The 72,089-nt window shown below is 39.3% G+C and overlaps 1 protein-coding gene across 1 annotated transcript; it reads left to right on the forward strand.

Moving 5' to 3' along the window:
- The first annotated feature begins 31,732 nt into the window (after nucleotides 1-31,732).
- LOC114699416 (probable ATP-dependent RNA helicase DDX5) lies at nucleotides 31,733-33,938 on the forward strand. The gene has a single exon (XM_037202497.1). The coding sequence runs from the start codon at nucleotides 31,907-31,909 to the stop codon at nucleotides 33,752-33,754; it is 1,848 nt and encodes a 615-aa protein (XP_037058392.1). The 5' UTR covers nucleotides 31,733-31,906; the 3' UTR covers nucleotides 33,755-33,938.
- The last annotated feature ends 38,151 nt before the right edge of the window (nucleotides 33,939-72,089 follow it).

Below are 72,089 nucleotides of genomic sequence, written 5' to 3' on the forward strand. Positions count from 1 at the left end.
TTAAATGTACCACAGAATACTGGATTTCTATTCAAAATTTTTGGACCAATTACCCACTAGTAAAGGAGGGTTCTGTGCTCCTATATCTTCATCAACATTGGTACTGTTAGACATCTTTCATTTTTACCCATATGGTGGCATAGTTTTAAATATTATGTATTATTAAGATTTGATACAGCCAGGCAGTGGTGGCACATGCTTTAATCCCAGCACTCAGGAGGCAGAGGCAGGCTGATCTCTGTGAATTTGAGGCCATCCTGCGCTACAGAGTGAGTTCCAGGAAAGGCGACAAAGCTACACAGAGAAACCATGTCTCAAAAATGAAATTAAAAAAAAAAAAAGATTTGATGCTACAGTTGAGTTTACCATTTGAATTTTATATTTTATGAAATACTAGTTCAAGTATTTGGCTATATTTTGTAGCTTTTTCTTCATAAAATACAAATTTGTGAATGCTCTGTATGTTTCTTTTTTGGGTTTCATTTATTGTAATAGTTTCTCCCATTGTTTGGCTCATATCTTTTCATGACATATTTTGATAAGCTGAAAAAAGAATTATAGTTGGACTTTACATTGTCTGGATTTATTTTTTTTAATATATAGACATTTATATCTTATATTCCCTAGTTAATAAAGATATTCTTTGATACTATAGTCTGAAGTCATAGTTTGCCTTTCCTGTATAAGTCTATATATACCTACTGTTTGTGTATATAATAGCATTATGTTTGATCTTGCTGTTTTTCACAGAGTTAATCTTCTTCACTCACCATAATTTATTAAAAGGTCTTTTGTGTATATAGAGAAGGAGTATATGTAAATTCTCATTCTTATTCTTTATCCTGGGGTATCTAATGTTGCATTAATACCACAATGCTTCTACAACCTTAGTTTTATAATAAATACTAAAAAGAATATACAAAAACATTCTGCTTTTTGATGTTTTATGTGTTCATACACATTTAGACTATTGTTAGAATTTAAATATGATTTAGCTTGTGAATTAAGACACATTAATAGCATATTGTTAAGATGTGCCTACCTCTTTTCTGTTAAGTAAAAAATTTTTCTGTTCAATCTTATGTTTTAAAACTTCAATCAAAAGGAACATTAATTTCTTTCTTGATGTTATAATTCTATGTTTCTCAGAGTCATCTATAAAAAGAACAGATAGAATTTTACATAGCTATTCTAGTATTGACACTATAAAATATTCATCATCTTTGGAATGAATTAATTTTATTTTAAAATGCTTTTACAATTTTCTTGGTTAATAACCTTGTGAAAAGAGACTTTAACAAGTCCTTTGGAATGAGTTTCATCCCCCATTTATACCTAGTTCAATATTACACAAAATGACAACTGATAGAAACCGTTACTTAGAAGGCCCTTGAAAGCATTTCAGAGTTATCTTGTGCAGGAATGCACATCTGCATCCAAGTGTTTAGCTGTTGTAAATATAACGTGTTCAGCACAGACAATTTAGCAAGTATAGAGGAATAAAAGCATCAGATCCAGACATCAGCCAACATGGCATCATCCCAAATCAACAATATTACTGTGAACTAAATACCTTTTTGTTTTATGGACAGACTTCCAACTCTATGTGTCTACATATCTTCAGAGATGTATAAGCTAGTTACTGGCACCTGGGGCTCTTTGATTATTTTAAGGGCAGTTTATTTCATATTGTCAGAAAAATAGGCAAGTTCATTTCATTATCATTTTCTTTGAAGCACAGGAAAGATGAAAGACCATTACATTTCTTTTCTGAAATTATAACAAGCATCAAAGCCAAACTATAACAATCAGTACAGATAAACAAACAAAACTCACAAATGTAAAAGCAACATTTATAAATGAAATCTCAGAGAATAGATTTAAGAAGCATACTAAAGATGAATCTAAGAAAACCAAGCAGAGTTTAGCCCAGGAGACCAGGAAATTTATAAATATATTTTTATCATCAAGTAAAATAGAAAAATAATTAATATTGGCTAGACAGTACATTAAATTACAAACAACAAGTGCTCGAAAAACTTAAACATCTATCATGACAGTCTACCCAAAACCTCCAAAGACAAATAGTGTGTCTTCCTAATGAGGGAATGGACTCAGAGAAGAATGCAAAACAGAAATCAATAACTTGATAATTTGCTGATTCCTTGGCTGAACTAAACAAAGGAAAGGAGAGGTAATGAGTGGATAATTTGCTTCAGGAGCTGCAAGTCTTATGAAGTTGCAATAAAATCAAGTACAATCTTTTTTAAGAAGTGAAAGAAGAGTCACCCATGAGCAGAGTCAGACTTGGAAGAAACTCCTTGTACGAATCCATAAATTGTTCAAAAATTAGAATTTTAACTTTTATGAAATATCCAGAGGCATGGGGTTGGAAATATAAGTCAAGAAATGATCAAGACACAGTTAGTGATCAGAGTTCAGGTGAAAAAACTTCACCCAGCAGGTCATCATGTGTATGTAGCTGGAGGAAGCCAGGAGTGATTACTTGCCTGTGGCTCTGTTTAGCAATAGGAGCTATTATATTTCTGGAGTTCATTCTTAGTGGCCTCAGTTTCCCCCTGTGAAATACATGGCATTTTCATGTCCTAGGTAGAATTATGAGAGAGAAAGGCAGGCAAGTACTAGAAAACGAGTGAATATGATATCTAAATTCTAGGGTCATGATGCTCCTCTCTTATATCCCAACTTCCTCCCCACAATCTTGCTTTACTGAGAAGCAGGTGGAAACTATCAAACATACAAATCTGGAAAATTCTACTTATACCCAACTGAAAGACTAGATAATGTAAAACAAATATTACTTTGATGTTATAAATGGAAGCAGTTCAGAAGGAAGATGTTTAAGATGAACACAAACCGCATTTTCAAGAGCCGCCCAGTGGCCTAGAAGGAAGCAGCAGCATATTCTGGAAAATTCTCACTGGCAGTTCCTAATATGGGGTGGTAGTTGATGAAATGGAAAGGGCACCGTGAGAAGAAGCAGCAGCAAGAAATGGTTACATTTTAGGGTACTCAAGTACTATTGCTATAAGTGTGAAGGACACATATTGGTAATGAATATAACAAAAATATGTCAAAATATGTGAAATTTTCTCAATTCTAAGATACAGATTCTGCTTTTTCATTTTATGTAGCACAACTTTATACTCAATAAGAGCTTTTAGAGATAAAAATAAATAATATTTAATATAAAGTTTTAGTGAGAAAGACACTAGCACATCAATTTCTCTTTATAAACTTTCTCATTTTGCATTATGAAGTTTAAATCAAGGCTGCCCTCACCGTAAGAGATGAAAAGCCTTACATGACTCCTCCTGGCCACTGTGAGATGGCCTGGCAAAGGCATGCTGTTTCTCCTCACTCCTCATCAGAAGCTTGACCTTTTGTGCTCAGCGGCACAGTTTTCCAGGTAAATCAAACCCTGGACTTCTACACCATTTCCAAGCCCATTAAAGGCCTGCCAATACTGACTGTTTTATTTTTAAAATGAGTACAAACACAGAATGTTAAGCCCTCTGAGAGATTAAATGGGGAAAAAAGCTTCCTTTATAAGACTTATGTGTGGTGTTGAATATTCTAGAACTTTTTCTGAGTTTGTAGTTTCCAACATCTTTAATTGTACTACTGTGTGTGGCAGGACATGCTGGTTGAACAATAACTTTAATTTTGATGTTTCATCTCAAACAATATTTTGGAAGCTATTTTTAGCAACAATTAAGTGTGCATATTTAAAATTTAAAAGCCTGGGAGCCTGCCCATGTGCATAACTGAAGGCATAATCAGTCAGAGAGTCCCTTGCTGCACAGAGCTCCCATCCTGCTGGAAATGACAACCACATCTTAGCAACCAGATGCTTCAAACTTTTGACATTAGTCATGAAATAGGCATGATTCTGAAATGTGGACAAATTGTGCATTTTGGAGTCGGAAACTTTCAGATACAGAGAACTGCCTTTTCAGTGTTCACCAAAAGAATAGCATAAGACATAGGAAGGGGGTTGTTTGTTTGCTTTTTTCCTTTACTTCCTGGTTGTTTATTTACTTATTTATTTGTTAATTTTTTTTAAAAGTTAGCACACTAAGCAATGAGATTCAACATGGAGTCTTCATACATTGGTCTCAGTACACTTTCTTCTCATGCACTCTCCTCCTCCACTGCCCCCACCACTGAGACCTTCTTACCTGTTCTCTCCCTTCCTCTCCAGCCACTGCCTCCTTCCTTAGCCTGCTTTCTGCTTTCCTATCACATGTTCTCCATTACCCTCTGTATTCACCACTTCCCTGGAGGTCTCTTCTTCCTTTCTCATCATTCCCTTCATAGTTTTATGACACAAACACATTTTAATGATATTACTACTTATTACGTTTTTAAATCCCAACTGCAGTTTCCTCTCCCTCCTCTCCTCCCAGTCTCTCCCCTCACCTCCTCTGCTTGCTGCAATATCCTCCTTCTCCCTTTCTATTTAGAAAGGGGCAGGCCTCCCATGGATATCAACCAAGCATGGCATATCAAGGTAGAGCAAAACAAAGAACCTCCCCTTGTACTAAGGCTGAATAAGGCAACCCAGTATGAGGAAAAGAGTCCCATAAGCCAGCAAAAGAGTCAGAGACAGCCCCTGCTCCCACTGTTAGAAGTCCCACAAGAAAACCAAGCTCCCTTCACAACTGTATGTAGAGGGCCTAAATCAGTCCCATGCAGGCTCCCCGGCTGTTGATCCAGCCTCTGACAAACAGGTATATATCTATATTGTTTTTATCTACGAATGGAAGAGGTAATATGGTACTTGCCTTTGTGAATGTGTCTTGTTTCACTTCACATGTTGGTTTCCAGTGGCATACATTTTCCTGAAATGTCATTATTTCAGTTTTTACAGCTCAGTTCCTTTGTGTATATAGACACCTAGACAAGCTCCATCCCTTAGCTGTTGTGCATAGTGAAGCAATAAACACAGGTACATAGACTCTGAGTCCTTTGGGCATGTGCCCAGGAGTGGTATAACTGGATCATACCTCCCTTCTACGTTCAGTTTGCTTGAGGAGCCTCTATAGTGATTTATCTGGTAACTGCAGCAGGTTGCATTCCTGCCAGCAATGGATAGGTCCCTCTTTTACCTCATCCTTACCAGCACTTGCTTTTACTGATTTTTTTGATACTAGCCATTCAGACAGAGGTAAGAAGAGGTCACAAGGTGGTTTTAATTTGTATTTGTCTGGTGCCTAAGGATGTTGACACTTCTTCCTTTTTCTGGCCATTTGTATTTCTTTTTTTTTTTTCTTTTTTTTCCCTGAACTTTATGAAGCAGTTCTCAAAGATGAAAGACAAATTCAGTTCTACTAGCTGATTGATTGATCAGATGATTTGGAATTTTGCTATTTAACATTTTCAGTTTTTTATACATCCTAGATACCAATCTCTTGTCTTATTTGTAGTTGCCAAAGAATTTCCCCCATACTGTAGGATGTCTCTGCACTTTGACCACTTCCTTTGTAGAATGAAGGCTTTTTAATTTCACGAAATTTTATTTATCAGTTTGGGGGATTATTTCTTCTGTTATTGGAATTTGCTTTAGAAAATCCTTGCCTGTGTCAATATTTTGAAGTGTTTCCATTTCCTTTTCTTTTTTTTTTCAAATTTTCAGACCTAACATAGAAGCATTTTGTTTTGGGCAAAGTGAGAAATATAGATCTAGTCTCATTTTTCTACATGCAGAAATCTACTTTTCCACAATGACTTTTCTTGTCTGTGCTTCTGATACCTTTGTCAACAATTAGATGGCTCTGTCTGAGTGTGTTTATTCCTGAGCCCCTTTTCTGTCCCATTTGGCCTACATGTCTGTACTACACCGTGTACATGTTGCTAGTATGGTTCTAAAATATAATTTGAGATGAGGTATCATGTTGATCCAGCACTTTCTCCTAAGGACTGCCTTGGCTCTTCATGATCTTTTGTACTTCCACAAAAGACTTAGAATTTTCTCCCTCTTTATTTGAAGAATAGCATTGAACTTCTGATCAACTGAGTTGAATCTGTAATCACTTTCAATAACAGTCATTTTTACAATATTAATTCTGCCTTCTTTTGGAAGTATCCTTTTGCCTTGATTTTCATGTTTCTTATATTTCTGTGTTGCAACTTGCTCATCTGTCAACTTTGCCATCCCTCTATGGGTCTGTCTTCCCAGTATGAGAATATAAAGTTTCTCTTGCAATCTAGACTCTGGCTGTCAGCACCTCTTCTCCTCTTCATAACTGCCTCCTGAGCTCCTTCGTGCAAGGACTATGGGTGACATGACTGGGGCTCCCTGATCTGAAGCAGATCCCTGGATTAGCTCCTTTTTTAAGATGGCACCTATTCAGTGCCTCCTGAGTCATATAGCTTGAGTTCTTTCCATGACAGGTCTGTCTGTAGGTATGCCAAGCACATGTCGGGGGGCAAAAGCCAAAGATGGAAGGAAGCGCTGAGAGGAAGAGAGCTGGGCGGAGACCTAACTTGTTTACCAAAAATTATGATTGGCTCTTGGGATCAGGAGAGATAACATAGGTGCATGGCCTCCTCATGATCATCATGCTGAATATACCCAGAGAGGCTTGTGGATAAGTGACCTTTGATGTGATTGGTAGAAGGAAAGCTGGCTTGTGGTTTGGTGCTTTATAAAGGGTGTACTGATTTTTAATAAACAAGTTCCTGCTTAACTTGACTCCTCACTGCGTTTAATTGTCTCCCATATGGGGTGGACGACCCGGTGGTGCACTACCCCTCCTCAGTCAAGGTCTGCTGCTGGCAGTGGGCCTAATTCTTTGGTGGGGTCAGGGGAACCCCACTTCTGTCCACAGGGGATATCACTGGATCATCAAAACTTGCAACTGCAGTGGTGGCGCATGCCTTTAATCCCAGGGCCAGCTACCAAGTGAGCTCCAGAAAAGGCGCAAAGCTACACAGAAAAACCCTGTCTCGAAAAAAAAAACAAAAACAAAAACAAAACTTGCAACTGGATTTTAAGATCTGAGGGCTGCAGGCCTGTCCTATAGTGGTAAAGCCATATTTCATGTGGCTTTTGGAAGTGTCTTCTGCTTGTCTTTTCCCTGAGGGAGAATCCATGGCTGAGGGTATACTGGCTTACTTCACTGAGTTCTGTGCTTTTTTGTCGCTGTTTGCCAGTGCCCTTCCACATCCTTCATGAAGTTTCTGAAATGTTTACTCAATGTCTTTCTTGGAGATAATAGTCTACTTTTTTCTTGTTCTGACTCTTTTCTTTACTGACTCACAGAGGCAGCCTCCAGTCTTCGATTGTACCTGGAAATCACTTAAAGACATTTATTGGGAATATTTCTCATATTATTAGTCACTCCTTTCAAATGTCAGTGTGTGTGTGTGTGTGTGTGTGTGTGTGTGTGTGTGTGTGTGTGTGTAACCTGCTCATATGCATGTGAAGACCAATGATTGATTGGCACTGGATATCCTGTTCCACTGTGTCCCACTGTATTTTTTGAGACAAAGTTTCTTTTTGAACCCAAAACTCAGCAATTACACTAGCCCAGAGAATTCCAGAGATATCCCGGTCTCTGACCTCTCAGAGCTGGGGTTGTAAGAATTGACTATCAAACTCAACTATTCACATGGATGTTGAGGATCTACATTCACATCCCCATGTTTGCACAACAAGCTGTTTACCCACTGAGACATCTCCCCAGTTTCCAGAAGCATTATCCTAATAATAAAATAATATTCAATAAGGTAACAAAGTAATATCCAATAATAGTTATATCACATTTTTGAAGTAGTTATTTTCATATTAGTCACATATAATTCTTTGCTGATCTTAATAGCAATAAAATATAGCTAAATATTTATGAGAATCCAAGAGATTTTTCTTTGAGCTAACTTCTGAGAAGCAGAGTTTGGGGGTCAAAGTATATGCATATCCTTGTAAAGCATTTGAATGCATTAGGCCTTTGTAGTCTGCAGGAAAACCATGCACTGTCCTCCTCAGACAAGCAGCATGCCAACTCTTGTCCCTGCCATTCCTAGTGCCCTGGGTCTTGATGCCTATGTTTGGCATTTATCAGGATCTTTTCTGTTTGCTTTTGGCATCACCAAATCCGGTTTAGAAAGTGACTGTGAGCTTTAATCTGGCCTCATCTAGAAGCTATCTAGCAGAATATTTTCAAAGCCTGTGCCTTGGGACCTTTGGTTTTTATTTCCAAGATCATTTTCTCCAATTGTTCTATTAATGTTTTGAGAAGTGCGGAGTTTCAAAGGATTTGTTCCAACAACCTTTTCTAGTCTTCTTGGCTTGCTTTATTACAGGAAGAATATATAGCATTTCCATAATGAGGTGATAAAAAAACAAATAGTTAGGAATACAGAAATTCTGCTTTTATCCTTGTAAATGGCACATTCAGGTCCTTCTTTGGCCTTCATTACTCATTTTTCATGCACTGTCAGTGCGTAACACCCTTGACAGTACACATGGACACTGAATGGAAAGTGATTTTACAAGGAGAATAAGCACATCTGTACAAGAGTCAGTGACAGAGACGAGACACATGGTGGCATGAACACCCCTGGGGGGCGGGGGATCTTCTCCAGATAAACCTGGTGGCAGAGCCTCGTGGTCCACCCTACTGCCTTTTCACATTTTATCAAAAGCAGGACAGATGGCCAGGGGCTGTTCCAAAGATGCTGCTTTCACTTTGCCTTCAGAGGATGGCTTTGTAAAATGTCAGATTGAACCTCGCTTCTAAAATGAGAGACTGATTCTGGTGGAACTCATCAATGGATTCTGGATAGGTTCTGAAAGGACAGTTCTTATCGCACAATCATAAATCCATCCATGTTCTCAAAGGTCTTGCAGTCAGCAGTTGTACTGTAGCAGGCGATTGGTCCCGTTTTCTTGTTCAGTTCTTTATTAAGTAGCATTATGTATCAAGTTTCATTGACTCTAGGGTTGTTTTGTACAGCCTCGTGCTGTAGTGAATGAGACTGGGTGGTGAAGGTGTGTTAATGGAGAAGCTCTTGTGTTGAGTGTTCTGCCATGGTGTTTATGGCCTAAGTGGCACTGGATGCTCTCTGGGCAAGATCATGACTGCTTCTTGCCTCAATCAGTCCACATCAAGGATTCCAAAAATTCTAATCTGCTGTAAGCAATTATAATGATGCTTAAATTTCATTCAAGGAAATGAAAAGGACTGAACCGAAAAAAGACATAAAAGCACTAAAAACTAATTGAATGTTATTTTTAATTATTAGTGTTTTGAAAGTAATGGCTTTCATTATGGCATTTTATTTGATTTTTTTAAAAGTTGTACTTTTAAAACACTATGTTTGTGCACGTGTGTGTGCCGTGTGTTCTTAAATACACAAATACAATCCACTCAGCCTGTATAATATTGCTTGCATGCATCTGTTTTGGGGGCTGACCATTCAGTGCTGTAAAACGCAGTTCATGTGCTCTTCTGTGGAGAAAAGGTGTTCTCCTCCTGTCGGCGTTCCTTAGCTGCCTACTCTTAGTGCAGGGTTGAGGCCTCCTGAGCTTTTCCATACCTGCATTAACATGTCTAGTGTTGTCCTTGTGCAGCTCATGTTTAGCCAACCAAGTTGATGAGACTTTATAGGTGTACTTTCTGATATTACTAGGAGTAACAACTGCATAGCAAACTCCCTGTTTCTCTGGCTCTTATAATCTTTCTGCCTCAATGATTCTTCAAACTAGAAAATACTATAACCGAGTGAGATGATCCAGGCCCAGAAAGACAAAAGTCTCATATTCTCTCTCATCTGACGTGAGATTTGAACACATAGCATGAGTAACGATAGAAACCAGGAAGGTATAAAAGGGGACCACTGTGCACAGGGGGAGCAATAGATAAGGGGAGAACAGGGTAAAAGTAATCTGAAGTGATCTGAAGGGGAAATGGAAGAGCAATTTCTAATTATAGACGAGGGAGGGAGGTAAATACCAAAGGAGGATAAAATAATAGTAATGATGTCAGAAAGGTCATAAGAAATCATACTATTAACTACTGTGGTGGTTTAAATAAATAGGGCTGCCATAGACTCATGTGTTTGAAGGCTTGGCTCACAGGGAGTGGTGCTAATAGGAAGTATAGACTTGTTGTAGTAGGTGTGGCCTTGTTGGAGAAAGTGTGTTACTGTGGAGGCTTTGAGGTCTTATATGTACTCAATGAGGTACAGAATCTTCTGCTGCTGCCTATGGATGTAGAACTCTCAGCTTCTTTCTCCAGCACCATATCTGCCTGCATGCTGCCATGTTTCCCACTATGAAGATAATGGACAAAACCTCTGAACTATAAGCTAGACCCAACTAAATATTTTTCTTGATAAAAGTTGCCATGGTCATGGTGTCTCTTCATGGCAATTGAAACTCTAACTAAAACAACTACCTGACAATAATACATGTAAGTAAGTATATGAATGTGCATACATAGTTTAAATAAAAAGACCCATCAATACTGACAATGTTCCCTCCAATGTCTAAAGATCATCTAACATAACCCCCCACACCAGACATGAAAATCCTTCTTTTGATTGTTGGTCAGGGTTGTCCAAACAACTTCCAAAACATTGTTAGCTATTCTTCTTGCTCGTTCCATGGAGGTTGAAAGTAAGTCCCTATTGCTGAAAATACTATGTACATCAGACACAGGGCCCAGAGGCCCCTGAGCCGGAACTGTCTTGAAAGCATCCTCCCTGAGGACTAGCTTTTGTGGTACCAGAAAGCACTCTGTAAGCTTCCACAGGAAGGAAGCAACCAACAACCCTACCCAGCTAGGATACCTCTGAACCACAGCAATGACCAGTATAGCAAGAAAATCCTGAGGGTGTGGTAGTGGCGTGCATACACTGGCAATCAGCAGCAGCTCTCTAGATGGGTCAAAGACCCACTCAACAAGGAAAAAAATCACTTCTGGAAACGTAACCAACTACCCAGGACTAGGGAAGTTACATATCTTGGAGGACAACCTGAAATACTCACTTCATGAGACCAGCATAATCTCTTACTTGATTTTAAATATTTCTTCTTATATCCACAGGTAAGTGTGGTCCCCACCCCTCATCAAGAAAACTTCTCTTAGCAACAGAAAAACACAACCAATCAAAGTGCAGAATTGAGGAGCCTATTCTCTAATGATACAGCTACAGCAAACGCTGCACCTAAGGCTGGTGGATCATGATGGCATTTTGATAGTACCCATGTTTATCCACCTTCCCTACTTTCCTCTTGTCCCCTGCCCTCTGTCTGCTGGTCCCTTGCCTGCCCTCAGTACTCCACCTTAGTGCTCATGTCATCTGTGTTCTGGTGGACACTCTTTTCTACTTTCTGTCTTTCCCCACACCCACTTTCCAAGACCCTTTTCCTCTCTCACAATCCCTTTTCTAGTTTCAGGTTTAACCACACACACACACACACACACACACACACACACACACACACACACACAAATGTGTGCACACACACACACATGCACAAGCACACACAAAGTTATAATCTAGGATCCATGTGCAGGAAAAATATGTGGCTTTTTTTTACTCTGGTTTATTTTTTTCCTAATACAATAATTTCTAGTTGAATTCATGTTCCAGCAAGTGCTAAGACTTCACTTTTCTCTAGGGCTGAATAAATTTTCATCGTGTATGCATACCACAGTTTCTTTCTCTAGTCATCCACTGATGAAAATCTAGACTGGTTCCATTGCTTTGCTGTTGTGGATAGTGCAGTAATAAGAATGGGTGTGCAGGAATCCCTTTGATAGGACTGGGAGCCTTGGGGATAAGCCCAGGAGTGGTATGAGTGGGTCACATTTTAGGTTTGAGTTTGGTTGATCTTTGTTTGTTTGATTTTTAAATAAAACTCCACATTGATTTCCAACAGGTATTTAAATTCTACTTTCCCTCACTAGACCACATAGGCTGCTGAATTTACAGAAACATACGAAACTTAATTCATGTGTTTTGCCTGACTTTCCTTTTTCTTTATTTGCTCATCCTCTCTTCTCTTCCTCCTTTTTCTCCTTCTTTTATCTTCATGTAGCTAGCATACATTTCTCCAGCTTTTCATCCTTTTGAAAACCATCCCTGTGTTTCCAAATTCTACCGGCTTCAGCTCTTCTTTATAACACAGAGGTTGTTAAAAAGGTTTCTTTCTTTTTCCTCTCCTTGAGTGTGAATGAATGTTTATAACCCTCATCACTATAAGCAGGTTTTGAGGGCACATAGTTTATTAATTATTAATTTATATTTGTGTGCCATTACTTAGACTCTGAACAAGGTGGCTAGATTATTTGTCTTTTTATCCCCAGGACATAGCATAGTTAATTTTTAGCAAATGTTGTTAAATTAATTCAGGCAAGGGGAAATGACACCATTGCTTTACTTATTCATTTTCCCAGAAACAAAGTTCAGAACCTTTGTCTCTTTCCTTTCTTCTTCTTGTTTTTGCTTTTAAGCTGCTTTAGATTTCACTTACTTGGGTTAATTTTTAAAAAGAAAGAAAAACAGTACAGTCTCAAGATTCTAGTCTCAGACATCCTCGTTGTAATACTGTGTATACAGTAACAATTACTTTTGTCTGAGCCAATAAAAATCAGGCTTACGTACACTTGAACTGAGAATTTTTACCCAAGGAGACAATATGTTTCCCAAACAAGAACCTGCTTTGAAGAAACTTAACATTACTGACCCCACAGTACCCAGTCCATTTGCCTTTGAGGGTAAAATCAATCATCCATCTTAAAAAGAGTAAGTAAAATATAAAGGCTATCTTTGAGAGATAAACGCTTTCCTCCCTTATGTGGGGATGAGCATGGCAGACTTCTGTTCATTATTTTGACAGGTGTCTCTGGGAATGAGCTGCTGAGACACCTGGAATGATGGGATGGCTCTTTGACAGGACAGTGGCTTAATATACACAGTCCCTGCGAAAACCAGGCTTCAGAATCTTGATGAATTCCAGCTCCGAGCAATTTGCAGCAGCTACATCACTTTAGATTACTCTCTTCCAACCTCCAGACACCACATTAGCTCTCTATAGACAGGCTGCGCAATTAGCCTCAAATTTTTAAAAAGTAGAAAATGAATTTACATCATTAAATTTCAAAATGCAAAAGGATTTTCAACTCTATTCCTCATGAGAAGCTTTGGTGGCTACCTCTCCCACATACCTGGTAATGAACTTGACCAAGTATTTGATTTATGTGAACCTACATCTTGTCTGGGAAACATGAGGATGGCAATAAACCCCATCCCTTGGATCTCTTGTGTGAATGAACTTAGACAACCTGCATACAGTTCTCACCATGCTTCTTGGCCTGTAATTAGGACACAGTGTTATCCAACTATCACTACTCCAAAGACTACTTCATCCTGTGGCAGCCAAGAGCAATGGTCTACAGAGTCACATGAGGAATAGTTTTGTGGATAAGCACTTGGGTATAAAACATGCTGCATCTGCACTCTGGTATGACAAGGTAGTCCTGAAAGAACAAAGACAAATGTGCATTGAAACTCCCCTCCACCCAAACAATCTTAGTTTTATTTTGTTATGAATGTATAACTTTTATAGAAATAGCTGTTATTAATAAGGTAAAAGATACCACTTTATGCAAACCTGGAAGACATAAATCCCTTGAGAGTGTGCCCAATCCGGAGTCATTTTATCCAGACACAAATGCAGACACCATGAAGATGTGTATACTTGAAGCATTTCATGAATGCATAAAATGAATGAAAGCAAAGTGTAATTATGATTATATTGTCCTGATATTTATTTTTCATTTAATATTCCTTTGTAAAGATTGTTCAGTGTCTCTAGTCTTCCAGATACTCCAGCGATACCAAGGTTTATTTAATCTATTGCTTGACATTTAAGCTCTTCCTCACTTTAATCTATTATGAATTCTCTTCCACTGAGCAAGCTTTCATGCTTTAAAAAATAAATGGAATTAATGGTACCCAGACTAATACACACTACTTCGACTACTTCATATTCTCAACAACAGAGTACATGGGCCTTTGAGTTTTCTTTGCCTCCAATAGCATAGATAACAAACTGTAAATCTCATGTTTCCTTGCTATCTGAAAAGGACAATTCTTCATGTGGTGCTTTAATTTGGATTTTTAGAGCTACTGTCAGTGGATTCCTCAGGCATTTCTATTAACTTAGACTACCTGTGCAGTGCCTGTTTTGTATCTGACTTACTGCCCATAAAATATTTCATTCATTCAATTCTGTTTGTCTGAAGGTATATTTTAAAGGCTTGGTATTAACTACCATTCTTTTCCATTCTTTTTTTTTTTTTTTTTGCAAGAAGCATTTTATGGGAACACAGCATCATTCACCCTATATACCAATATTATACACACACACACAACACACACACACACACGCACAAACATACACACACACACACACATACACACACGTATACAATTAATGGCCTCTTTTTCCATTAACTGTTCTTAGCTGCATATATATAATATATATAGTGTGTGTATATATATTTAGCATTATACACACACACACATATATATATATATAACTAAAGTTCATCTGCTTGATCTGCATCATGTAATTTGTATGTATGTGTTCAGGGCCAACCATCTGGTATTGGATAACCAATTGACGTGCTCTTTGTTTGAGAATACTGTTTCTCCCACTTTCAGCATTCCTTAGTGGCCTGTAGTTCTTTGTGCAGGACTGAGGTCTCCTGGGCTTCCCCTTCCACTTTAGCATGTTTATTGTTGTTTCTTGTTGTTGTCCTTGTTTTGCTCACACTTAAGCAGTTGTGTCAGTAAGACATTCTTTTGTTTGTGTGTGCAATATTTATTTTATTTAACATAATGTTTTATTGATTCTTTGTGAATTTCACGTCATGCACCCCAATTCTATCCATTTCCCAGTCCTTCCACGTCCACTCTCCACTCTTGTAGCCTCCCCCCCAAAAAAGAAAAGGAAAGAGTAATAATGATAATGATAATGATAATGATAATGATAATGATAATGATAATGATAACCACTTTGTTCCTCCCTCTTTCCCATCTCTCTTTCACATATTCATTCCCCATAGGGAGCTGCAGTGTGTCATGTGCTACACCCTTTTGTCCAAACAGCTTTACTTGCAAATGTTGGTTGCAATGAGTTGTTGGTCTGGTTCTGGTGCATCAATACTAGACCCTCACCAAAACTCCCCTCAGATATCTGTTGTTGCCCCAGTCGTGGAGATCCTGCAGCTATGGTTCTTCAGGACCAGTCCCTTCACACACTTCATGAGGTCATAGATGGGGTAGATGTTAGGGTGGGCCCACTCAAAGCCCTGGATGTGGGCCTGGATGGTAGCTTGGAGGCCGCCAGGACCACCCCCGAAGGGATCAGGGGCAGCTCACCTTTGCCCATGCATTGGGGACCAGCTATCCTATGCATGATTGGGGGCGGGGGACACTCTTCCAAGTGTGGGACCAGCTCCCCTGCTGTGGTGACCAGCGAGTGGGAGGTCAGTTCTCCCATGGCCACACAACCTGCCCCTAAACTTGCTCCAGCAGCTCATAGATGGGGTAGATAATTGTGGTGGGCCAATTTAAAACCATGAATTTGGGCTTGAGTGGTGGTTGAGTTGTGAGCCCAGACCTGAGCCTCTGCCTCTGCCAGGAAAGTGCCCCCTCAGGGAAGGGACGGGGCCAGCTTTCAGTGTCACTTAGCTGCAGCCAGCAATGAGCAGAGAGGGTCTGATTCTCCATGTGCCTCCAGCAGCCAGTGATGGGCAGGGCCAGTTCTTCTGTTCCCAGGCCTCAGGGGCCAGCTCCCCTAAGCCCATAACAGGAGGTGGGGAGTGGAGGGTGTTGAATGGCCGGGCCAACTCTCCTATGAAGGGCGGGGCCAGCTCTCCAAAGACTAGTGAGGGACAGGACCAGCTCAGCATAGCCCTTGGATATCGACATGGCTTTGGGTAGCAGTCCTGATCACAGGCATCTGGGTGGCCTTTGGTGGTAACACGGGCCATGGACATCAACACAGATCCCAGCTGCAGTAGAACCATAGACTGAGACATGGCCATCAGTGGCAGCAGAGGCGCTGACATCACATGGCCTCAGGTCAGTGCAGGTCACTCGCATGGCCTGTTCCTCACCACCAAGTCTCCAGTTCTGCTGCTCTCCCCACAGCACACAAACTGGTCTGCTTCTCTTTCTCTCCCATTTCTCCACCAGACATTTGCTCTAGCCTCTGTCTTCTGCCCACCTGTTGAGACATTCTTCTAACTTTTGTCACATAATTCTTTATGAACATGCTTGCCTTTTTTCTGAATGCTTCGTAAAACTTCCTAACACAGAATACCTGCCATCCATCCTCCATAAAGCCTAGTCTGCCAGCACATTTTTCAGTACTACGCGCCTTTTAATAGGATGGGTTTTTATATTAGTATTTCCATTTTATATATACAATTGAAATTATTAAAAAGTTAACATAATGCAGAAAGTTAACTAGCCCAAGGAAATAACTCCCTGAACTGGTTCTACCATGCCCACCCTTCTAGGAATATTTTTGTAAGCATGGTTTGCACACTTTTTTGGTAATGTTTATGTCAATGGGATAACAATATGCATTTCTAAACATGTTCCCATGAAATATTATGTTATAAGGATCTGTGCATTTCAGGAACTAGATCTCAATCTTTCTTTATGAGGCATGTGTTTTAGTACAGTTCTACATCTTTGGTTACTCAAATGAGAGGTAGCAATGTGTATTAGGCTACTCCCATTTTTTACTGTTATAAGTAACACTACCATATACTTACCAATACATTTATTTTTTCAGTACCCCAGCTGCTTCGCTGTTGAGTGTATAATTAAACCGTATAGATTTTGATTGGCAGTTATTAATTTTTTATTAATTAATTAATTTTTTCCCAGCCATGAGATATAGGTTGCAGCAAGACTAGGCACCTCCTCTCCAATTAAGGCAACCCAAAAGGAGGAAAGATTCCCAAGAGCAGGCAACAGAAACAGAGGCAGCCCCCACTTCCTCTGCCAGCAGTCCCACAAGACCAAGCCACACAACTGCAACACATGTGCAGTGGGCCCAGATCAGTCCTGTGTAAGTTCTCTGATTGGCGGCTCAGTCTCTGTGAGTACCTATGAGCCTAAGTCAGCTGACTCTGTATGTTTCCCCATGATGTCCTCAGTCCTTTTGGTTCCCATAATCCTTCCTCCCACTCTTCCATAGGATTTCCCAAGGTCTGACTAATGTTTAGCTGTGAGTGCCTGCATCTCTTTCCATCAGTTGCTGGGTAAAGCCTCTCTTATGACAATTGGGCTAGGCAACGATCTATGAGTATAACAGAATATCACTGACTTTTTTTTTCTTTTTTGCCAGTCATATTCGGCTCTATCCTAGATCTCTGGGCTGTTCAGCCTCTATGTCCTGGCCATCCAGTCATTGTCAGGAGTAGGATCCCTCTCATGGTATGGGTCTCAACATGGACTAATCATTGGTTGGCCACTCCCATAATCTCTGTACCACCTTTGTCCTATAATATCTTGTAGGCTGGGCAAATTGTAGGTCCAAAGTTATGTAGTTGGGTTGGGGTTCCAATCCCTCCATTGGAAGTCTTTCCTGGTTACAGGAGATGGCTGGTTCAGGCTCTTAACTCCCATTGCTTGAAGTCTTATCTGGAGTCACCATCACAGATTTCTGGGAGTTTCCATTGCACTAGATTTATAGCTCATCCCAGAGACACCCCTGATTCCAGTTTTCTTTCCCAGTACTGTCTCCATCCTCCCCTCACCTGACCTCTCCTGTTTCCATGTCCACCTACCCTCATATAGATTTCTCCTCCCTTGCAACTGTTATGTCTGTTCTATTTCCCCTTCACAGTGAGATTCATATGTTCTCTCCTACCTCCATCCCTCCTTGTTACTTAGCTTCTTTGAGTATGTGAACTATGACATGATTGTCCTTTACTTTACAGCTAATATCCACCTATAAGTAAGTACATACCATGTTTGTCTTTCTGGTTTGGGTTACCTCACTCAGGATGATCTTTTCTAGGCATCCATTTGCCAACAAGTTTCATGATATCACTGTTTTTAACAGATGAGTAAAATACTCCATTGTGTAAATGTACCACATTTCCCTTATCCATTCTTCAGTTGATATACATCTAGGTTGTTCCCAGTTTCTGGATATTACAAATAAAACTGCTATGAACATAGTTGAGCAAGTGACCTTGTGGTATGGTAGAGCTTCCTTTGAGTATGTGCCCAGGAGTGGTATGGCTGGGTCTTGGGTATATCCAGTCCCAATTTTCTGAGAAATCACCATCTTGATTTCCAAAGTGGCTGTACAAGCTTTGTACTCCCACCATCAATGGGAGAATGTTCCTCTTGTTCCACATCCTTGCCAGGGTGAACTTTCATTTGTGTTTTTTATCTTAGCCATTCTGACAGGTGTGATGGAATCTCAGAGCTGTTTTGATTTGCATTTCCTTGATGACATTTCTTTATGTGTTTCTCTATTATTTGAGATTCTTCTGTTGACAATTCTCTGTTTAGATCTGTACCCCATTTTAATTTGATTATTTGGTTTGGTGATACCTAGTTTCTTGAGTTCTTTATAAATTTTGGAAATCAATCCTCTGTCAGGTGTAGGGTTGGTGAAGATCTTTTCCCATTCTGTAGGTGGCTAATTTGTTCTATTGACAGTGTCTTTTGCCTTAGAAAACCTTTTCAGTTTCATTAGGTCCTATTTATTAATTGTTGATCTTAGTGCCTGTGCTATTTGTATTCTATTCAGGAAGTTTCCTCCTGTGCCAATGATTTCAAGGCTATTCCTCACTTTCTCTTCTATCAGATTCAGCGTATCTGGTTTTGTGTTGAGGTCTTTGATCCACTTGGACTTGAGTTTTGTGCAGAGTAATAGATATGAATCTAATTTTGCATTCTTCTACGTCAGACATCCAGTTAGACCAGCACCATTTGTTGAAGATGCTTCTCTTTTTCCATTGTATATTTCTGACTTCTTTATCAAAAGTCAGATGTTCATAGGTATGTGGATTGGCATCTGGCTCTTTGATTTGGTTCTGTTGATCAATCTGCCTGGTTTTGTGCCAATACCATATGGTTTTTCATTACTACAACTCTGTAGTACAACTTGAAATCAGTGGTGGTTATCCCTCCAGAAGTTCTTTTATTGTCAGGAATTGTCTTAGCTATACAGTTTTTCTATATGAAGTTGAGTATTCTTCTTTCAAGTTTTGTAAAGAATTGTGTTGGAATTTTGATGGAAATTGTGTTGAGTCTGTAGATTGCATTTGGTAGGAGGGCCATTTTTGCTGTGTTCATCCCACGAATCCATGTACATGAGAGATCTTTCCATATTTTGATATCTTCTTCAATTTCTTTCTTAAAGACATGAAGTTCTTGCCATACAGGTCTTTCACTTGCTTGGTTAGAGTTATACCAAGGTATTTTATATTATTTGAAGATATTATGAAGGATGTTTTTGCCTAATTTTTTCTCAACCCATTTATCATCTGTGTATAGGAAGGCTACTGATTTTATTTTTAGTTTATTTTGTATCCAACCACTTCGTTGAAGGTGTTTATCAGCTATAGGAGTTCCCTGGTAGACTTTCTGAGGTCACTTATGTACACTGTCATGTAATCTACAAATATCAGTATTTTGACTTCATCCTTCCCAATTTATTTGATTGGCAGTTATTAAGAAAACAAGTGACAACAAATGCTTGTGAAGATGTGGGAAAGGAAAACTTGATATACTGCTACTGGGAATGTACACTAGTCCAACCACCACAAAAAAAATAAGAGTATGTAGGTATCTCAAAAATCTAAAACTAACCTTCTTATATGTCACAGCTATACCACTACCGGGTATTTACCAGAAAGACTCCTCCTCCCAAGTCATCATATTACAACATATTTGACTAGTAGAAAATATAGTCAACTTACAGTATACACAAAAACTTGAAAAAATCAAATAAATGCATTTTTAAAGCAGATTAATAATAATTAAAAATTTGAAGTTAGAGAATCTATCTAGACCTAATTCTAATCTAACATCTTGCTGATCTCTTAACAAATTTTATATAGAACCTCTTGATAAATCCAACTATTATCATATTCATAAATATGTCTTCTGATCTATCTTAGATGGTGTTATCTTTCTCCCTCTGCTCTTCCTTCTTCCTTCTTCATGACTGCTGGGGTAAGATACAAGATGTTCTTCCCATTTCTGTTGGTTGTTTTTATAAGTCTTTTCTGGATGAAAATGTATGCAAACACTTCCCCTTCCTTTCCATTATAGAAATAGTTGAGAGGCAACAAACTCTAATGTGTGTTTCTGCCACTCATTACTGCACAGCCCTTATGTCCCAGGAAAAACTACACTGGTGGATTCTTGTGTTTTTGCTTGCTCTTTTCCTCACTGTGGCTGTTGGATTTTGTGCTGGCGAGTGTGGCACTGCCATATGAAATAACCATATGATGGACTGATCATGCCACAGGAAGCTGGTTTCTGCTAGGAATAAACAGCAGAATTTGGTCATTTCATACTTTCTCTCCTGTATCTGACAAAGCTGCTGCCGAAGAGGAAGTTTCCCCATCCCGTTTGCTCTATCTCTGTCTCAGCAGGAGTCCACCTGAGGCTTTAGGTGCCCTTCTTCTTTATTCTACATCCTCAAAGTTGGACTTCAAGTGCTATGCATGTCTTCTTGGTATGACAGTCCTCGCCTCTGGGAAAGCAAACAGAGACGCTTTGAAACAGAGAAGGAACTCTGTGAAAAGCATTCCAACAGCTCATCTGCCTTATGTGTTACCTTGGCTTTTAGCCTTTATGCCACAATTTAGGGAATGTTAATGCATTTCTTATCAAGTTCCTCTGTGTACATCTGTAGTACTACCCATCATGCTTTCCTAACAAAAATAAAATCCCCAAATTATTGTCATCATTGTTTTATTCAATAGAATAATAAATGGAACAGCAAAATCCTTGTTTCAGAATTTCTAGAAATGGAATCACAATTGTAATGAGACAGAACACAGGCTGTAAGATAAAATGCTTTATTTGAACCAGAATGTCATTTAAGTAAGTTATCATGGTGAAATATAAATATAAAATTCTGGGCTTAAAAATGCAGAGCTGGAAGAGGTAAGGTCTCTACTTGCAGAGGAATCTGCAGAGTCCTGAGATGGTCTGGTAGAGTAGACAGAGGAGCCAGTGAGGGCTCTACCTTGCTGTCTCTTCTTATTAAACTTACATTCTAATTGGAAATTGTGATAAATAACTAATAAAACAACTAGTATTGGGGCTGGAGAGATGGGTATGGGTGTATACTACTCTTTTAGAGGACACAACTTCAGTTCCCAAAACCCACATAGAGGTGGCTTTACAAATGCCCTCTTTTGGCCTTCATGGGCTCCTGCACTCATGTGCACATACCCACACATATATTTTAAATTATATATGTGTGCAATCAAAATAAATATTTTTAAGTGGCAAGACAGGAACACTTTCTACAATGCAGTGAGAGAAAGCATAACAGAGACAAGACTCACTTAACTCCAGTTATGGACATCACAATTTCAAAACTGATGAACTGAGCATAGCCAGACTGGAAAGCTACAAGTTTACAGTGGATAGAATGAGCAAGCCTGTGAGGTCTTCTCTCCAGACTGAGGAACTCTAATATACGGTGCGGCCCCCCCACCCCACCCCACTTTATGTAGAAAGCTGAACTAAACAAGTGGCTGGTGCTGTAAATCTGGGAACATTTTACCACAAAGGAAAGAGAGGAGCAGGAAGAGGAGGAGGAGGTAGAGGAAGAGGAGAAGGTAGAAGAGGAGGAGGAGGAAGAAGAAGGAGGAGAAAGAGGAGAAGGAGGAAGAGGGAGAAGAAGAAGGAGAAGGAGGAGGAAAAGGAGGAGGAGGCAGAAGAAGAAGAAGGAGGAGGAGGAGGAGGAGGAGGAGGAGGAAGAAGAAGAAGAAGAAGAAGAAGAAGAAGAAGAAGAAGAAGAAGAAGAAGAAGAAGAAGAAGAAGAAGAAGAAGGATTATTGAGCTCTAAGAACTCTTTTCTGGCATTTCAATTAAATCACATTTATGTGATTCAGATCTCTGCTACAATTCTCAGCTATGTCATAGAAGTTCTTAGACATATTAATCAGCTATTTTAAACTCATCTTCTGTAGCTCTTCTGTGGATATGTTTGCATTATCTTTTATTATTCATTTGACTTTTGGCCAACTATTATGTTTTCCTGGCATGTCAATAAATTTCCAGGGAATTCTGAGCATAACATATTAAATAATAACAAAGATAACGTAGGTTCTGAATGATACAGGCTTTGTCCCAGCAGAATCTTTGTCTTTATCCAAAGAAATAGTATTTTTTTTTTTGTTGTTTCTGGCAGACCATGTAGCTGGCTGACAGTTTATATCTCTTGTATGGGACAGAGCTAACTCACAGTTTGCTTTTCTTCTTACTGAGAGAGAGTCTATTTTTAGTTTAGCTACATTCATATGACACACTCCTTTGTTTGCCTTAACTGAAATTTTATGCTATTTTCCAAGGTCCTTCCCAGTTGGCCTTTCCTTCTCTGCTCTGGGAGACTGCCTGAAGCTCTGCTATCATCTCCATGTTTAGAGTGGCACTCATAAATTGGCAGATACTGCAAAGGGAGAAAAAGGTGACTAGCAGGTTCGGCTTAATGCATAGTTGGAGTGTTTTTCAAACATACAAATTCACTATCCAGCTTTTCTAACTCTCAGTGGTACTGTACTTTTGTTAGGATAAAAAATTCATCTCTCCCCCTTTAATTAACATTGATTTAATATATATTAATTTATTGCCTTGTACTACATAGCAAAAATTCCAGGAATCTCACACTCTGTTTACTCAAATTGCCAGATTAAATTCTTCTACACTCACATGCCCACATTTCTAGTTGCCACTGCAAGATACAAAGCCAAAGAGCAAATGGCTAGAGAGAACTTTATCTTGCATTTATTCTGGCATTTTGAACTTTGTGTTAAGATTCACATCATTTCTTGGGCAGCATTAATCCCTTTCCACTTCCACAAGTAATGTCTCCCATTAAAATTCCTTCCCATGAACATCAGGCAGTGGTTTGTTTGCTGAAGAGGAAAACGGACGTGTGGGTTTCATTCTTGTCTCTGTCACTTGAGATATGGGTCAAGGAAATCCTGAGTTATATACAGAAGTATTTTTTGCCACTTCCACTATAGGAATCAGAAAATACAGTAATTTATTTGAAATTTTGTGATTGTCTTTCTCTTATGGTGTGCCATATCATAGGGACTAATTAAACACCTATTCTTTTCTTTTGCTTTATTTCTTACCGTAGCCTCATCAAATTCACTTGTGTTAGGTTATGGAGAGGTAAAGGTCTATAATGAAAACAATGATGGGCATCTTTTAATTATATTTACACTGGAGAAAAACATAGTATCCAGATCTCTAAGATCAGGAAATGAGCTTGGTTCATTCACAAAATACCTTGATGATACCCCTGACTGTTTCACGGCCACCCAATACACAGATGTATTTTGTTCCAAAAGTTCCATGGAATGGCCAGCATCAAGCACATGTTTGCCTAACACAAATAAATTATTCTTGTCATTAAAAAATTCACAAAAACATATTCACAAGCCTGGAAAGGTAGTTCAGTGGTTAAGAGAACATACTGTTCTTGCTGGGGACCTGAGTTCTATTGCAAGCATTCACATAAGGTGAATCACAAGAGCCGATAACTCCAGCTCCAGATCTAATGCTCCCTTCTTTCACAGGTACCCACACACATGTGACATATTCACACACAGATACCCATAACCATATATAAATAAAATAAACCTTACAAAGCAAAAATAAAGTAATGGATGTGGGATACAGCGAGGTCAGGTCATAAGAATATGCTCCATTGACCTCTATAGTCATTGAAGTGAACGGAAATGTCTGCCAGAGCAGACATTAGCAGGGATAGTGGTACCTCATTCAGCTGTACACAACATCTCTGCTTCTACTGCATCCTGCCCTGTTATCTATTTTGTTCTTACAAGTCAATCACTCTACAGCCAAAAAAGTAAAATGAAAAAAAGGAATCTAGGAGTGGAAGTTCTAATTCCTGAATGTTCTTATTAAATTCTGCTGGGTCCTAAAGAGTTTTCTCCTTATGGTTCACATCCTTTCTTTACATTCTTTACAGTTCCTTAAATTGTACACACACGGGGGAGGGGGGGGACTGTGAAAACCAACTTGCCATGTGTGGGTCCTCTTTCCCTCTCAGTGTTGGCCATCAGTCTGAGAGGGTAAAGAGGCAGAAGCAGCCACAGAAAGCTTAGTACATGGCCCATGAGCACAAATGGAGACAGCCCTCCTGGAGACAGACTTCCGTGAATCAGTTCAACTTTATTCCAGAGTATAAGAAATATATAGGATTGGGGAGCCTGGGGACAAACCCTAATTTGCATTAAATGGCACACTCCTATCATAAGGCTCCTAGCACAAGTCTTAGTTATCAGTATATGCAGCAAGGGAGTCTTCTAGCAAGAAGCTAAAGTTAAGTCAGGCATCTGTCTAGAGACAGGCATCTGGTTTAGAGACAGCTTTCACATAACGTCAGTCCTCCAGCCTCAGGGACATTCTCCAGATAAGAGAAGGTAGAAGAAGGAAGTTCTGCTGGAGGGATGGATCCCCATGTTTCTGAGCTATTGAGATAAGCTACCAGGCCATGGGGAGACTGAGAATCTAGAGGCCCCAGAATCCTACAGAAAAAAAATCCAGCCTGCAAACCCTTCCTCCTGAAGTACACCCCTGTGATGAACAAAAAATAAATAGGTAGAAGAATAGACAATTGTGCCACTTATGCATGAACTACTACTTTAAATAAAATTAAAGGACAAATGACTTTTGTCCTTTTGAAGACTAACTGCATGATTGATCATGAGTTCAATTCTTGCTCTTCTAAACAGTAAGATAGCCTTAGGCATATAACTCACCTATATTTCAACTTCTTCAACAGGGCAGAATTCAGGGGGCAGCTATCAATTTGCACTTAGAGCCCTAGGAATTTTTAGAAGGGAAGAAACTAAGATACTAAGATTTATTTGAAAGTGTGTATTCAGTCCAGGATGATGTTCACCAATGCTCATCCGGCAGGGTAGGATAATGGAGTCCATAAATAAAAATTATACTTGATATCAGAATGACTTTGGCACTATACCCAAGAGATGGCAGTGATCTGGAGGAAAAAAGAAGAAAAAGAGATGCCAAACTGTCTGGCTTTCCTGGGACAGACTCACGTCCCTGAGAAAGGATTGTTTGAGCGACTTAAAATTTGAACCTACAGAAAGCCATCCAACATGCCAGGGACTGTCTTTAACTACAGAATGAACTATGCTTTCGGCAAGTTCCTGTGGCCAGGCACTGAGCATCCTGACTTTCCCAAGACAAAAGGAGCAGAAATTCAGGTTCAGACCCCATGCATGACTCCAGCACATGGAGACAAGGCTTCCTACGGCAGGAGAGGACTCTGCACACAACACTGCTGCTTTGCTGAAGGGTTCCCCTCTGAGGTTTAAAACACGGCTGATAGATGCACAGTCTTCACGTCAATTCAGCCACAATGCCAATCAAGTGAAGCAAGAGGATTTGCTGAGCACAGTACTAGTTGATATACTTGTATTGTTTTATTTAGTCTTCAACCAAGCCTGTGAGATGAACCCTCAGCATCCTCATTTTACATACCAGAACACGGCGACTCAGTGAGGTTTAAAAGCCACACCCATTGGAAATGAGAGCTGTCTGATCCTCCAGTCTCACACTTCACTCATATTCTGCTTCCATGAAATCACTTCTTGATGCAATTTTTTAGCTTCCTGATACGCTAATTCTCCGGCTGCAGCTATTCATAGGGAAGGTTTCCACAGAAATCTGTTTGCAGTCATCCATTGGAGAGCATGCATCCCTAGGGGCTTGCACTTCAAATTACATTCCAGACTCCCAAAGTGCATTAGGCTTAAAAGCAGCCTGGGCTTTGTCTGCCATCCCTGGTTAGGCTAACACACATTAACTGGATATTCTAATATGCTTGCAAATGCAGTCACCCAGGCAGTATATATCTCGAACAATGTATTCAGGCAACTACACAAATGGAAAGCCCCCTTGCTTTTAAATGACCAGCAGACTTCTAATGATTTGCTGTCAAATAAGCAAGGTAAGGTTTGGAAGGATCTCTGAAAATGATCCCAGCATTCCAAACCAATATTATACTTCAAAAAAGCCCATGACAATATAAACATAGTACAATGACTGCAATTAATTTAAATTTATCTAGTAGCATAGAAACTCGGTTGCAGATTATTCCTCATGCTCCAGAGAAGAATGTGATATGTCTTGCAATGTCAATTAGATTCAACTTGATTTAAACTTGCCCTTCATGCCTGGCCTCCCCACTTTCAAACAGATGCACACACAATGCAGGGAAACCAGCCAAGTCTAGAGCAGCTCCTGGGAGCAACTTCATTTTTAGCAAGCTGTGAATTTCACATCAAGTGAAGGGATTCTGTCTCAGTGGACTGTGCTGTGAAAAGCTGAGACACATAACACTTTAAGTGCCACACTAGGAAGTTTACTTCATTTATCTTTATATACCCTACAAGGGGGTATTTTCAGATTCTTTAGCCAAGAGGATGACTGAAGGAATTTTATAGACACTGAAAGTTTCATGCTACTTAAGATATTGTATCATAAATACCATGGTACCTTTGAAATCTTGTTCTAAAAGGAAACTTCAGAATAAGAAGTGACAAGGAGTAGCATGCACCACATTGGTCTGTGGTCACCTCTAGTCAATCAGGCAGAGAACATGAGATAATGGTAAGCAGGCTGCTGAGCAGACTGCGGTGGTGACAGTCCCCGTCTTTCTTCTGTTTGGGTGAGAACTGTGGAGACATAACTTTTAACACAGGAGTCATTCCAGCCCCATGGGATTCACGGAACCGAATCACACAGTAGCACCTTGGTGTGTCAGAAAATGATGAAGTAGGTCCTTTGAGATGAAAACTAACCTGAACATAAACTTCTACGAGTAAAATGGAAATAAAAACAAGTCATAAATATTGGTGAATAGAACAAAAGAGTGAGGCATTGAGGAGCACAGAAATATGTTCACTGCTATGGTCCTTGGAGACCACGTATTCTTATTGGGGTATAAATTGTTATGTTTGATGTTGAAAGAAAAACTTATTTTAATGAGTACTATTTATCACTGATGAGAACATTTGTTGCTCCTGTTCTCTGTGAAAGGATGAGGTCTCCTTGTAAATTATTATCATTATTCAACACATGTTTTATTCTAAAGCCTAAAGAGGTGGGAATGTTTTACTGAGAGCTTTGACCCACGTAGGTCAACACAGTCATTCAACTTGAGATTTGGTTTCTCAAAGCACACAGCACAACAGTGCTTGCTGCTGTTGTGACAAAACCCAGGGTAGATTTGTTATTCGGGAATGTTCCTGGACTCTTCCATGAGAACTTCTACCTTCTTTTTATTTTCCCAGACAGGAAATCACTTTAGAGAGGAGTGAAAATGGAATAAAGATTGCGATTGTGCATTTTTGTGAGATTTCATATCATTACAACCATTTCTGAGGATTGGCTGATATAGCATCCAGTGGACAAGAACCACATAGGTAGACTTTTCTGGGAGACTGGCATGAAGTAGTTCAATAAAGATTGTGCCTTTATCAGTGAAGACAGCAAGGCAGCAGAAAGAATAGGCTTTTCCCCAAGAACTAAGCTTTACTGCTACAGTGAAGAGTAGAAGCGAGGGAGAAGGAGAATTCTGAGAAGAGACTAATATGTTTTCAGAAAAAAACAATGGTTCTGCACTGTCCATAGCAAATATGACTTATGAATAGTTCACCTCACTTGGTATCTGTCACATCATCTGGCTGCCTTGCCCTTTTGAACACTTCTTAGTATTATAATCTTAGAAGTGAAATCAGAAACTTCACTTTCCCAAGCCCTGCTCTAACTAGCTTAGACATACGATGTAAAATCTGGCCATTAGAAGCACTCAACAAGACTTGGCTGTGGAATTCAGCTAGCTGAGGAAGGAGTCAATGCATGCAATCTGTTTACTGAGCTCTGTCTTGGTAAAGTAACAAAAGCAGGTGTTTTGGAGCCCAGTATCAACACAGGTCAGCAAACTATGCTACAGCACCCATATTCAGTGGCATGTAGTCTGTTTTGGAGCATGACAATGATAGTATGACTGGGGTACTGCTCCAGGCCAAATCTCCCTCAATTCTGGATTTCCATGTGGTAAGAAAGAGCTATCTGGTACTTATCACTAACTCTGATCCCCTTCCTCGGCTAGAAAGTGTTCTGTTGTTAGAAAGACTCGTGCACGCGCGCGCGCGCGCACGCGCACACACACACACACAATCTGTGGAGATATCTAGTAAGAATATGAAATCCAGAGAAGCCCACTATGAAGAAATGATTTTGAGGACTATTTGTATACAGATTAAATTTAAAGCCTTAGAGTCAGAATAAGTCATCAACAGAGACAGACCATCCACACAAACAACAGGAGGTCTAGACACAAGCACTTGAAGAATTTATGTAGGAAAATGAGCCAGGAAAGGACACTGAATCACAAGCCATTGAAGGCAACAAGATAGCTGAGTGTACTTGCTCAGAAAGCAAAATGTTTTATGAGGAACTAACATGATTCAGTGTTCACGTAATTGAAAGAAGAAATTCTGTTGAGTGTAGGGCCTTGGCCTATGCTTTCTGTGATGACCTAGTGTTTGTATTTCTAAGAATGAAGGACCACTACCAGGAAGTTACCAGAGCAGAGGGTCATGCTTCTGAGACAATTACTGTTCATATGCATGTGAACCATAGGGTTCTAAGAACGATGATCCTAACAGTAGTCTGGGATGGATGGGAACATGACTGCATCTGAAGACACATATGATGCTTCCTGTCCTTCCAGAGTATTTGACAGCAAGTAGGAGGTACCATAAAAATGCCAGTGTTGATGGGCTAATCCGACTCCCCACTTTCCCCTTACTTGTCACAGTACTAACTAAAATGGGTCAATTTCTGAGGTGACTCTTGATAGGACTAAAGATAGAAGACACTACAGTCTTAAGGAGATGCAGAATATCTTGCAAATTAAGACAGAAGACACTGGGCGGTGGTGGCGTACACCTTTAATCCCAGCACTCAGGAGGCAGAAGCAGGCAGATCTCTGTGAATTTGAGGCCAGCCTGGTCTCCAAAGCGAGTTCCAGGAAAGACACAAAGCTACACAGAGAAACCCTGTCTCAAAAAACCAAAAAAAAAAAAAAAAAAAAAGAAAAAGATAGAAGACAATTATTTAGCAAACAATTGGAAAACAATGACTATTATTATAATAAATAATAATTTAACAATTATTTAATAAATAATAGCTTCAAATTATAAGAAATATCATATATATATATCATTGGTAAATTAAGACAAAACAGGTAAAAACCATTTGTAAGATTCATTAAAAAATGATGACAAATGTATGATTTTGTAAAGCAAAATGGAAATTCAATACCTTTTATGTTAGACCCAGATGGATGAGAAAAAGCCTTCCTGTGGTCCATGTGCAGATAGTGTGTGCAGATAATGTCAACCATAGCTTTCTCCCCTCCACCCCGTCTCGATATCTATGGCCTAAAGACTGCTCCCCTATGGAGACTGCCCCACTGAGATTGGCTAAACCTGCTTCTGTGTTCAGCTCAGTGCAATCATCCTGCCTCTCTCCTCATTCAGTTCTCAGAAGGTCCTGGGATATGAGACAGTCCTGAATTCCTATGTGAAACAGAAATGGAATTACAAGAAATAGCAGCACCTGCAATTTGAGTGACTCAGACTCTCTGTCAATGTGTGCAATCTCTCCTAGCCTCTGTGTCAATCATTCCATTAACTCTTTTTCCATCTCAACCCATGTGGAGGTCAAAGGTTAGATCTAATAACCATCTTACCGCAACTGCTCCAGTTCTAAAAGAAATTAAGTCTGTGGTTTTGAAATTTGGCAGTTTTTCCTGAATGGAAGATGATAAGTCCAAGCCATAGGGCCCTGATGGATAAATCAGAAGGGCAGCCAGGATCTTACAAGGAGCCTACTTGCAGTGTTATATGCCAAGCTTGGTGTCCAAGTGGATAATTGTATTTTCAAAAGAGCTCCTTCTGCCTTGGTGTTACTGAAGGCCACAAACACTGGAAATGCAGCAATGAGTGCCATGTTCCTCTCAACTATGTTCTTGATCACCCAGAAAGGATGTGCAAGGGGGTGAATATGTTTGTTTTCTCCTTAACCTTACCAGTGATTTATGATAGTTAAAAGTAATATTTTAAGAGACTGAAGAATTTCCTAATAAAATGTGATGGTATAATACATTGCTTTACTTGGCTATTAAGGCCTTCTGCACTTTTCTTTCTCTTTGGCAATACTACTATGAATCCCTAACACGGTTGATCAGACACTAGCTTGACAACTATTAAGCTTGTTTGCTGTGTCATCACTTACAAATGTTTCTTCAAATCATTACCTTATTGTTAGTAGCAATTTTTTTCTATTAGAGACCAAGGTTTAAGAGTCTGGGAACTCTTCATCCACCACTGAGTCTTTTAAACCTGGCATGATATACCTATGATAAACAGGCAACAGGTATAAAAGAATGGTTCAAAATGAGGAAATCCACCAAAATGACAGATTAAGAATATACATAATCATCGTAATCAATAAAACTGGTTTCTCATATGTAGTACAAAAGAACTGTGAATAATTAAAGAGAGAAACCTCATTAGCATGTGACATCAATGTAATTATTAAATATCAATTTAATTATCAACTGTCAATTGATGGTCTATGACTAATATCTGCTCCCTATTGCAGGTAACTATGTGATCTCACAGGAAATATTTCCTACTTCTGTAATGTCTTAGGATGCATAACAAATACTTTTATGAGTGGTTGCGGCATATTGCTGGTCCTGACTTACATAATTAAAATATACAAAAGTTTTCTAACAGTTTATTGGTGGCCTATGATTAATAAAACTAAGTAAATCAGGCAGAATTCAAACTAACCTAAGAATTTTTTTCTCTTGATTTTGACTGCATTATTAATGGATAATCACCCTCTTATTTCTGCCCACGGACTCATGGAAGACTCAATACATTTTTCTAAGCTGGAATAAGATAATTAATGGGTAAAAATGGAAAAAAGAAGCTTTGTGGAATTTCATGATCCAGTCTACAGATCAGTTGTTATTTGAGCCCAGTAGCTGTGATGAAGCTGGATCTTACTAGGGGATGTTATGAAACATGATTTGTGTCACCATCCTTCTTTGCTGTGTGGTGGTCATGGCAGTAACCGAAGGGGATCACTTGTTCCCTGCAGAACAGAAAACACTGATGGACTGCAGCGAGTGAGCATGTTGGGATTTCATCACTGTATGCTAAGCTGTTGCTGTCAGAAGAGAGACTCTGCCTTTGAGAACATGAAAGATCATGTGTGCCAAGCCCTCAGAGGATAAAGTGCACAGCAGATTTTATTTACATAGATGGAAACTTCATGCTGAAAAACGCCAGTCACAGCTGATGAAAAACGACTGTCTCACCTCATTCATTGCCACCGGTCCTCGGGTACGCAGCTCCGGCCTCGTCACCGCCCTCCCTCCGCCGGTGACGCCCCCGCAAAGGCTTGGCCGTCGCCGAGGCCTCCTCTCCGCGACTCGTCGCAGCTGGATTCTCTTTCCGCCGGGTCATTCCCTCTCACCGCAACCATTGACGCCATGTCGAGTTATTCCAGTGACCGAGACCGCGGCCGGGATCGAGGATTTGGTGCACCAAGATTCGGAGGGAGTAGAACAGGACCCCTCTCTGGAAAGAAGTTTGGAAATCCTGGGGAGAAACTAGTTAAAAAGAAGTGGAATCTTGATGAGCTGCCCAAATTTGAGAAGAATTTTTATCAGGAACACCCTGATTTGGCAAGGCGCACCGCGCAAGAGGTAGATACATACAGAAGAAGCAAGGAAATTACAGTTCGGGGTCACAACTGTCCAAAACCTGTTCTGAATTTTTATGAAGCAAACTTTCCTGCAAATGTCATGGATGTGATTGCAAGACAGAACTTCACTGAACCCACTGCTATTCAAGCTCAGGGCTGGCCAGTTGCTCTAAGTGGATTGGATATGGTTGGAGTAGCTCAGACTGGATCTGGGAAGACCTTATCTTATTTGCTGCCTGCCATTGTCCACATAAATCATCAGCCATTCCTAGAGAGAGGTGATGGGCCTATTTGCTTGGTGCTGGCACCAACTCGAGAACTGGCCCAGCAAGTGCAGCAAGTCGCTGCTGAATACTGTAGAGCTTGTCGCTTGAAGTCTACTTGCATCTATGGTGGTGCTCCCAAGGGACCACAGATTCGTGATTTGGAAAGAGGTGTGGAAATCTGTATTGCAACACCTGGAAGACTGATTGACTTTTTAGAGTGTGGGAAAACCAACCTGAGAAGAACAACTTACCTTGTCCTTGATGAAGCTGATAGGATGCTTGATATGGGATTTGAACCCCAAATACGGAAAATTGTGGATCAAATAAGACCTGATAGGCAAACCCTAATGTGGAGTGCAACTTGGCCAAAAGAAGTAAGACAGCTTGCTGAAGATTTCCTGAAAGACTATATTCACATCAACATTGGTGCACTAGAACTGAGTGCAAACCATAACATTCTTCAGATTGTGGATGTGTGTCATGATGTAGAAAAGGATGAAAAACTTATTCGTCTAATGGAAGAGATCATGAGTGAGAAGGAGAATAAAACCATTGTTTTTGTTGAAACCAAAAGAAGATGTGATGAACTTACCAGAAAAATGAGGAGAGATGGGTGGCCTGCCATGGGCATCCACGGTGACAAGAGTCAACAGGAACGTGACTGGGTTCTAAATGAATTCAAACACGGAAAAACTCCTATTCTGATTGCTACCGATGTGGCCTCCAGAGGGCTAGATGTGGAAGATGTGAAATTTGTCATCAATTATGACTACCCTAACTCCTCAGAGGATTATATTCATCGAATTGGAAGAACTGCTCGCAGTACCAAAACAGGCACAGCATACACTTTCTTTACACCTAATAACATAAAGCAAGTGAGTGACCTTATCTCTGTGCTTCGGGAAGCTAATCAAGCAATTAATCCCAAGTTGCTTCAGTTGGTCGAAGACAGAGGTTCAGGTCGTTCCAGGGGTAGAGGAGGCATGAAGGATGATCGTCGTGACAGATACTCTGCGGGCAAAAGGGGTGGATTTAACACCTTTAGAGACAGGGAAAATTATGACAGAGGTTACTCTAGTCTGCTGAAGAGAGATTTTGGGGCTAAAACTCAGAATGGTGTTTACAGTGCTGCAAATTACACCAATGGGAGCTTTGGGAGTAATTTTGTATCTGCTGGTATACAGACCAGTTTTCGGACTGGTAACCCAACAGGGACTTACCAGAACGGTTATGATAGCACTCAGCAATATGGAAGTAATGTTGCAAATATGCACAATGGTATGAACCAACAGGCATATGCATATCCTGCTACCGCAGCTGCTGCGCCTATGATTGGCTATCCGATGCCAACAGGGTATTCTCAATAAGACTTTAGAAGTATATGTAAATGTCTGTTTTTCATAATTGCTCTTTATATTGTGTGTTATCAGACAAGATAGTTATTTAAGAAACATGGGAAATGCAGAAATGACTGCAGTGCAGCAGTGATTATGGTGCACTTTTTTCGCTATTTAAGTTGGATATTTCTCTACATTCCTGAAACAATTTTTAGGTTTTTTTTGTACTAGAAAATGCAGGCAGTGTTTTCACAAAAGTAACTGTACAGTGATTTCAAATACAATAAATGAAGGCAATGCATGGCCTTCCAATAAAAGATAAAAAAAAAAGAAAAACGACTGTCTCAAATTAGAATTTAAAAGAAGATTTATGCAAAAGTTAATGTCCTTCAAAATATTGTGCTAATAGAGGGAAATTGGTCACAATCTACATAAAAGTCATGAAACGATTAATGATTTCAGATACAATCACCATGATAGAAATTGTATGAGGACAGATTAATGCTTATAGCGATCATAACATCCTTAAGTACTTACATTTAAATATTGAACAAAGTATGAGAATTAATTTAACAGATACAATGATTATACTTCTACATATAAATAGTACATATTTTAAAAGAAGAACTAGAATGATATGATGTGTTGTGGATTATTAGCTTAAAATGTGTTGCATTTGTTTATGCTGTGGAATATTTGTTTAATGATGCAAAGATGTGTTGCATCTGTTTAACTCTGTAAAGCTGTGTTACTGTGACTGTCTAAAACACCTGATTGGTCTAATAAAGAGATGAACAGCCAACAGCTAGGCAGGAAAGGGATAGGTGGGGCTGGCATGCAGAGAAAATAAATAGAAGGAGAAATCTAGGCTCAGGGGAAGAAAAAGAAGAGGGAGAGCAAGAAAAGGAGAAGAGGAAGATGCAAGGGGCAAGCCACAAAGCCTACAACCAGCCATGGAGTAAGAAGGAAAAAAAGGAATACAGAGCAAAGGAAGATAAAAGTCCAGAGACTAAAAGTAGACAGGATAATTTAAGCTAAGAAAAGCTGGCCAGAAATAAGCAAAGCTAAAGTCAAGCATTCCTAAGTAAGACTTAGTCTCTGTGTATTTATTTAGGAGCTGGTTGGTAGGCCCCCAATAGAGTAAAAAACAAACAACTACAGATATGTTCATTTATTTTCTTTGAGTTAGGATTCAGAATATTTTTTCCTTAGTTGCATCATCAGTCAGTAAGCATAATCTACTTGAGCTGTTTATCACAGTCTGTAGTAGAGAATAATCATGAAGCACTTTGATTCAGTAGGAAATGCATTACATTGTGGGGTGTAGTTGAGTGTTTGTGCCTACAACTTCACATGGAGTAATTTTTGTTTGAAAAAGACAATTCAATTAAAAACTAAAATAAAAAAAGAATTTACAGTGAAAGACTAATTAATCTGGGTTTTCTGGATCATAAAAAAATTGATTTAGGTACCCATATGATTCATTTGAATGCCGAATTGAATTATAGTATATATCAAATTCTCTCATTTTTTTTTTTAGTACTGTTACAGTTGGAATGTAAAATCTTGCTACAGGCTGTGAGTTTGAATACTTGGTCTCAGTGGGTGGACTGTCTTGGTAGGTAAAGCCTCACCAGAAGTGGGTCACTGGAAATAAGCCTTATGTGCTATAGCCCAACATGGGTTCTCCCCACTTCTGGACTGCCTGTAAAATGTAGTCAGGCACCTCATACTCCTATGAGATGTAATCAACTACCTCATGCTGCCCATCTCCATGCTGTCTCTGCCATGATGGATGCATCACCTCATAAGATGTTCAGGTCACGATAAAGCCTTCCTCCCTGAGAAACTCTTTCAAAGTGACCGGAAAAGCAGCTCATCAAAAGGCAGCCTCAGGAAGGGTTGAACAACCTGTTACAAGCAAACAGCAGTTTCCAGTTATTTCTAGGTTTGGATCCAGATAGTCACAGAAGACTACTGCTCAGAAAGCAGGAAATCCAGAGAATGAGCTGAAGTTTTTTTTTTTTTTTGTGTTTTGTTTTTTTTGGTTTTTTTTTTTTCTTTAGTTTTTATTACATTTACTTATTTATGAGAGGGGAGTGTCGTGTGCATTCATGGTGCTCCTGTGGAAGTCGGGGGACAACTTGAGGATGTTGGTCCCCTCGTTCCACCACTTGGGTCCAGGGATCCAACCCAGGTCACCAGCCTTGGAAGCAGGCACCAGGTCATCTCACAGGCTCACCCAAATGAAGTTTGCTATTGATGAGAGAATTATAAGCACTAGTGTCAGATTTCTGGGCCAGGAGAAAGAAACAGAAAGCTGAAAAAGACAAGAACATGAAAGACTTTGAACAGATGGAACTGTTTTTCAGTTTACACAGTGAGCTTCAGCCACTCTCCTGCAGATAAGTGAGAGGCCTACCAAGGGGGGGGGGCTGTGACCTTTTATGGGGGTAAGAAGTCTTAGAATGAGGAAAGTGTTGCAGCCCTAGGGGTTATGTGTGATTCTGCAGCCTCTCTTACATGGAATTCCCTGCTTCAAGCAAGACAGATGATCTTGGGAGATAGATTAGCTCTGAAAATATTCTTTTTGGGATGACAGAATAAGGTCATTTGTAATCATGTAGGAATCATGTTTTTCCAGCAAGGATTCTATCACCCAGAAACTCTGGTCATCGAGGTACCAGTGCTGAGGCCATGGTGGCCCAGAATCATGCAGAGGGGATAATCAGTAGACAGGCAAATAGGGAGAGATATGCCACGGCTGTAGCTAGTACAGAAAGAGACAGAGCAGAGAGGCAGTGTGAGCCTAGCTGATCAGAGAATCAGGGAACAGGCCAACGCTTGAGGTACTCTGCTGTGATTCCCAGCATCGAGTGCCATGCTTTTCTGAGAACACATCTTGAAAATATACACCCAACTTTATTACTTTGGCAGAGCAAGTCTCCACATTTGTCTTTCCCTTAGAAATTACAGCAACTTTTACTAGACTACCCAATCAGCTTCTTCCTTGTGGCCCATTGGGCCATAGCACAGTGCTAGTGAAGCAAGCTAATTGTAAAATACACACAGCAGGATTCATGTTGATTGCATGGAATGGGCAGGATTCACTTTTTATTTATAAAACCTTTATCACTGGCATATCTGGTGGCCAGCGTGAAAAAGAATTCCAGGAAAAGCTAATTGACTTATTAGAATTACAATAGCATGGAGAGGTTGGAATGCTGCACATCCAGAGGGTAATCCAGTTTATCTTTGGCTATCTGTAGTCCCTTAAATAGTCAGTCCTTACCCCCCTGTGTGGTACGATCCAGTGACAAATAGATAAAGTCTTACTTAGGTAAGACTAATTCCTGTGACTGACAAACAGTATTTTGGCCTATACTAACTTAACAAACCCTAATTTCTGCCAATCAAAGAACTAAAAATGCTCCCAGATAGCATCTAGGGCTCACAGCTCAGGTTTCTGCACTTGGCTATAAGACACGTCTCTGATGTTTCCACCAATATATTTGGAAAGTGTCTTGCTTTATGACCCTGTTTTTTGGTTCTGTTACTATAAAAATTTTGTGAAAATGCTTCCACACTGGAACATAGAATTGTGTTATAACTGTGTTCCTGGGCTACAGTTACACATATTTGGCTCCAGAATATTGTAAAATTACTATAAACAGAAATTGTAAAACGAGATCTTAAATGTAAAATTCAGTTTAAAAGTTCCATAGAGGCTGAGAGATAACTAAGTAAAGTCCTTGTCATGTAAGTATGACAACTTGCGTTTGTATCTCTAGCACCCACTAAAGAGTCAGTTACATGAGTGACAGTCTGGAAGCCCAATGCCAGGGAGGCAGAGGCAGTGACCGGGGGAGCTCCTGCAGAGCCAGCCTACCAGACCAGTGAGCTCCAGGCATAATGATCATCCCCAGCACATAAAACACTGTGGAAAATAATTGAGAAAGACATTGGATGTAAAGCTCCTGCTTCTACATGCATGAACACACAGGTGTGCACATACCTGCAAGTATATGTGTACACAATTAGAGGGTTTTTAATTTTTACTCTGTCAATTTTATGTACTTATTTACTCATTTTATTGACTTGAGTGTGTGTGTGAATTTGTATGTGTGTGAATTTGTATGTGTGTGAATATATATGTGAGTGTATGTCTGTGTGAATGTGAGAGTGTGTTTGTGTATGTGTGTGTGAATATCTGAGTGTGTGTGTATCAGTGTATGTGTGTGTGCATGTGTGAGTGTGTGCACATGTGTGAGTGTGTGTGTGTGTGTGTGTGCATGTGTGAGTGTGTGTATGTGTGTGTGTGTGTACAAATGCCACAATGATCGTATGGACATGAGTCGACAACATTCAGGAGTTAGTTTTTCTTCCACCATGTGGATCCTGGAGATCAAACTCAGGTCATCGGACTTGATGGCACCTTTACCTGCTTATCCAGATGGTACCCGTATACAGACTAACAGCAAAGAAAACTCATTCAGTGAAATCATTACAGAAATAGCAAATCTTGGAGACAGTATGAACTTCTAGTTATAGAAGATATTTGAAACCCCTAAACATGCATGAGCCAAACAAAAGACTTTTCAGCATAGCTAAAATGCCAAAACGATGAAAAATTAAGAACTCTGAAGTCATCAGATCTCAGAAAAGAACCTACAACCACTTACTAACCCAGCATAATCCCTAACTACATTCTAAGTATGTGTACCCACAGATAAGTGTAGTCTGCACCCATCATCAATGAAATTTCTCTTTGAAACATATGGAGACCACTTTAAAAGACTACAACCAATCAAAATGTAGAGTGGTGGAGTCCCAGCGGATACATCGACAACACAACTCCTGCACCTGAGGCTCAGGGAACGCGGTGAAAGAAGGCCAGAGAGAGTGTGAGAGCCAGAGGACCTCAGAGTGTGCTATGAGATTGGGTCTCCTGGAAAAATCAGAAACGGCACACAAAAAGTCTCTCCACCAGCACAGCTGCCCAAACATGATCTGAACAAGGACAACAGTAGAAATGCTAGGTAGGGAGATCCCCAAATCCCAAACCCAGGCCTGCTTGAGGAACTACAGGCAACTAAGGAATGCTCGGAGTGGGAGAAATAGTCTTCCCAAGGGAATAGCACTCCAAAGAAGACAGCAGAGAATAGATCCCTCTGTTGCTTAGTGAGTCTCTGAATCAAAGTGAAATGAAAGAGAGCTGGCCGTGTAACTCGGGGATAGAGCACTTGCTCAGCATCCATGAGACCTGGTTCTCCCTCTGTTACTGGAAAAAATTTACATGACAGGAACAATCAAATCAATGGGAAAATCAATTGTATAGACACTTTGCAAAAGCAATATAAATGGACAATGATAATTTAAAGATGGAACCTATGCATCCATCAGGAAAATACAGATCCCAGCTACATTGAGATTACACCTCAGTCCAGTCAAAATGGTTGGTAAGAAAGCAGCCTGGACTGAGTCTATCAGGTCGATCTCAGTCCTCAGGGGAGGCCTTGCTCTGGAGGAGGTGGGAATGGGGGGTGGGCTGGGGGGAAGAGGAAGGGGGCAGGAAGGGAGAGAACAAGGCAATCTGTGGCTGTTATGTAGAACTGAATAGTATTGTAAAATAAAATAAAATAATTTTTTTTTGTTTGTTTTTTGTTTTTTCAAGACAGGGTTTCTCTGTGTAGCTTTGAGCCTTTCCTGGAACTCACTTGGTAGCCCAGGCTGGCCTCGAACTCACAGAGATCTGCCTGGCTCTGCCTCCCGAGTTCTGGGATTAAAGGCGTGGGCTACCACCGCCCGGCGATAAAATAATTTTTTTAAAAAAAAGAAAGCAAAGCCAGGCGGTGGTGGCGCACGCCTTTAATCCCAGCACTTGGGAGGCAGAGCCAGGCGGATCTCTGTGAGTTCGAGGCCAGCCTGGGCTACCAAGTGAGTCCCAGGAAAGGCGCAAAGCTACACAGAGAAACCCTGTCTCGAAAACCAAAAAAAAAAAAAAAAAAAGAAAGAAAGAAAGAAAGAAAGAAAGAAAAAGAAAGAAAGAAAGAAAAGAAAGAAAGCAGGGAAAAGGAACACTCATGTCTTCTGAATATAAATTAGTGCAAACTAGTGGAAAGGAGAATGCAGGTTCCTCAGACTACCATATTATCCAGCTATACCATTCCTGGGTGTTTACCAACAGTAATCCAAGGCAGCATGCAGTAGATTTTCCTATGCAGCTGTTTACCATGGTGACACTCAGAGACTCAACTACTCATGGAGTAGGTATCCACCAACAAATGAATGGATAATGAAAATGTGATACACAGACAGAGAAGGGGGAGAAGAAAGAGAGGGAGAGGAGGGAGAATTATGCATAACATAAAAAAGAAATTGCAATTTGCAAAAAAAATGATAGAACTAAAAATATCCTTTTCAATTTTATTTGTTTGTTTGTTTTATTTTTTCTTTTTTAAATTTATTTATTAAATTTAATTTTACATATCAGCTACGGATTCCCTTGTTCTCCCCCCTCCCACCCCCCACCCCTCACCCCACCCCCTGCCTTCCCCCCACCCTACTCCCCGCCTTCCCCCACCTCACCCCCCTATTCCCATCTCCTCCAGGGCAAAGACTCCCCCGAGGATTGAGTTCAACCTAGTAGATTCAGTCCAGGCAGGTCCAGTCCCCTCCTCCCAGGGTGAGCCAAGTGTCCCTGTATAAGCCTCAGGTTCTAAACTGCCAGTTCACGCACTGAAGACAGGACCCGGTCCCACTGTCTGGATGCCTCCCAAGCAGATCAAGCTAATCAACTGTCTTATTTATCTGGAGGGGATTTATTGGTTTTTTGAGACAGGGTTTCTCTGTGTAGCCCTGGCTGTCCTGGAACTTGCTCTGTAGACCAGACTGGCCTATTACTCAGAGATTCACTTGCCTCTGCCTCCCAAGTACTGGGATTAAAGGCATGCATCACCATTGCCCAGCTGGAAATATCATATTTTAAAAAATAAATCAGACTCAGAAAGACAACTAATACGTGTTTTCTTAGAGGAAACAATAAAAACATGAAATGAAAGGGCAGTTATGGATAAGAGGGTGATAAGTTAGGTGGGAGTGGTGAGGGGAATAGGTTGTAAAAGAATGTATGAGGGGCTAATACAGTCAAAGTACATAATGTGCCTGTATAAAATTGTCACAGCAACACTCATTATATTGTACTATTAATCTATGCAAAGAGGATAGAGAGCCGTATTAACTGCTCAGGGAACTGCAACGTTTTATGAGCTATATGTTACATTTTATATTTGTTTACAAAAATGAAATTACTTTTCAAAAATTGTAGAATCTCCAAACTAATGAGCCATTACCACCTTCGTTGGAGGAAACATAAATTTTCTTACTTATGAGTGTTAAAATTGTTTCAATACAAGTCTATATAAATATCATGAATAAAATGGAAGCATCAGGAGTAATTTTATATTCTTAAACTTGTACCAATTCTCTGTAGACATGTTTGATTCGTACAGCCAGTGTTGTATTTCATTGTAAATGAAGCCTAATATTTGAAAGTAAAATAATATTGCTACAATGAAAATCTTTAAAGATTACTGCTGAATTTTAATTAGACTCAGACCATGGCTTCCAGTTACATTTTATGTTTCCAAGAAGTATCATAACTCTGTCAATTAATTATGCCTGTGGTCCAGTGGTTGGGGGGGAGATTTAACAGATGAATCTGATTATTATCAACTAAACTAAGCTTTCTTCTGAAAAAAATCACATTTAAAAAGTCATATGAATTTCATTTTGTGTAGGAAATTGGAGCTCATTTCTCTTTGGTTTATGATATGCAGGTGGAGGATACATCAGGCAATTGTGAGGTGTAAATAGTTCAGGTATTAACTGGGGTTTGACCAGAAATGCAACCACAAAAAGCTACTTACAAACACATTTTCTGCAAAAATAAATAAATAAACAAAAAATTACCACCAATAGAAAAAGCAGCACTACTAACATAGTTCATAAATGGAATGTCTACAGTAAGATAGGGTCATTTTGCATCAAAGATGATAAGACAGAATCATGGAAAATTAGCGAGGTTAGCTCTTGAGACTGATTTGCCTATCACCAGACGGTTCCGGCCCAGTGCTGCCTTGGAGTGTTCTCTTTGAATGGCTTTCCCTGGATGAACAGTGGCATCATCAGAAGTCTACCAGACTTGAAGAACAGTGCAGTGCAGGCACTCACACTGTGCTCAGTGCAGACTCTAGGTCTAGACTCCAGTACTAAAGCCTTGAAGACCTTACTTGAGTCACATGAACGGCTGAGTCTGATTCCTGTTTGTAAAACAGCTGAATGCTATACAGAAAATTTAAAAGTGCAACTATGGCTCAGAAGATATCTGGACTAATTTCCTCCTGTTCTGCAGCAAACTGCTGCGCAGTGACTGACAACCTCACTCACGTGTTAAGACAGAGCGAGCTGCTCCAGAGAGCAGAAACTGCTCCCAGCTCAGAGTCTTAGAGGACATTAATGCAAATATTGAACAGCACCTTTTTATTCCGGAACTCAGACACCTTCTCTGGATTAATACCTGTAATTACCAGGAGTCAGTTTGGTACAATTTTTCTAGCTATCTTTCCGACCATTTGTTACAGTCCTGGTCATCTTCACGTGAAATCCCTGTCTTCACATGTTTTCATTCACTCTGACTCAATTCCCATGGGCTCATGGGATGAAACTAGGCCCACCTTCTTTAAATCAGTGTTTTATTAGTTCAAAATCAATGGATCTATAACCTGAATATCCCTGTGAAATTATTTTCCCATGAAGTTATTATAATGGTGAGGACTTCTCATGGTATTCACAGTCCCAGGTATTAAGTTGGGCAACCCTGGGGGCACACTCTAGAACTTGCCTCTTTACCCTCAGTAAATGCTGAAGTTTTAATTCCCCTGTTGCTGTTTCTAAGAGAAACAGAGCCTGTGCTGGTTATCTGTGGACCTGGACATGCTTCCTCTTAATATATAAATCTACCCTCTGTCTACACAGATCCTTACAAGGTCTAGGAAGTCACATTGATCCCGAAGTCCGGGCTGAAGCACTAACTGATGCACCTGATAAAACAGTAAGGGACAGGGTAACATCAGGAACTGGGGCTCGGAGATCCAGAAAACCCACTTTGTTTTCATCGGGTGCTTATTTGTGAATGGGGAGTTAATGATCACAGAGGCTGGTCTGCTCAACACGGCAAACAATGCAGCGAAGGTCAAGGCATCACTGAGCTTCAGCAACGCACATTTGTTTCTATTAATATATCAAAATTCATTCTGGACAAACAACTACTTTATAACTGGTCAAATATTCAGAAAAAAATATAACACAGAACAGAATGAGGTAGAACCATGGGCCCTAGCCCTTCACTTTTCCAATTCATGCCAACAAAAATGAAAAGACTCCTAAGTTGGCATAAACAGAAGAGTTAGAAACCCCTCATCAACCCTGACCTGGGAGTGCCAGGTGTGGAAGGTCAGAATCCCTGGCAGCCATCCTCCCTGTGACGTGGAAAACCTGAGAAAATGACATCAGTGCTTGCTTGGCATTTGCCTTCTCTACTAGGACTTTTCATATTCTTGGTAGCTCATTCTTTTATGAATTAGAAAACAGAATTTTAAGGAGGCTAAACAGTATCTGACATTCACAGAAGTATGAAGGTATTGTTTAACTCCATCTCTTTGTTTCAATTTTTTACTTAAAAATATCCTTATACTACCTCTTACTTTGGTTCCACGGCATGGCTTTCTCTTAAGAGAGTTTGTTTCTCTATGCATTTACTTACCAAGAACATACAAGTACAGAGGAGTATGCACCTCTTCCCTGAGCTAAATACTTAGATGCACCTCGTTATTCTATGTCTAACTCAGTACAACAATCCCAGACTTACTGCATGATTGACAGAAAACATATCTAACCTTAACTCAACATAACTGGTACATTTTCATTTCCTGACTTGACACCAATTACTATCCAGCTGGGGAGTTTTCAAAGCTAAATGGAACTAGAGAACAGTATTGCCTGTGCATTTGGAGTCTTCTAGTATCATGATTAAAGTGCACCCTTTACTAGGTTCTAAATTAAAGCAATACTACTTTGCTTCAAATAATTTAATCATGTGACCCTTTCCTCCCCTCACCATACTAGGAAAATCCAGAGTAACAAAAGATCTGTGAGATTATCTTGTCTGATACTGCATTTCTGCAGTAGTGCATATGAAATAGTAGCTTTTCAATAAGTATGTACCTGTTGAGTCCAAGAAACACAATGGGCTGCTATTCTAGAGAATTCTTTAGTCACACATACAAGATATTCTAAACTTATAAAATTTCCTTCAATAGTTACAAAGTCATTATACTTGTCACTGGTGCTTTGTGTGCATATAAATAAAAAAGTTCCATGAGCAATGAAAAGCTTTGTTCACTTTAATTTACTGCTAACCTATTGTGGGATAGAAGAAATCTTCATTTCTAGTATTTTCTTTGTACTTCAACACAGGTTGAGTATCTGTTTTGGTAATGTCTTTACACACTTACAATTATCAAGCTACCAAATTCTAAGAAGCCCAATAAGTTGATTTCTTTACCTCACTTTTGCCCAAACCATCCTCTTTTTTCAGAGTTTTGGTCATTTCCTATTTCTCCTTGAGGAGTTTTGTTCAACTATAGTTTTTGAGGAATTTGTCTTTTTATCTAAGTTGCAAAATTTATGTGTTTGAAGTTATTGTAGGACTGTTTTATTATCATTTCAACATCTGCATGATAGAAAGTGATGTAATCCATATGGATTTTCACGCTGTTGTGTTGTATCATTTCCCCATGAGTTTTGGTAAACATTCATCACTATTTTTAGTGAATGAGATTTTGTGTTTATTGATTCTTTTTCTATTTTCAAATGTTTAGATTATGAATCTGCTCTTAATTTATTAGTTCCTTCCTTCTACTTGATTTGGAATAATTTTTTTCCCTTTTTCATGCTCTAATTCCTTTAAATGAAAATGTGGGTTATTTATTTGAGAGCTTTTAGTGTGGGCAGTTACAGCTCTGCATTTTACTCTAAATGTTCATTTATCTGACTCCTACAAATTTTGGCATGCTGTGTTTTTTCATTTTGATTCAGTTGAAAATCCTTTCCCCTCCATTCCTGGAAAGATGCCTCCGTGGTTAAGAACACTTGTTGCTCTTACAGATGGCCCGGGTTCAATTCCTAGTTCCCACATGGTGGCTCACAACTATCTGACTGCCAGGGAATCCAATGCCCTCTTCTGGCCTCAGTGGCACCAAATACACATGTGGTGCACAGACCACACATGCAGACGACAATACAGCCACGTAGAAAAAATAAAAGTAAAATTAAAAATCAACCTGGACTATGAATTGAGCCAATCTCAAAGTGTGGGGGGGTGCTTTCTCCCTTAGATTTCCTCTTGGACCTACATAACATTTAGAACTGTGAACTGTGCTACTTAAATTCTCTATTGTTTGGACATTTTTCTGTTACTGATTTCTAGTTTGGTTCTATTATCATTAAAAAAATTCTTGATGAATGCTTTTAAAGATGTTAGGCTTTTGTGTGGCAAAAGGTTTGGTCCACCTGCTTAAAATTTTCAGGTACACTGAGAAATTCTGCCTTGGTTATGTAAAATGTTACATGGCTGTAATTTAATGGAATTGGTTGTAATCTTGGTTTTTCTTTATTGATTTTCTGCTTCCTATTCCATGTGTTCCCTAGATAAAAGAGTGCTGACATATGGAGCTAGGAACAATTTGTCTTCCTCTCTGGCAGCTTTTATTTCCCTTAACTTGAAGCCTTCCTTCCAAAGTTGTATTCACAACTGGAACAAAGACTCTCCTTAGTGAGTTAGGCCTTCCATTGTTATGTCATTTCCTCCTTTTCCACTAACATTCTATGTGGGCTATTCATGGTCTGCTTTGTTAGATATTACAAGACCTACTTCACCCTCTGTCCATTAGTGATTGTTCCATCTATTCATTTCTATTTCTTCTCTTTGTAGAAATATCTTATAATTGACGCAAATTTCTCATAGATAGCATATAGTTGGCTAATGTTTTATGCTTAGCTCTTTCAGAAAATAATTGTCTCTTTATTGAGTACTCAGATATCTTGAGTTTAATGTAATTATTGATTTTTTTAAACAAATCTACCATTTTGCTCGTTATCTGTTTCCCGTTTACTTAAACTTCCTATTTCTTTTTATTGAATTTTATAGATTACTTAAAGAATTATAATTTAAAAAGTACTTTTTATTCTCTCCTAGAATTGTTCTTACTCTCAGTCAGCATATTTTTAACGACTTCCCCCTCCCCATGGCATTATAATAATATACTTATTTACTTTTCACAGTATTGCAAGCATAAAATTATTTTTAGTTTTATTAATCTTATTTCTAGTTGAATATAGAAAGCTTACCAGTATATATCAGTGCTTTTAACTTCCTCTCTTTCTGTTGCATTACTATATTACATATACTGCATTTTTCATTAGTTCTACTAGAAAAAATAAACTGAACATAAATGCAATCTATAGCTCAAAAAAATCTATTCTTACAAAAGGATGAGATCTTAGTATTTACAATAGTAACACTGATGAAGCTGAAGATCATTATGTTAAGTGGATAAGCGAAGCAGAGAAAGACAAATGCTGTGTGATCTCACTCATACTGAATCTAAAATGATGGTCCCTTAGAAGTTAAGAGCAACAGCATGGTAATTAGAAACAAGAAATGGTCCCAGGAAGGTGTGACTGGAATCGTCAATCACTGGGTCATAAGTTATTGTTAGATAGAAACAAAATATCCTGGTGTGGTATTGAGCACTGTAGTGATGGTCGATAAGAGTATATCTATTTTTAAAAGGCTAACATAATGATCTTAAATATCACACCATAATGAAATCATGTAGATAAGTCTGTTTACTCGGATTTTAATATTGCATAATGTATTGCATGATCATGTGGCATCCTGTTAATAGGTACCATGTTTATGATCAGTTTTTTTTTTTTTTTGGTTTTTTCGACATTTCTCTGTTGTTTGCGCTTTTTCTGGAGCTCACTTGGTAGCCAGGCTGCTCGAACTCACAAGATCGCTGCCTCTGCCTCCAGTGTGGATTAAGGCGTGCGCCACCACGCCCGGCTTATGATCAGTTTTTAAACAGAGTCAATAACTAAAGAAAAGTCCATATCCAGACATAACATAATCAGACTACTGAAAACCAAACATAATCTGCCTAATCCAAAAAAAAAAAATACTAAAGAAAAAGTCAGAGGAAAAAAATAACACATTATAGGTGAAGAAGCCAAGCCATGCATGGATGACAACATGATTGCCAGACAGCAGATTTCCTAAGTGGGTCAGAAAAGCTCAGGACAAAAGTTTCAAAGAGCTTAAAGGAACGAATTATCAAACCAGAAATGTGTGCTGGTCAAAACCGTTCCTGGGGAGCGAGGGTGAAATAAAGACATTCTCAGATGGAGCAAGGCGAAGATAACTGACCACCAGCTGGGCCACTGCAAACCAAACGTTAGAGCGTAAACACATGAGGAAAATTGTATCACAGAGAAAACTGGGTCAGAAGAAACGAGGAAGATCAAAGTTGGTAGACATCTTGCAGGATGTATTTTGTCATGTCGTCCTGTTTAAAATACATGTGAAAGGTGAAACAATGAGTTCAAATACCGCTGGAGAGATGGCTTGGCACTGAAGAACACTGAAGGCCCGGTGTGGTCCCAGCACCTACATCAGATGGCTCACAATTGGCTATGATTACAGCTCCAGGAGATCTGACTTCCTCTTCTAGATGCAGGGGCCCAGGCAGGCACACAGTGCACATCGTACAATAAGTCTTTTAAAAAATAAATATCTTTAAAAAAGAGTCTGGTACATTATGCCCCCTATTTTATTGACCTATAATTCATTAATTAAAGAAATGCATATAGTTACAGTGTACAACATGTTTTGATGAACATACACACTGTGAAATAATTATCACAAAGCTAATTGGCATATCTATAATATCACTTAGTATCCTTGCTTTTATTTTTATGAGAACATTTAAGGTCTCAGAAAACTTTCGAGTATGAGAAAACATTATTAATTACAGTTGCCACGCTCTGTGTTCGACCTCTAGAACCTCTTCATGGTGTTTCATTGACATCTCCTGCCTGCACCTCTCCACTTTCCCCAGCCAGTCCCGGACAGCGACCACTCCACTGTATGATTACTGGGGCCCAGAGCATAAAACCTGGCTATTATTCTGAAAGTTCATTTTCATGAACTTTTCATGAAAGTGTCAGAGTATAGAGAGAAATTGAAAAAAAAAAAAAATTTGGGCCAAAACTAGAGACAGAAGTTCTCAGTGTCAACTTATGGAAAAATTTTTCAAAAGCCAGGAAATATGTATATGGGGAAAGACGTAGTCTCCTGGAAGATGTGTCTTTCTTCTATTGCTTATGGGATGCATTCTCTTGATCCTCAGCATTACAGCACACAAACACACACACATACGTACATCATACACATACACCACATACATACACACAGATTTTCTTTTTATGGTGCCACAAAATTGTCTTCCAAACACTTGTATGCATTGCATTCCCATAGCCAATCTTTAAGAATTCATTTTTCTCCATATCCTTAGCAACTTTTGTTGTCTTTTGTTTTTCATAATAGCCATTCCACGTAAAGGGAGGTGACATCTCATTGTGGCTTTGGTTTGCATTCCCTGGTGAGATTAAGCTCTGTGCCTTATTTCTATTGGCCAGTTGTCTATCATCTTGTTAGAAATATCTGTTCACACATTTTGCTTATTTTAATCTGGCAGTTTTCTTGCTATCAAGTTGTTCAGGTGTGTGTGTGTGTGTGTGTGTGTGTGTGTGTGTGTGTGTGTGTGTGTGTAAAACACTCTATGGACTCAGAGCTCTTCACTCTATTGATTATTTTGTTGTGAAGATGCATTTTCATTTGCTATAATCTCACTTATCTATTTTTTATTTTGCTCCCCACAATTTAAGAATCATTTTAAAAAATTTCTGTCCAAACCAGCATCAAGAAAAATTTCCTTGAAGTCTGGGAGCTAGGCCAAGCTCTACTCTTGTCTCGGTGATCAGACCTCCAGTATTTGTCTATAGTCACATTCGGTCGTGTCCAGCTCTCCTCGAGGTCTCTAACACTCTCTGTTTCCCACGGATCTGTCTTCCAGTTTCTAGGGCTAGAATCCTGGGGCCTTGGCTTCGCTTCCCTCTGTGTTTTTAGAAAACCAACCACTGGTAACACAGAGATGCAAGAAGCATCATAAATGTTTTCAATGAATGGAACTAGAGCTACTGAATATTCACACGAAAAAGAGTTCATTGGACACCACCACACATTACAGACAAAAACTAACTAAAAACAGGGAGAGAGCTTGGTGGTTCAGCATGTATGAGGTCTCAAGTTCAATTGCCACCCTATAGAAGCTGTTGGTCATTCGGTAGCTCCAGGGAAGTGAAGTAAGGTGTGTGTGTGTGTGTGTGTGTGTGTGTGTGTGTGTGTGTGTGTGTGTGATTTTTAATTATATTTTCTTTCCCTTTCCCTTTAAGACTAAAAGAATTTTAAATGTGTAGATTTCTGTAGTGGGCTTAGTTTTGGCAGAACTAGTTTAAGTTAGTTTTACTGAAAAGACCCATGGACCAAGTGAATTCTGAATATCATACCAAAATCATTTCTCATGTAATGGATAGCTATAATATATAATTACATAATTGTATGTTATTAAGACAAAATGGATTTTTGCTTCTTCTGGCACTCAGTTTCAGGACTAATATGATGTTAAATCCACATTTATAATTGGCAATTTTATAAGCAACAACTAAGATATGAGAGACAAAGATATAAATCCAAAAATGCTTAAATATTCTATTTAACTGTTGAGGATGTCACCAGGTTTAAGGTTAAAATTTTGCATATAAATTTATTTATTCCAGCTCTATTAGAAAAAACAAAAATAATTGAAATGGCATCAAAGGCCTAAATTCAAGAGCTGAAACTATAAAACTGTTAAAACATAGATTTAAATCATTACAGTTTTGGATTATGCAATTGCTTTTTGATATGATAAACAAGTAATACCCCTCAAAATGAAATTTATCAGTATTAAAATGTTTGTGCTTCAGCAGTGAATGATAATGTGGACATGATTGCTCCTAGGTCTGGTTGAGGAGAGGACTTTATTGTAGACATGAGGGAGAGCACAGTCAGAGGCATCTGGAAGGGTCCCGACTGAGCATGGTGGGCAGAATGGACTGGTCCACAAGAAGAAGCAAGGGAGAGTGAGAAAGGAAGGGCAGAGAGAAGGAAGCAAGCAGACTATGAGGCACTGAAGCCCACAAGAACCAAGAGCAAGCCAAGAGATGAGAAAAACCCAGAGGGCAAAGAGCCAAAACTGTGGAGTTATGTAGGAATCAGAACCTAGGGAAAGGGAAGAGGAAGCAGAGGGAGGGGTTTAGGGTGGAATGGGGGTCAGAAGTGCTGGGAGGAGCCACAGACACTGAGTGAGACTTGTCCCAGGTTTCTTTTGGACCTGCGGAACAAACATGTTGAGAACGTGGAAAGACAGTCCACGGGATCGGAGAAAAGATTTGTATTTTGTAAGGTGATTGAGAGTTTATACCGAGATGCTGTGTACCAGTTTCCTCCAAGGTTAAAACCTCCCAACTCTGAGAGACACTTTTTAAGACACAGGAAGGAAAAAGTGGATGAAACAACAGGGTATTTTAAAACAGATGTTTACATGGAGATGAAACATTCTATCCGGGAAGAGAAGCTCTTTAAGACCGGAAGTAAACGACTCAAAATCGCTTTAGGAAGTCCCTGAAACTGACCCTATTCACTAGGCTCCTCTCTCCCCAACAGTATGCAAGCAAGACTGCTGGAAGTTACTCTCAGGCAAGCTCAGCTGCCTAAAAGCAACAGAGTTCAGCCTCACAGCTGTGAGGAAACAGAGTAGCTGAGCTGCCTAGAAAATGCTCAGACCAACTGATCCACCTGAAAAGGACACTCTCCAGCCTGTTGAGCTACCGACCTGCAGGCACAGTGTGCTCCCAGTTTCCAGCTTCTGTTAATTGTCACCCATGCTAGATTGGACTTTGCAGTGCAGCTGTCTTTGAGTCATTTCTGCTCCTGTAAGTGATCCCTCACTCATATTCCTTTAACACCAATGAAACTCACCAGTTAGCCAAGATAGACTTTGGTACTGTCCACACTTAGATCTGTCATCAGTTCTCTATCTAGGGTGAGTAGACATTTGCCCATGTTTCCCCAGGAATAGTATCACACAACACAGAACACAAAGAGCACTGCTTAACTCAACAATAAAAATCAAGCAGGTTAAATGAGCAGCATAGTTAAAGAGACTTCTCTCCAAAGAAAAATTTATAAGTGATCAAAGCAACATGTGAGTTTGTCCTCTCTTGCAATGTGTCTGCACCCCTGAAATCCCATTTCTGGTTAGACAGTTGCAGAAGAACAGGGAATGTTGCTCTACATTAGCATTCCCTGAGAAATGCAACTCACACCCACAGGAAGACAACGGTCAGACCTACTAAGAAAGCTGTAAACCTAAAGGTTAACAAGTATTGGTAAGGATGTGGTAAAATGGAGTCCTTCACCACATCAGTATTGGATGAACACAGACTAGCCAGACCCTTTGTAAAATTAATTGACAAGCTCTTTGAAAGCTAAATATAGAGTTAACATGAAACTGAGCAAAACTACTCTTTGTTTTATGCATTCACAAGGATTAAAAAATGTGCATTACATACACAAACACAATGTGTACACATGTGTTCCACAGAATTTTTCACGGAAAAAGACAGTACAACCCACCAAATACTTACCAGCTTATGAACAGGTTGAATAAAATGCAAGAGAGCTATTTATGTTACAACATGGATGAACCTTGTGAATATTACTCACTGAAGAAGCCTTTGGCAAATTTTCATATACCATTCCATCTATATGAAAATCCAGCAGAGACTAACATAGACACAGAAGGCAGATTAGTGATTGAAGAGGCTTAGTTGAAAGGAAAATAATGATTCTTAGTCTGAGAGGGCTTGGGAAAGAGAATTGCAACTTTAAAACTGGTAAACACCTGGAACCCAAAAAGAGAAAGAAACAAAACCACAAATCCACAAGGATTTGCCCGATGTCTCAGGCTCTTGAGAGTGTTTCTTTCTGGTACAAAGATGAAAAGCAGTTTGGTGGCTCTTCTTGCATATATATATATATATAGCTAGATAGATAGATAGATAGATAGATATAGATATAGATATAGATATAGATGATATATTATAGTTTCTAATATAAAGTTCTAGGGTTTGATTGATTGTATATATGACTGGATGATAAGGAAGGAAGGGAAGGAAGAAATATGAAACATGATTAGTCGGCCGGCATTTCCAGTTTGGCCCTTACAGTCCTGTTTCCCAGATTCTTTGGTTTTACCAAGTTATTCCTTTCTCAAATCCCCCTCAAGAGATCTTTTGTGAATAAAACATTGCTTTGTCTCTAGAAATTTCAATTTGAAGGTTATATTTTCAGTTTTTTAAACGTGACATCCTTTGTTCTCTTTGTTTGGTTTTTCTTTGTTTAAAAGGTATTCCTCAAATGTCTGGTGATTCCTTGATTGTCCACTTTTGTTTACTGAAATTTACTAGCTGCAAGCTTTATGAAGCAGCCAATCCACTGAAGGAAGTCTCAAGTGTAGATATGTGAAAATCTTTCCAAGCCTGGAGGTAGAGTGGATAAAAAAATTTCTGGGATCTGGTTAGATGAGAAGCACTGGAACCTCTCACTCCATGCTGGACAAAGACATGATGGACTGCCACGGCCCTTTGTATGTCCCTGTATGTTGGGTGTCACGTTGGAGCTGTTCATACCTTCATCTGGGTTTGGCGCACTGGTCTTTATCCATGCCTTCTTGATACCTTTCTAGAACATCAAGAAGTTCATTGAGGCTAAAAATTTGATCTAAGAGAGTTCCTGTTTCACAAAGAGAGTATCTAAGTGATCTTTAGAAGGAAGAACCATCAAGGACTCTGCCCTGCTTTCAATGATGTTTTCATCAGGTTTATCCTCAATTAGTAGAGCACATGGACCTCCAAGTCCTGGGAGCACATCCACTATGAACTCTCTCACATGTCATTAGTAGCCCAGTCTTCACTTCCATTAGCTTTAGTTGTTCCTGTCGTGATAAATCAGTTGCAGCTTTGCATTTGCCCCACTCCAAATGTCTTCTGTCCTGCCATCTTATTTTCTTCTGTGTTTCTCCATGTGGATTTGAGACCTTATTTTCAGCCCTGTAGTAGCATTTAATGTGGTCTTCTAAGACAAAGGAAATAGGACTTTTCAGTGGGCCATTTTTAACTAGAAGCTTAATGTATCGTTTTATTTCAATAAATTGGAGATAACAGACCTGACACAGACCAACAAAATGCCTCGACTCTTAGTATCAAAATGTATCTTTCCACGTTAAATGATGCAATCAAGACAACATGATAAATAACAACCCTGCCCCAGTTCTCTGAGGAAGTTCAAGTAGCAATGGAGTCAGTCAAAGATAAGTCTCCCCGTTTAATGCATTATTTAAGGTGACAAGATCCTGTGGGAAACTGGCCCTGTTTTAACTGATACAATATGTGAGAATGAGTTCCTGAAAGGACTGACTTATTGTTACAGAGAAGATTGCTAAACTCCACACATCCTTTCTACTTGAGAGATACCTTTGTGTTCAGCCTGACCCAGTGGACTTCGCTTGGATGAAAACCTTGGCAGGTATCCAGCACAGGTAATTTGTGGTCTAAGAGAGATAATTTCTATCACATCCATCATTTTCTACTTTGTTCCATGAAAAGAATGCCCTGACCACGGGAGACTCTTGGCACAGGAGCAGGGTGAAATAAAAAGTGAGAGGAGCTGGTGTGAGTGGATCAGCTTCAAGTTGAATATGTAATGTGTATTTGGTGATTTTAGGAGGCATCTGCAAGCCTAAAATAACACAGACAGTCTTGGTGGTCCTTGCTCTGACACTCCATTAACTTGTTAATAGAGTTGCTGTGCGACTTGTTTGTGGGGATTTAAACAAAACATTTCACTTCCAGTCACCAAAAGGAGTGTGCTTGAAAGTTAAGTCTCTAAGATTGATGACCGTGGAGGTCATGAACTTCAGCAGGGGAATTAGCAAGCACTCGGAAGACTGTCAGGCTTGCAGAACATTTATCTCTGAGATAAAACCTTGTATTTTATTTTCAAGGATATCCAGGAGTAGGCAAAGGTAATGTAATTATTCTCTGAGGAAGTACACAGCCATAGAACAATGGGAACACTTAAAAGGTGCCCTTAGCCATTTTACAAACCAAAGGCTGAAAAGGCTCTGTTCATTCCTTTATGATGTCATTACAAAAACACCATGGAAACCAGGTTCATGAATGTAAATTGCCAGGGAAGCAATCGACATAATTAATGGAGGAGAAAGTGTTCTTTTAAAAATGTTCTTTACAGTCTGAACTTGAATATAGCATTGTTTAAAATGTGTGAATAATGGCATTCAGATTTGGCTTGGATATATTTTTCTCTCTCTTAGGTATCTATGGAACGTGAATGAGAATTAGGCTCTGATCCTATCTTGTTATTCAAGAACAATATGGTGCATACGACAACAGAGGTGCCTGAACACTTAGGAATCTTGATCCCATTCTTGTAGATATACCATATTCCAGAATTTCTCAATACTTTTCAAATAAATTTCTAAACTTAAATGACATGATCTAAAATATCAATTTTAAAATTGATATTTTATCTTCTAAATATCCATGCTTTTTATCTGGTGAACAAGAATGACCACAGGCATATATGTCAGTTTTTGTATGCTATGTCTACAAAGGTTTGAAGTCATACTCTAGTACTGATTATTAAAACTAATCAGTTTTCATTGATAACTTAAATAGCATTGACAAGTATAATCTCAAAACAGTTTCCCATTGTGATTCAGTATATAAGTGAAGCTCAATTGGCTTTGGATTATGTCTATCAATTTTGTGTTCCCAAACCTTGTAGCTGGAGAGTTTGTTTAATGACGGTATCTACTTTACCAGGTTATTACAATAGTTTGGTGACTTGGTATATATAAAAAGGCCTGAGATCTAGTAAAATTCAATAACTTATTGCTACTAATAATGTAATTTTCAGTGAGACTAGCATATAGTTGAATACAATTTTGTACTCTTGAAATCTTTCTAGTTATTTGTTCAACTTTCCTATGTTTAGATGAAGCTCTTCAAAATCTGGAGTTATATTTTGCATCCCAACAATTGTAGCTGGAGAGTTTTCTCTCCAGGTCCTGCCAAGCCCTGGCAGTCTGGCTGACCACTTATAAAATAAACACACAGACGCTTATATTATTTAAACTATTTGGCCTAATGGCTCAGGCTTCTAGCTATCTAGTTCTTACATCTCAAATTAACCCATTGCTATAAATCTATACATTGCCATGTGGCTCATGGCTTATCGGCTTAGTGGCTGGCAGTGTCTCCCTCCACCTTCCTGTTCTCTCAATTCTCCTCTCTGTTAGTCCCATCTATACTTCCTGCCTGGCTACTGGCCAATCAGTGTTTTATTTATTGACAAATCAGAGCAACACATTTGACATACAGACCATCCCACAGCAAACAAATTCTTCCTTCACTTATACAACTATAGGCAATGCCTTGTGAACCTAATATTCTCCACAATGATTTTATGACTGGGACTCATAAATACAAATAAAAAGATAAAAGAAAATGTAGAAAATCAGAAAAGGTCAATGAGATGGTATATCAGATAAAAACACTGACCACCAAGCCCTTGATTCCCACAACCCACTCCCAAAAGTTCTCCTTTGACCTACACACACACACACACACACACACACACACACACACAATTAATTCATTAGTTAAGTGATTTAAAAAGTACTACAGAAAATCACCAGTGGGACACACAGTCATTACCAAATGAAGGCACACTTTTTGATGGAAATAAGCGCGGTGAACAGGGATTTAAAATGCAGTTTCACCATAGCAGTTTTTATAAAGTTTCTACACTGTAAACATTAAATAGAAATCTCATCAATGTGGGACTGTTACAAAGAAAACTCATTGGTAAATACCAAATGGCACCAAAACCTATGAAAAGCTTTATTAGGTGCTTTATCCCTGAAAATACCAGCATGTCACAGGAGACTTGGTTTTTATACTTGTCCCAAGTAGTGAGATCAGTGAGACTTAATCCTGGAGACCAAGGTCATATTGAATTTGGGAGACAGTAAAACCAAGCCTGGCAGACTCCATCTCTGCAGGCTGTCTCAGTCTGTATGTAGGCCAGTTCTCATTGGACCCCTCATCTCAGTGAGTGACAACAGAGGCTGGGTTGAGGACTAGGCCTGGGAACACTGTATTAAACCTAAAACACAGCAGGGTTTCATTTCGACTCTCCAGCTGTACCTACACCTGGTACTTCCTTTACAAAAAGTTAGAGTTCAAAGTTGTGTGTATATGCAAGTACATATATCCATAAACCATGTGACCTCAGTCATAAGACATGTTTACTGGAAGGTCTCACTAAGAGGGAAGAGAGCTGTTGAAACATCACTTCAATATCCATGTCCTAATTTTTTTTTACAAGTTTAGGAAGAATGGGTCTATTAAACATGAAGCAGGACTCAGATAAAGCTAAAGGGCATAGAGTCTATTGTTTAGGAAGGAATTCTGTCAGGCTCAGAATGGGCTGTTAAGATCTTCCCCAAGGAAGGTTTTAAGTCTCTTGCAGGGAGCCAGATCTGCATCATAAGTGATAGGAGAGCCCTGTTTGTATAGACTGAGAATGCCTGAAGAGATGCCACAGGGGCTCATGCCTGGTATGCAAGACGTACATTATAAACCCAATCCTAGGTGACACCATTTCTATCTACCCCAAATAAGGTTGAGCCTCTAATACATCACCACACAGGCTCACCCAGTTCCCTAGCAACAGCTAAAGTGAAGGTCGCTAATCTGTCCAACTCATCAGTAAAAGGGATTGATGGAAAGCCTTAAATAAGTCACCTCACTAGAAACCTCAGTGTGCTTAAGAGGCCTTTAGGCCAAGGTAATCCTGTCATCTCTTTTGGAATGAGAGATTTTAATTAATTAACTGCTTTAAAATGAATCCACACTGTCTTGCCAGGACAGTAGGATTTAGAGAACTTGGTCATGTTCCTCAAATGTACTGTGCTCCTTACAGTAGCTTCACTGACTAGCAGTTCATTCATTTTCCTGGGGACAGCAATATTCAGATTGCACAACTAACCTCACTCAGAAATGTGATGACTAATTTATAATTAGTCAGTATTCAATTTTTAAAAATATGATTCTTTCCACCTTTGGCTATCCCAGGGTTCATCAAGTTGTCCTTTAATTGAATTTCCTCTTTGGCTGAGAATCTATTCTCATCTTTTCCAGGAAAGCAAATGAAACTATAGTGGAATGCTTAACATCCCTGGATCCTAACCACAATCTTATTCTTCGTAGAAAGCAGGCTTTTGCATGCTGCTGCTTTGACAGTCAATAGGGTGTCCCTTAAACAACTTAAAAAAAAAAAAAAAATCGGAAATTATGACAGGCCACCTTTGTTCATGGATACAGAGTTTACTGATTCCTTGTAGCACTCACAGCATCCCTTTGTTTTAAGCTGCCTACTATGTTTCTAGGGTAATCATGCCCAGGAGGCACTCTCTGTGGAAAGGAATCTTTTACCTGTGGCAAGGAAGCATTTCATGGAAATCTTGCTGGCAACCTGCTGCAAAAGATACAAAGAATTGAAACTCTAAAGACCCAGTCATTGGCCAACACCCCTTTCCTTGTCTCTGTACCTACCTAGGATAGTACAGAATGTGGCATCTTTTTTTCTTTGTCTATGTTGAGAATTGAACTCAAGACCTTGTGCGTTCCTGGCCAGGGCTCTACCCAGTCACATGTCTGTCCAGGCTTACATTGTTTTACATTGTTTTCCTTGGTTTAAGGTCCAGGTCTCACAAAACCTAGACCCACTCCTGCTTTTGGAACTGCCTATTCATTTGGAAGCCAGCAGCACTCCTGGCCTTGTTAATGGTGGTAGAACAACAGGCATCACCTGTCTTCCTGTTAGTCTGTTCACACCTGGGGATATATTAGTGGTGCAAGAACCAGTGCTATTTGTCTGCACTTGACCTCCAATTGTTTTTGTCTTGGGCATCCTGCTGAGTACTACTCCTTAATTGGCTCACTGGTGTCTTCAAACATCTAGTTCCTCACATCCCTATTTCTTCTGATTCTCCCAGCTTCCTGGCCTGCTTAGGTTTTATTTCTTCCCCATGGAACACACTTTGACTAGAAATGTTACAGGGGAATTTTGGTGACTCTCCTAATCTGTAAAACAATTAATTAACATTCTCAGAGCATTCCCTGTGGGCACACCTTTGCATGTAAGAGGCTCCTAGCTCTCCTGCCTTAAGGATTCCTTCATCTTCAGAACAGATCTGCTTGAATATGCAGGGCATTTCCCCTTCCTTTCTCTGGTTCATTTTGAAAACTGAATCTGTCTGGAAAAGACCAAAGCTGTCAAATTGGGTTTAAAAAAAAGAGCAATGTGCTATTCACAAGAACCTTCCTCAGATCAACTGATGAGGAGCAATTGACAATAAAGAAACAGAAAAGGCAAATGTGAATGTTAGCAGAGGCCAGAGTGTTCGTATTTTGTCAAAAAAGCTTGGATATTAAAAGTGGTACAAAAGGGAGAGTTTTAAAATTATAATTGGCACAATTCATTCACAGAACAATCAAGACACAATGATACTACCAGCAAAATAGTTGCATACATATGTGTGCATATATGTAAAATATATTAGAAATGTAAGAAAAAAATTGGTAAAAATCAAATGATCCCATAAATGTAATGGAATCACTAAGGCTTAATGCTCGAAATCAAATAATGAAATAATAGTGCTGGAAAAACTTCTGTATATATAGTGACAGCAGGACATCATCACAGCCTATATCTGACGCCACCATGAATCCTGTACTCTCCCTGTGCCCATGAGCTATACCCCCTTATAAAAAGCAAGAGCCTTCTTTCCTTGTTGTCTTTTCCTTCCACTTTCACTCAAAGGCAGCCTCTGTGCATCCCCTAATAAGCCTCTCCCATGAGCTCTGTTGTGTGGTGTGACTTTGTGGCTCCCCTTTGCTCCCACCCACCAAGGTACCTTCCACCATTAAATCATTACAAGCTTCCACCCTTTTCTGCTGTGTCTACAGTGCTCAACTGATCAGTGGTGAGATTTCCTTGAATCCATTCTGTAACTGTGCTCATGTAAACCACTAGTGGTGCTCTTTGGACAACTTAGTGAGACGTTCAAGGAACAGCTGCTATTTGGGGGACCTCGTGCAGTTCTAACCACAATGTCAGAAGAATTATAATATTCCATAAAGGGCTGGCTTACCTCTCTGGACAAAAGATTTCTGCTCACAGATACATTTCCAGGGGAATTTCCTCACTGCCAGTTTCCTCTCAGCTGCAATAGTTATTACTCATATAATCTTAGGAAGGGGCTTGTGACTCTTGTAAGTTTCAGGAATGTCCTGAGACTTGTCAGATGCGTTAACTTCTGGAGACTTATGAAGTTAATTTACTTCTGGAGCCTTTTAGCATTCTTTACTGTCTGAGATGAAAAGAGACTTCCTCTGGGTGGAAATGTTTAAATTCAGAGGAAATAGCTGCTCAACACAAACACTTCACGAAGAACATAAGTCACAGAGAACATAAATCACAGAGAGTTTATTAGGTCGTTAATGAGTACAACTGAAAAGAAATTGCAAAGGATTTATAGTGTAGGGGCCTTTCATCATCCTTGTAAACTTTCTTAGTCTTTATGCTCTATAATTGTTATAAATCATTTTGGATACAGATCTTTACTAGTATACTGATTTATTCCAAGAGAAGCCTTGCCCCCTACTGTGAAGCATGGCCTGTATAATGTCTAATCAGTTTTAAAACTCCAGTAGTTCCCTGTGTCTCCCGTGTTCCCTCGAAGTGCTCAGGCCAGTTCCGTACTTCCTGCTTCTCTTTTCTACGTGTACTAGTGTGACTGGAAATAACCTGATTGTATTTAGAAAAAAACTAAAGATTAATTTCTCCATAGACTGAAACATGGACATCATTTTGATTGTGGGGACTAAACTAGCCTCTCCATCTGATGTGTCCTGCTGAGCAGGCTGGTGGTCATGCCTAGGTTCTTCAGCCTGTTGCTCAGTTCAACAAGCTCTCCCTGGGGTCCTACCTTTAGTGATACCTAACAGCAGTGAGACTGCATGCTGTCCTGATGACTAGCACATAAGCCTGACTGGGACCACTACCTCCTGACTTCAAAGCACAGTTGGACAGGTATCCCCATAGAAAGATGTCCTTGTGCAATCTCATCCATGTAGTAGATTATGAGGCACACAAATAAGAGAAAAAGCTAGAAAAAACCTATTGTTGCGGTTCAAGAATGTTCCTTACCCTTTGTTAACAGAGGAGAGGTTGCAGTTGCTTCTATAAAGTAGTACCTTGACAAGATATTCCTAACAGGAAGAGCAGCACTTGCATTTTTGGGCAACCAGCCATCTTAATGAAACCAGTTGGCTCATGGTCAGGATCAACTTAGCAGGAGCAAATTGGAAATGGAAACCAACAGCACCATCATGTGGAAAAGCTGGTGACAGTGGAAATTTTGAAGGCTTCTACAGTTTGTCCACAAAACCTAAAGAAAATCAGAGCCTTGAAGATAATTCCTAAATCTTCTGTCCAAATTACCTTTGCAGAATTAGTCCATCATAAGATACTATAAAAGGGGCTATCTAACTGATATAGCCCACAGTATTCAGGGGTCCAAGGAGAGCACCATCAGGGGATAGCAGATGACTGATAGCTTCCTGGGGAGACAGGGAAGCTACAAGAGACACGATCATGTGTAAACTCACACTACAAATCCTTCCCCTCTGCTCAGGCTCTATGGGCATTCAATGGTCAAACACAAATTCAAAGATAACTTATTGCAAATTTCAGAATGGAAACCGCAAATCACAATGAAGTCCTCATGAAGTCCTTTCTACCTTGGAACCTTCACTACTGCCCAAGGGGCATCCTTGACTATAAAGTACAGATTCCCACGTTTGGGGTGGGGATTGCAATGCAGGTGAAGAGTGTTGGACTGAGACCAGATGGCCTTTGGCCTAGTTCTGACTTAACCACTGATTATGATGTTACCCATCACATGACTACCTTGCTTCAAGCATCAGTTTCCTCAACTGTGGGTGCAGGGATTTTAAATTCTATTGAACTAAGTTGGACTCCCTGCAAGTGACACTTCAACATCTGTATTTTGACATGAGGCTCTGGGTTTTTGGTCATTATGAGACATAGGCCAGCAGCTTTTAGCATCACCTAGGAGTTGGTTTAAATAACCTGGGCCTCCTCCAAATTCATTTCAACAAGACCCTGGGGGAGATTATAATTCACATTAAGATCTGAGAGGAGCCTCTTTACATCAGCAGTCAGATGTAAAGATCAGAAATGTAGAGGCCTCGTCTGCTACCAGCATTCTTTTTTTTCTATAATATCTAAACACCAATGGCAGTTTGTGTCCATACTGGAGAATTAGGGAAATTCAATTAAAAAGGTTCTTATTTTCATTAATATTTTTGGCTCTAAATGTGTATTTATCTAAATGATTTTCTTCTGTTCTTAATATAGTTCTGAATGACTTGTCAATCACTTAAAAATTAGTTAATTTCCCATGGTATTTAAGAACAAGATAAATCTTACACCAGTATTTTCAGCAACTGGTATTTACAACTTAAAAATAGGACTTACTTTTAATACAAAATAGATGAATTAATTAGTCACTATTGCTATGATGATATTGTGGAAGGTTTTTTTTTTTTCAAACTTCTCCTTGATCTTTGATTTCTGCATCTGTTATTATGTTCCCAGAAGCAAGGTGATTAGGTGAAATGTATCATGAAATTTTGTCACTTATTGTACTTTAGACAAATATGCTATTTCTCATGGAATCTCTGACCATTTTTACATCTTATGTATTTTGTGTCTGGTGCCCTCAGACTGCCAATGAACCCTGAATACAGGAACCCATGTGTTCTCAGCACAGCCTGAATGTATGCCAGCATCAAAAAGCAATTAAAATTTTTCCTCTCATCCAATTTAAGTTGATTTAAGGAACAAGACATTCTTCTAAGTTATGTTGGTAAAAGGCATTGAGATGATGGGCTTTCATGAGGTGAGACTGCCGTGTCTTAGGTTCTTAATTTTCTTTCTTTTTTTAATTTTGAAGCTCCTTGGAAGCTGGGCTGTTTCTCAAGATGGGTGTAAGAGGAGGTCATAAAACAATTTAGGAAGTAGCACCACTCTGCATGAATTATTGGCTCAGATTCCAGAGAGAATGCCAGCAGGCTGGCTTACAACAAAATGAGTTTTGTTCTTTTCTCTCTTGCTCGTTTTGAAGCATCTGCTGAGAAGATTACACCTCTTCCCGAGTGCTCAGCACAGCCCCCACACTAAAAAGAAATTAGAATGGACCTACTAGGTTAAACTTGTCCTTGGTTTGGATATGTTCTCTCCTTTGCCCTGTGTGGTGGTTTGAATAAGAATGGCCCCCATAGGCTCATTTGTTTGAATGCTTCATCATCAGGGTGTGGCGCTACCTCTGAGGGATTAGGAGGTGTGGCCTTGTTGGAGGAAGTGTGTCACTGGGGGTGGGCTTTGAGATTTCAAAAAGCCCATTCCAAGCCCAGAGACTTTCTCCACATGCTGCCTGTGGATCCAGATGTAGAACTCTCAGCTGCATGTCTGCCTGCATGCTGCCATGCTCCTTGGCATGAGGATAATGGACTAAACTTCTGAAACCATAAGAAGCACGCCCCAATTAAACACTTTCTTTTATAAGAGTTTCTGTGGTCATGGTGTCTCTTCACAGCAATAGAACACTGACTAAAACAACCTGTAATTTAGCTTATACATTAGGAGAAGATAGAGGAGGAAGAAGAGAAGGAGGAGGAGAGAGGGAGAACGGCATGGGAAGGGTTAGAGATGTTCTGAGAGCCGCTCAACTGCTGCCTTCTGAGTTAAACCAAGAGTGTTGCATGAGTGAAAATGATTGGTTTTGCAAAAGAAGGCAGATAAAGTCATCCCCATCACCAGCACTAGAAAGGCCGAATATGTACAGCGCCAGCCTTACTTACCCCAAACAATGATAACTGCCTTCCATGGGTCCTACTCTGGTAGTGCCCATTCCTAAGGGAATGAGAGGTCCACAAGATCAAAGGGGAATGGGTCATAAAGTGCACACCACCAGTCAATCCTCTTTTTCTAGAATTGATTTGGAGTACTTGGTAATCTGAAATTCCCACCAAGATCCTCCTGAGACTGTTCTCAGGTTGTGAGATCTCTCTCTCTCTCTCTCTCTCTCTCTCTCTCTCTCTCTCTCTCTCTCTCTCTCTCATAGATATCTGATGAAGATCAAATATGTCTCCTTAGGCAAAAGGAAGCCTAGGGGCAGCAAGGAAGGGTTAGACAGAGGCTGGGTATATAGACTAGAGAGTTTCCAGTCTGTAGACTCTTTGAATGCAAGACAGAACCAGGACTGGGGAAAAGAAAAGGCATGAGATGCAGATCATGTCTCCATATGGACAGCCACACAGTTTAAGTTCTCAGCTCAAAACTGGCTTCACAAAAGTACACCTCTCAGGATACAAGTACAGAATATATTTAAAAATTTACTATATTTATTTGTTATCTAAGTACTTTAGATTCTCTGTGCGTCCAAAGCCCACAATGTGACATGGTGAGGCATGTCTGTAAATAGATAGAGATATATTCTCTTATGAGGTCAGGCCAGGCTTATACAGATGATTTGGGAAGCATCAACCCTGTGTTTGAATAACATCTCTACAATTTAGCTTGTTAGGAACACGAGACAATTCACCAGAAATCCCCATCATATAACAAAGCATTACCTTTAGTGATTCATAGCAGTCATCTTTACTTACTCTTTATTCTCCTTCTCTTTACTGTAGAAAAAAAAAGCCACCTGTAAGTTCTGGAGCTTGGTTTGAAATGTTCCTTGTAATTTGCAGTTTTGCCCATTTCTGTTCTACATATTTAGCAAATACTATGCCTGCTTCTCCTCAGGCATCCACTGGATTCAAGGGTAAATGCATGCATTCTCTTATTCTCACTCTTTTGTGATTCCACAGCTCTCGCCCTATTTACCTTTTGGGTTGGCCTGGTGAGCTGGTGTCTGCAGACTTGCCAACACTGTAAAATACAACTTTCAGAAGGCTTACTGTCACATGGCTTAGTTAGCGGTAAGCCAGTGAGGAGCCTGTCCAAGCTTCAGGCAGTGAAATTAAAGCACTGACTATTAATCTCTGGTAGTCTTTATGTTGACAGGTGTGAGCATAAGCAGATGCACACTCAGCTTGTACTGTGTTCTCAAGACAACAGTTTCTCACAAACCTCTCTACAACCTTTCTTTGTATGGTCACATTGTGCCTCTGGGTGTACTTGGCTTCTACATTGACTGGCACCTCTCCTGAAGCTCCATCCCATCCTAACCCCCAAGAAAAGCTTTCTTCTTCTCTGAAACTGGGTAAATTCAAATTCTTATAATAAATCTTTCTCTCTAGCTCCACTCCTAAAAGTGAACCCTTGCTAATGCATTGCCCTCTGAATCTTTTGCTCACTCTCTTATGTTCCTAGAAATCCAAGGCTGATTCCCTGTTCATACACTCCTTTCCCTCTATTCTTATAATTTTCATAATTCAAAATCATAATCATTAATCACCTCAAACCCCATTTTGCTGTATTGTTGATCCTGTGACCACTTTATTTAAAAAAGCAAAACTTTCTGAAAAAAAAAAATCCAGTTTTGAAGAACTCTTTCGTCTTCTTAATACTAATAAGAGAACATAATTTAAATCTGGGTAGGTATGAAACTGGTAAGTATTTCACATCATCAGGGAGATGGAATGTCATCTTAATGGTATGACATTTTTCCTCATGCTCATCCAACACCTTAAGACCATAATTTTCTAAGACAAGACCAATGTAGAGTAGTCTTTTCAATTCAGGAACTATATTACATATATAGAAAAATGATTCAATATGTTTTCATGACTTGATGATGGTAAAAAATTAATGAAATCATTTTTCTCATTACTATTTATACACTTGGCAGATGCTGTAGAGTTGCTCTATTATATACACAGACACTTTATAATTATTTTAAGGGGTGAAATAAAAATATTAACTAGGCTGATTGGACACAGGTCACACCAGTCAGAATAACAGGCATAGTCCACATCAATCAGAAGAACAGATTCTGTTCCCAAAGACCCATTCCTCAGCCCATGTCACCCCAGCTCATTGCCTGCCCTGTTTCTGGGCCCTACCCCTAACCCCAGTAGACTACCTTTGCTCAGACACAGGCCATACAAGTCAAAACACACTTTCCCCCAACTCTGGCAGACTTCAGCTGCTCAGATGCAGACTACTTCAGTCAGAAGAACAGAGACTTCCTACTGCACCAATGACCAAGCTAACCCCAGAATGCCAGCTACCAACTTATACAGAGATCCCCTACTAGATCAGAGGTCACACCAGCCACCAGAGATCCAGGCCACAAAGATTAGAGAACCAAAGAGACAACAAAAAGCAAGAAACAAAACACCCATCCAATAAAGACAAACTCAGAAATCAGGACCTAGACCTAATTATCCCAAACCCAGAAGCCTATATGCCAGTGTAAAACCATAATCAACAACATCCAGGGCAATATGGCACCACCAGAGCCCAGCTATCCCGCACAGCAAGACCTGAATATTCCAGTGCAGCCAAAGCACAAGAAAACAACCTTAAAAACAACTTTATGAAGATGATAGAGGTCCTTACAGAGGAAATGAAAAATTCCATTAAAGAAATCAAGGAAAAGATAACCAAAAAAAAAAATTTAGAGGAAATCAACAAATATCTTAAAGAATGCCAAGAAAAAAAAACAAAACAAGTAAAGGCAAGTATTCATGACACGAAAATAAAAAAAAAGAAGCAATAAAGAAAACACAAACTGGCGAAATTCAGGAAATGGAAATTCTGAGTAAATGAGCATGAACTACAGACACAAGCATCACCAACAGAATGCAAGAGATGGAACAGAAAACCTCAGGCACTGACAATTTGATAAAGGAAATAGATTCATCAGTCAAAGAAAATGTTAAACCTAAAAACTAACACAAAAATCCTGAAGATCTGGGTCACCATGAAAAGACAAAGCCTAAGAATAATAAAAATAGAAGAAGGAGAAGAATCCTAGCTCAAAAACCCAAAAAATATATTTAACAAAATCATAGAAGAAAATTTTCCCAACCCAAAGAAGGAAATGCCTATAAAGGTACATGAAGCTTAGAAAATACCAAATAGATTGGTTCAGAAAAGAAAGTCCCTGCATCATATAATAACTAAAATATTAAACATACAGAACAAAGAAAGAATATTAAAAACTGCAAGGGGAAAAGGCCAAGCAATATATAAAGACAGATTTTATGAGAATTATACACAACTTCTCAGTGGAGACTCTAAAAGCCAGAGAGTCCTGGAAAGATGTCTTTCAGACTCTAAGAGACCATGGATGCCAGCCCAGAATAATACCCAGTAAAACTTTCCATTGTCATAGATAGAGAAAACAAAATATTTCATGACAAAGTCCAATTTAAACAATATCTACCTGCAAATCGAGCCCTAAGTAATAGAAGGAAAACTCCAACCCAAGAAAGTTAACTACACCAACAAAAACACAGACAGTACATAATCTCACACCAGCAAAATCCAAAGAATGGAAACACACACATACACACACTACTACTACTACTACTACTACTACTACTACTACTACTACAACTACCAACAACAACAAAACAACAGGAATTAACAATCATTGGTCATTAATATCTCTTAATACCAATGGACTCAGTTCCCCAATAAAAAGACACACTCGAAACAGAATGGTTATGAAAACAGAATCCAGCCTTCTGCTGCATATGAAACACAACTCAATATCAAAAATAGATGTTACCTCAGAGTAAAAGGTTCAAAAAAGATTTTCTGATCAAATGGACCTAAGAAGTAAGCTGGTGTAGCTATTTTAATATCTAACAAAATAGACTTCAAACCAAAATCAATCCAGACAGATGGAGAAGAAAATTTATTCTCACTAAAGGAAAATTCCACCAGGATAACATCTCAGTTCTGAACATTTATGCCCCAAATGCAAAGGCATCCACGTTTGTAAAAATCATTACTAAAGCTTAAATCACACACCTAATTCCACAAATTAATAGTGGGAGACTTTAATACGCCACTCACCAATAGATAGGTCATCCAGACAGAAACTAAACAGAGAAATACCAGAACTAACAGACATTTATGACTCAAATGGTACAAATTGGAAAAGTATCACTATTTTCAGATGATAAGATAGTATACGTAAGCAAGCCCAAAAATTCTACCTAGGAACTTCTACAGCTAATAAACACCTTCAGCAAAGTGACTGGATACAAAATTAACTTAAAAAAATCATTAGCCCTGATCCAGCCCAGAGCTCCCATCCTGCCCAGAGGTGAGTGACTGGGTTCATCCACAGGGAGGCCTGCCTCCCTGGGCTGCAGTCATTCCTGGGGAAGACCCGCCCACCTCAGCCCCAGTTGCCAGCCAGCAGGCAGGGCTCCGGTGGGAAGGTTCCCCTTCTTCAAGACCCACCCCCCAGTGGACCCTGCAATCTACACGCCCTGTCCCCACACTCATCTGCCCAAGACCCCCCTCAACTTCCTGAGACTTAGAGACCAACCCTCAGCTCCCATCCTGCCCAGAGCTCCCATCTGGCCCAGAGAGCTCCTATCTGACCCAGATAGCTCCCATTGGGCCCAGAGAGCTCCCATCCAGCCTAGAGAAGTGCCATCTGGCCCAGAGAAAGAGAGAGCTCTCATTGAACAAAGAGCCATCACTGGACCAAGAGTAAACTAAGGAGACAGGGAATCTGCCAGCCCTGATTAGACCAAGAGTGGTTTCTGAGGAGTAGAATCCACCACCTCTCATTGGACCAAGAGAGGCTTCCTGAAATAGAGAATCTGTCAGCTCTGACTGAACCAAGAGCCCTGATAAGACCAAGAATGAATCCACAAGGAGATGGGCAGAGGTCAAGGCAGAAGTACATACAACAACATAAAGAGCAATACAGCATCACCAGAACCTAGCCCTCCTCCAACACCAAGAACTGAACATCACAAGGTAGAAGAAGCAGAAGAAAGCAACCTTAAGAACAGCATCATGAAGATGCTAGAGGCCTTTCAAGAAAAAAATGAAATTGAGGAAAAGACAAACAAAAAAGTGGAGGAAATCAATAAAGAAAATTAGAAAAAGTCAAACAAGAAATGGGAAGAAATCTATAAAGAACTACAGGAAAAGACAAATTAAAAAAGTGGAAGAAAACAGTAATCCCTTAATGAAAAAGCAATGAAACAGGTAAGGAAAACAGTTCAAGACCTGGAAAGGGAAATAGAAAAAATGAAGAAGACACAAACAGAGGGAATGCTGGAAATAGAAAATCTGAGTAAACGAACAGGAAACACAGATGCAAACATAACCAACAGAATACAAGAGATGGAAGAGAGGATCTCTGGTGTAGAGGATACAATAGAGGAAATGGATTTGTCAGTCAAAGAAAATACCAATGCCAAAAAAAAGTCATAAAACAAAATGTCCAAGAAATCTGGGACACCATGAAAAGACCAAACATAAGAATAATAGAGATAAAGGAAGGAGAAGAATACCAACTCAAAGGCACAGAAAATATATTCAACAAGATAATAGAAAAAAAATTTCCCAACTTAAAGAAGGAAATGACTATGAAGATACAAGAAGCCTATAGAACACCAAAAAGACTAGACCCCGCAAAAAGTCCCCTCACCAAATAATAATTAAACAACTAAACGTACAGAATAAAGAAAGAATATTAAGAGCAGCAAAGGAAAAAGGTCAAGTGACTTATAAAGTCATCAGAATAACACCCAATTTCTCAATGGAGACTTTGAAAGCCAGAAGGACCTGGACAGATGTAATGCAAATGCCAAGAGACTATGATGCCAGCCTAGACTAATATACTCAGCAAAACTTTCAATCATCAAAGATGGAGTCAACAAGACATTCCAAGACAAAACCAGATTTAAACAATACTTATCCACAAACCCAGCCCTACAGAAAGCACTAGAAGGAAAATTCCAACCTAATTAAGTCAGATACACCCTCGAAAACACAGGCAATAGATAAAGCCACAACAGTAAACCCCAAAGAAGAGAAGTACACACAAACTACCACCAAAAGATAACAGGAATGAACAATCACTGGTCATTAATATCCCTTAATATCAAAGGACTTAATTCACCTATAAAAAGACACAAGCTAACAGAATGGATACGAAAGCAGGACCCATCTTTCTGCTGCATACAAGAAACACGCCTCAAATTCAAAGATAGACACTACCTAAGAATAAAAGGCTGGGAAAAGTTTTTCCAATCAAATGGTCTTAAGAAACAAGCTGGTGTAGCCATCCTAATATCCAACAAAATAGACTTCAAACTAAAATCAATCAAAAGAGATCAAGAAGGGCATTACATACTAATCACAGGAAAGATCCACCAAGATGAAATTTCAATTCTGAACATTTATGCCTCAAACACAAGGGCACCCACATATGTAAAAGAAACATTACTAAAGCTTAAATCACATATAAAACTCCACACATTAATAGTGGGAGACTTCAACACCCCACTTTCACCACTGGACAGATCTCCCAAATTGAAACTTAACAGACAAATAAAGGACTTAACTGATTTTTTGACTCAAATGGACTTAATTGATATCTACAGAACATTCCATTCTAACAAAAAAGAATACACCTTCTTCTCAGCACCCCATGGAACCTTCTCTAAAATCGACCACATACTTGGCCACAAAGCAAATCTCAACAGATACAAAAAAGAAATTGGAATAACCTTCTGTGTTCTATCAGACCACCATGGTTTAAAGTTAGATTTCAACAACTACAGAAAATGTACAATCTCATGGAAACTGAATAATGCTCAACTGAATCATCAATGGGTCAAGGAAGAAATAAAGAAAGAAATTAAAGATCTCCTAGAGATCAATAAAAATGAATATACCACATACCCAAACTTATGGGACACTATGAAAGCAGTGCTAAGAGGGAAATTCATAGCACTAAATGCCCACATAAAGAAGTCAGAGAAACCTCACACAGTGACTTAACAGCACACCTGAAAGCTCTAGAACAAGAAGAAGCAAAGTCACCCAGGAGGAATAGATGCCAGTAAATAATCATATTGAGAGCTGAAATTAATAAAATAGAAACAAAGAGAACAATACAAAGAATTAATGAAACAAACAGTTGGTTCTTTGAGAAAATCAACAAGATAGACAAGTCCTTATCCAAATTAACCAAAAGGCAGAGATAGAGAGCATCCAAATTAGCAAAATCAGAAATGAAAAGGGAGACATAACCATTAACACTGAGGAAATCCAGAGAATCGTCAGGTCATACTTCAAAAACCTCTACTCCACAAAACTGGAAAATCTAAAAGAAATGGATAATTTTCTGAATAGGTACCACATACCTAAGTTAAAACAAGACTAGATAAAATATTTAAATAGTTCAATAACCCCTAAGGAAATAGAATCAGTCATTAAAAGTCTCCCAACCAAAAAAAGCCCAGGACCATATGGTTTCAGTGCAGAATTCTATCAGATCTTCAAAGAAGAGTTAATACCAATACTCTTTAAATGGTTCCACACAATAGAAACAGAAGGAACATACCAAACTCCTTCTATGAGGCTACAATTACCCTAATTCCCAAGTCAAACAAAGATGCAACAAAGAAAGAGAACTACAGACCAATCTCCCTCATAAACATTGATGCAAAAATACTCAATAAAAAATACTGGCAAACAGACTCCAAGAACACATCAAAACAATTATCCACCATGATCAAGCAGGCTTCATCCCAGGGATGCAAGGGTGGTTCAACATACAAAAGTCTGTCAATGTAATACACCATATAAACAAACTGAAAGAAATAAACCACATGATCATCTCACTAGATGCTGAAAAGGCATTTGACAAAATCCAACACCCCTTCATGATAAAGGTCTTGGAGAGATCAGGAATACAAGGAACGTACCTAAACATAATAAAGGCAATTTACAGCAAGCCAACAGCCAACAAATAAAAATGGAGAGAAACTCAAAGCGATTCCACTAAAATCAGGAAAAAGGAAAGGCTGTCCACTCTCCCCATATTTATTCAATATAGTACTTAAAGTTCTAGCTAGAGCAATAAGACAACATAAGGAGATCAAGGGGATAGAAATTGGAAAGAAAGAAGTAAAGCTTTCACTATTTGCAGATGACATGATAGTATATATAAGTGACCCCAAAAATTCAACCAAGGAAGTCATACAGCTTATAAACACCTTCAGCAACATAGCAGGATACAAGATCAACTCAAAAAAATCAGTAGCCCTCCTATATACAATTGACAAACAAGCTGAGAAGGAAATCAGAGATACATCACCCTTTACAATAGCCACAAATGATATAAAATATCTTGGGGTAACTCTAACTAAGCAAGCAAAGGATCTGTATGACAAGAACTTTAAGTCCCTGGAAAAAAAATTGAAGAAGATATCAGAAAATGGAAAGATCTCCCATGCTCATGGATAGGCAGGATTAATATAGAAAAATGGCAATCTCAAAAGCAATCTACAGATGCAATACAATCCCCATCAAAATACTAACACAATTCTTCACAGACCTGGAAAGAACAATATTCAACTTCATATGGAAAAATAAAAAACCCAGGATAGCCAAAAGAATCCTGTACAATAAAACAACCTCTGGAGGCATCACAATCCCTAACTTCAAGCTATACTAAAGAGCTACAGTAATAAAAACAGTTTGGTCCTGGCATAAAAACCAACATGTGGACCAATAGAAACGAATTGAAGACCCTGACATTAATCCGCACACCTATGAACATATAATTTTTGACAAAGAAGCCAAAAGTGTACAATGGAAAAAAGAAAGCATCTTCAACAAATG

Source organism: Peromyscus leucopus, chromosome 2, assembly GCF_004664715.2.
Source record: "Peromyscus leucopus breed LL Stock chromosome 2, UCI_PerLeu_2.1, whole genome shotgun sequence".
Lineage (NCBI taxonomy): Eukaryota > Metazoa > Chordata > Mammalia > Rodentia > Cricetidae > Peromyscus > Peromyscus leucopus.

What these genes read in the sequence shown, in the direction of transcription:
- LOC114699416 (XM_037202497.1), top strand. Translation starts at nt 31,907, where the DNA reads ATGTCGAGTTATTCCAGTGACCGAGACCGCGGCCGGGATCGAGGATTT.